At 40.9% G+C, this 59,226-nt stretch overlaps 2 long non-coding RNA genes across 6 annotated transcripts; one reads left to right on the forward strand and one right to left on the reverse strand.

Moving 5' to 3' along the window:
* Positions 1-15,002: 15,002 nt before the first annotated feature.
* Positions 15,003-45,447, reverse strand: LOC126946336 (uncharacterized). 5 transcript variants are annotated; one of them, XR_007722632.1, is made up of 9 exons: positions 45,240-45,447; positions 35,803-35,832; positions 34,299-34,388; positions 31,936-31,999; positions 27,738-27,874; positions 25,553-25,760; positions 25,110-25,277; positions 23,576-23,739; positions 15,003-22,481 (listed from the first exon to the last, which is right to left on the reverse strand). It is a non-coding gene; the product is annotated as an uncharacterized LOC126946336 (long non-coding RNA). The 5 variants fall into 5 exon arrangements; XR_007722633.1 differs by lacking the exon at positions 34,299-34,388 and having other exon boundaries at positions 45,240-45,443; XR_007722634.1 differs by lacking the exons at positions 34,299-34,388; positions 35,803-35,832; positions 45,240-45,447 and adding an exon at positions 35,893-44,561 and having other exon boundaries at positions 15,003-15,369; positions 20,589-22,481.
* Positions 45,448-46,043: 596 nt separating this feature from the next.
* LOC126946341 (uncharacterized) lies at positions 46,044-47,036 on the forward strand. Its single transcript, XR_007722643.1, has 2 exons — positions 46,044-46,751; positions 46,996-47,036. It is a non-coding gene; the product is annotated as an uncharacterized LOC126946341 (long non-coding RNA).
* The last annotated feature ends 12,190 nt before the right edge of the window (positions 47,037-59,226 follow it).

Raw genomic sequence — 59,226 nt, forward strand, 5'->3', positions numbered from 1 at the left:
AGGGCTGTTTTTAAGGAATGGAAAAAGGAGTGGGGAAAGGATTTAGGATCTATGGAGTCAGCTAGGTTTTCTTTTGTGAGTTTATATAATGGTTTAGTCAGGATGGTAAAACTAGGTATTTAAAGGCAAAAGTACCTAACCATGCCTAGGAAAGAAAGGAGTTGTTGCTTTGTAGAAGGGGTTGGGGTTTGGGAGATTAGCTGGACATGATCAGCAGGGAGAGCATGTGTGTTTTTATGAAGAATTACGTTGAGATACCTAACGGATGAGGAAGAAATTTGGGCTTCGGAGGGGGATGTGCAATGTCCTTTTGAGAATAAATGTTGGAGGAGCAGGAGGGTGTCCTGTTGGGAAGATTTGTTAGAGGCGCTATAAAGTAGAAGGTCATCAAAATATTTAATAAGGTGAGAAGCAGATGGATGAAAAGAGAGTAAATCATGAGAAAGGGCTTGACTGAAGTAATGGGGGCTGTCCCTGAAGCCTTGCAGCAGTACAGCCCAGGTAAGTTGCTGAGACTGATGGGTGTCAGGGTCATTCCAGGTAAAAGCAAAGAGGGGCTTGGACGAAGGGTACAAAGGAATAGTAAAGAAAGCATGCTTGAGATCCAGAACATAATATTGGGTTGTGGAGGGGTTGTGAAGGGAGATATTGAGGATAGGAGAGTATATGGGTTTGGCACCATGGGGTGGATAGGCAAGACAATTTGGTTGATAAGGCGCAAATCCTGAACTAACCTGTAAGACTTTTCTAGTTTCCAGTGGCGTCATGCACAGATGGGACATGGCTTAAGAGGAATCCCAGGCTGCAGGCATTCCTTGGCCCAGTGGCCAGATTTCTGGCACATGAAGCAAGATCCTGGGGGAGGAGGTCCTGAAGGAATGCCTGACCACGGTGGCTTAGATGTTTTGAAGTTCTTGTGTGCTGGAGATGTGGCTGGGGTTTCTTTCACAGTGGAGGCAAGTAATTGCAACTATTCTCTATTATTGTATACCTTGCAGGTGAGGTTGACTAATTCCTGTTGTGGGGTTTGAGGGCTGGAATCTAATTTTTGGAGCTTTTTCTAATGTCAGGAGCTGACTGGGTGATAAAATGCATATTGAGAATGAGATGGCCTTCTGACACTTCTGGGTCTAGCTAGGGTGGTAAAGTGTCTAAGGGTTGTTGCCAAATGGGTCATGAACTGGGCTAGGTTTTTATATTTGATGAAAAAGAGCCTAAACACTAACTGATTTGAGAGAGGCCAGCCAAAGGAAATGGAGCATTAACCTTGACTACACCTTCAGCTTCAGCCACCTCTGTAAGAAGAAACTGTTGGGCAGGTGGGGGAGGGCTAGTTGAGGAACACAACTGTCAGCCAGACCGGGTGTGAGGAGGGGAGGTGATAGAAGGATTATAGGGTGGGGGAGCAGAGGCTGAGGAAAAATTGGGACCTGGCTCAGCCTGGCGAGGGGCAGTCTGGGGAGGAGGGGAGAGGTCAGATGGGTCTGTAGAAAAGGAGGATTCAAAGGACTCAGAGCTTGGGGTGGAGACTGAAGGAAGAGACAGGAGAGAAAGAAGAAAGATTTGGGATGAGACACATTGGGAGCAGAGATTAGGAAGGGACTGATGTGCAAAAGAATTCCTGGACATCAGGCACCTCAGACCATTTGCCCATTTTACGACAAGAATTATCTAGATATTGTAGGATGGAGAAATCATAAGTGCCATTTTCTGGCTATTTGGAACCATTGTTGAGTTTGTATTGGGGTCAAGTTGTATTGCAGAAGAAAATAAGGCATTTAGGTTTTAGGTCAGGTGTGAGTTGAAGAGGTTTTAAGTTCTTGAGAACACAGGCTGAGGGAGAAGAAAGAGGAATGGAGGGTGGAAAGTTGCCTGTAGTGAAGGAGGCAAGCCCAGAGAAAAGAGAGCATAGAGACACGGAGAGAAGGGGTGGGGGATACTTGCCCCCCAGGGAGGTGGTGCTTGCCACCAAGGTGAAGGATCAAGGCAGGCATCCCTGCAGTGATCAGACACCTCTGAAATGTGGGTGAACAATCAGGCAGGCATCCCCACAGTGATTTAACACGAAAGGAAGACTGTCTTCCCAAGTCCGTGACTGGTGCCAGAGTTTTGGGTTCACAGATAAAACGTGTCTCCTCTGTCTCTACCAGAAAAGGAAAGGCACTGAAATTAAGAGAAGGGAGAGACTGAAGGGTGGCACAGAAATTGAAAGGAGAAAGAGGTTGAGGGCTAGTGAGAGAGGTTGGAGAAGGAGTAAAAGGAGGCTATTTACCCGATTTAAAATTGGTGAGATGTTCGCTGGGCTGGTTGGTCTGAGGATCAGAGGTCATAGGTGGATCTTTCTCATGGAGCAAAGAACAGGAGGACAAGGGATTGATCTCCCAAGGGAGATCCCCCAATCCGAGTTATGGCACCAAATGTCACGTGCATCCGTGTGAAGAGACCACCAAACAGGCTTTGTGTGAGCAATAAACCTTTTTAATCACCTGGGTGCAGGCAGGCTGAGTCCAAAAAGAGAGTCAGCAAAGGGAGCTAGCAGTGGGGCAGTTTTATAGGATTTGGATAGGTAGTGGAAAATTACTGTCAAAGGGGATTGTTCACTGGTGGGTAGGGGTGGGGGTCACAAGGTGCTCAGTGGGGGAGCTTCTGAGCCAGGAGAAGGAATTTCACAAGGTAATGTCATCAGTTAAGGCGGGAACCAGCCATTTTCATTTCTTTTGTGATTCTTCAGTTGATTCAGGCCATCTGGCTGTATATATGCAGGCTTGGGTTCAGAGGTCTGACACTCAGCAGCTACTACCACCACTGGCACCACTGCCACCACCCCACCACACCCCAGTTGCTTCGCTCTCCCTCAAAGAAGCCTTTTCAGCAACAGCCAATATTTGTACCCTCACTAAGCCCTCTGATTTTCCCAATCACAAGGTCTTCACTACGATATTTTCTTCATTCATAAGTGCAACCTATTCTCCACCCCCAAGGTAAGTCAGTTCTAATTTTTTTGCAAGGGTTGACAGAGGTAAAGCCTGTCCAGATACCCCAAAGATGTTTCATCTTGGTAATTCTTGACTCTTTCAAGGAAATAATAATAGTCAAATATAACTAAGTAAAATAAATAAGAATATATAAGGTCTGTAAACCAAAAAGAAAAATTCAACTGAATGGACCCCTCCTCTCAGCCAAGGGCATTCTAAAGTTAACCTGAAAGACTAGTTCAGGCCATGATGGAAATGGGTGATCAGGCATGCCTCATTATATCCTCCTCCCTTTGGAATTTAGGCACAACTGACCAACATTAACATTAAAACAGAGATCTTAAGATTGACAAAGCAGACTCTTTGTAGCAATAAGATCACACAACAGATAGCAGGCCCCAAAATATATTTATTGAACATATTTTTAAATGATCCTGCAAAGCTGTCTCTGGTGGGGAAACCTACATTCTGTAGAGAATGCCCTTCCCTTTCCAGTTCTTTTCCCTTATCCAGGAGAGAATTAACTAAGAGTCTGGTACCTTTTTAAGTCTGATAAGAAACATTTACAACCTATTCTCTCTGAAGCCTGCTACCTGGAGGCTTCATCTGCATAATAAGAGCCTTAGTCTCAGAAGCCCCTTATGTTAATGCAGATACTCCCTTCTATTGATTTCAGGACTTTAATCAGAAAATATTTGAATCTACCTATGACCTGGAAGCCCCCACTTTGAGTTGTCCCAGATTTTCAGACCCAACCAATGTACATGTTACATGTATTGACTGATGTCTTATGTTTCTCTAAAATGTATAAAACCAACCTGTAGCCTGAGCACTTTGGGTATATGTTCTCAGGTCTCTTGGAGCTGTGTCATGAGCTATTGGTCACTCATATTTATTTAGCTCAGAATAAATCTCTTCAAATATTTTATAGAGTTTGACTCTCTGTAGACAAGTCCTAGTTTTAAATCAGTTACCTTGTGGATGAAGGAAACCAAAATGCTCCTCTTTAAAATACTGCGGATTGTTGAGCTAAAGAAAATTAAAGTGCAGGGGGACACTGCCCTCCCACTTCTTGCCTGATGGCAGGATAGCAATTTACAAAGACAAAAGGTCTTCCTGCCCTCCCCTCTGCCATTTTTCACCCCTTTACAAGGCTTATCAGCTCAGAGACAGTGGCACTCGAAAATCTAGAAAATCCAGGAGCAGATTTTACTCTTACCATACATTTATCTTCTCACATTTTCCTGCCTCTTAGAAGCCTGAAGATGCTCTCTTGCTTGTCTTGTCACTATAGGATTTATAGCTTTTTGTTAAAATACTATTTAAGCAAGGACCCTAAGCCACTGCCTTAAGGGAGAGATACTCTCAAGCTGAAGCCTCTCCTGCATGATGGGTGTAGCACAAATCAATAAGCTTCTGCTGGTTTTTCTCTTGTTAATTTGACTTTAGTTTTTAGGAGAGTGTCTCAACTAAGAACCTATGAGGGAAAGAAGAGAAATTATATTTTCTCCTCTGCACAGATAATCTGACCACTTCTCTGAGCCCTTCTAAATATAACACAGCTAAATTATCTTAAATAACATATACCCATTAGTCAGCAAGTCAGTACAGTGCCTCTGCTGGCATAGCTATAAACTAAATGACTTGTTTTTATTTCATTTATTTATTTTGAGATGGGGTCTTCCCTCTGTTACCCATGTTGGAGTGCAGTGGTACAATCTAGCTCACTGTAACCTCTGCCTCCCAGGTTCAGGTCATCCTGCCACTTCAGTCTCCTAAGTAGCTAGAACCACAGATGTGTGCCACCACGCCCTGCTAATTTTTTGTATTTTTGATAGAGATGGAGTTTCTTCATGTTGCCCAGGCTGGTCTCAAACTGCTAAGCTCAAGCAATCCACCTGCCTCAGCCTCCCAAAATGCTGGTACTACAGGCATGACCCAAGGCACCCAACCAAAATGACTTGTTTTTAGACAAGAGGTTAGAAATTTCTTTCCTCAAAGGGCCAGAGAGTAAGTAGATTAGGCTAGGGTTTCTCAACCTCAACAGTACTCATATTTTGGGCCAGATAATTCTTTATTGTGGAGTGCTTTCCTTTTCACTGTAGGGTATTTAACAGCATCCCTGACTTCTACTCCCTAGGTGCCAATAACATCTTATTCTCAGTTGTGACAACCAAAACATTTTCCAGACATTTCTAGATGTCCCATAGGAGGCAAAATTGCCCCGAGGTGAGAATAACTGGTATAGACTTTGTATTCCATATGCTATCTGTCACAACTACTCAGCAGTGCCATTATAGCACAAAAACAGCCATAGACAATATGAAAACGAATGAACATGGTACTTTCCCAATAAGTACTATGTATGGAAACTGACATTTAAATTTCATATAATTTTTGCATGTAATAAAATATTCTTTAAAAATTTTAAGCATTTAGAGATGGAAAAACCATTATTAGCTTGTGGGACAAACAAAAACAGGTGGTAAACCATAGCTTTCCAACTCCTATTTGTTTTATTTTTGAAAGTTTAATAATATATGTAATTTAAACTACTGTATCAAAATAATATTATTTTAACATGATAATTATAAAAATCAATTCATAAATTCAGTATGTATTTTACACTTACAATATATCTCAATTTGGACTAGCCACATTTTAAGTACTCAATAGTCATATATGGCTAATAGCTAATATATTGGGCCATGATGCCCTAGAGTATTTGCTTTTAGTTATTAGGCATACTTCCTCTCAAGAGGCCATAGTCATTGGGAACATGAGGTCACTTTCCTTTGAAGGTAAAAGCCTCTAAGTCCTGTTATTGATCTAAACTCACAAAAAGAAAAAAACAAAAAAAACAAAACAAAACAAAAAAACTGTAAGTAAGGTTTAAAAGACCACCATGACAAGATTTATCCAATTTGTGACTGTATTTCTGATTGGCAATTCAAAATTGTATTTGGCTTAGTAATTTTTCTTGCTATCTTGAAGAGGATCAATCCCAGAAGGTCTGATAGACAATGAGTGTTTTGGTGTAACTGGGTTTCTTTATGTACAAAGCTACAGAATTCCCCTTGAAGACACTGTCCTTGACATCCCTGAAACACCAAAATAGCTTTTTTTGTTTACTCCACAGCTATGTAGTATATGACAGTGCATTATAGATAGGGCCATCTATTGAAATCTACATGTAATTATACTCTATCGAATATCTACTTTAAACAGCAAACATGAGAGCCTATAATTGACATCTCACTGTTTAAAAAAAACAATTTCACATATATATTCACAAACATACTGAAGTGGTCAATATTCAAAGCAAATAGTAAAGACTCAGATATTCCTCACTTTGCACCATGGTTTACTTAAATAATACAAGTACCCCAACAACACAGTTTAAATTTCAGTTACCATGGTATGTTGACTGTGATACTAAATAAAGTACAAATTCCACTGCTAGGTTTTCAGTATGTAAATTACTATATAACTAACAGATGTGAATCATGATCAATTATGAATCACATCGGCCGGGCGCGGTGGCTCAAGCCTGTAATCCCAGCACTTTGGGAGGCCGAGACGGGCGGATCACAAGGTCAGGAGATCGAGACCATCCTGGCTAACACGGCGAAACCCCGTCTCTACTAAAAACACAAAAAATTAGCCGGGCGAGGTGGCGGCGCCTGTGGTCCCAGCTACTCGGGAGGCTGAGGCAGGAGAATGGCGGGAACCCGGGAGGCGGAGCTTGCAGTGAGCTGAGATCCGGCCACAGCACTCCAGCCTGGGCGGCAGAGCGAGACTCCGTCTCAAAAAAAAAAAAAAAAAAAAAAAAAAAAAAAATTATGAATCACATCACTTCTTTCAGTCTTTGGTGACTGGTCACTTATCATCTATTCAGTATATGTGCAGAGAACAAATCATGTGTTTATGTTGCCTCTTTGTCTCCCAGTGATAAACCCAAGTGACATTTAACAAAAATGTATAATGAAAGAGGGAATTGGCCAATAAAAGATGGAAGCTCAAGAAAGAAACTAAAAGGCACGATGCTGGAAATGAAATTCAAATCAAAGGTAAATGACGTTATAGAGGAAATAGCTGATGGTGGGAATGTTGACACTTCCACTGGTTGGAAAGGCTATATAGATATGAAGCCAGAGGAACTTAGTTAAATCAGACATGGACATAAATGAGGAATTTGGTTGTGACAAGCAATGCCTATTTTAAACCAATGGCTTGTGTCCTCATTAGGGACTGTCAGTATACCAAAAGAATGGGTGTTAAGTCTAGGAAAATTATAATACATCCTTATGTTGACTTTTAGTTCCCAAGATTTCCTATGACTATAATTACTGTTTTTAGTATTTAGATATTACTGCTAATGGTAAAATGGCCTATGAGTAGAAAATACGAAATTTACATTTCTCTTTATCCAAATTTCCCAGTGGATCCCTGGCCCTAACAATGTTTACCACTTCTTACTGTCCATTTTCACAGATATGGGGTACATGATTATATGCCCTCAACCCCTATGTTTTCTAGGTAACTCTACTACAGAATAAAGTGGTACTCAAATTACTCTCAGCTTGCTTAATATCCACTCTAGGACACTGAAAAACAAACACAAAGGGACTAAACAAGATGAATAGTATGTATCCCATTTCTTTTAAGTCCACTATCTTGATATCATGAGGCCCCCTCACTGGTTTTATGTAGATGTGCTACCGGAATGCATAAGCTAGTGCCAATTCTTATTTTCCAAAGATGTTAAAAGATTAACAAAGGATGGGAGGAGAGTGAGGATCAAAAAAACTACCTATCAGGTACTATGCTCACTGCTAGTGTAATGAAATCATTTGGACATCAAACCCCATGACACACAACTTACCCATGGAAATTTACCCATTGGCTTTTGCTGCAAAAGTACCCCTTGAACCTAAAATAAAAGTTGGAAGAAAAAAAATTAACATAGCAAATTCTTAGACAGTGTTCTGACTTGTTTGCAAGACCTATGCTTTCTTCCTAAGCTGGTGCTGGATAGTTCTTTTGATTTTTTTTTTTTTTTTTCATTATCTATCTTCTCCCTCCCTAGCATTGCCACCAAGGGAAACTATTTCATGTAAGACATTCTTTTCCCTCCGGCCACTTGGTTGGCCCTAATTTCTCTGAGCACATCTTTTCTACCTGTATTGTGAACCACAGAGCAGGCCTAAGGGAAGGTTATAAAGACTGTAAGATTGGTCTGTATTGTCTCAGTCTCTTTTAATATCTACTCCCTTGTGTATGGTCCTCCTTCTTCTCAGAGACTGAAGGCCTATTCTCTAGCTTCTTCATAATCAGCTTTCAAAATAGGATCTGCTGTCAGTGATTTATCCCTTTAGTGCTAGGATGGTAAATAAATTTTATCTTGCATGCCAACTCTAAATTATCAGTAGCAGTCACCTGAAATGCTACGTGAAGGATTCTGGGGATGCATCCAGTTGAATTAGTTATGAGAATAAAAATTGGTTACTATAGGAAAGAGAATCAACAATTCAATGGATTAAAGAGAAAGAATGTTAATTATTTCTTACATGACAGTATCAATGTAAAAAGTTCAAATCAGAGAGGGAATTCTGTTTCTTAGTCATTCAGGGACTTGATTTCCTTCCAAGTCACTGTACTTTCATCTCATAGGGAACCACTCCCATCTGTATGACTGAAACTGGGTAGCCATTACATCTGAGTTAAAGCTGGTGGGAGAAAGTATGGAAAGGAGAGCATACCCTGTGTCTTAGGACCCAGGCGTGGAAATGGCACACATCATCTCTACTCACATTTTATTGATTATAACAATCATTTGGCTATGCAGAACTGCAAAAGAAGCTGAAAAATGTAGTCAAGTTTGGCAGTCACACATCAAGCAAGAATGGGAGTATTTTGGTGGGCAACGAGCAGTTTTTTCCTTACTAGGCTTAACGGGAATCAATGCTGTGATTAATGAATGAAAGTTTCCACGAGTTGGAAAAAAGAAACTGTGGCAACCACCCATATTATGGTATTAGCTGATCTTGCCTTAAGTGTGAAATGGAAGTCTTGTTTTCTTTCCTAGAGGGTTCTGAAGTTTAAATATAATTCAAAAAAATTTAACAGACATTTTCTACTATGAGAAAGGTACTTTTGTTAGGTACAAAAATAAACTAGTCCCTGCTTTATCACTTATTGTAGAACCAAAGATTCATCTCCAGATAACGGAATTTCAGACATCAGCTACCAAGGAGGGCAAATATAGGCTTGGGAAAGAAGGCCTTCTTGTATGAAATCACACCACACAGGCACGAGACAGCTCTAATTACATATAAGTTTAGCTCTATAAAAATGAGATTGGGGTGTTTCAGATATTTTATTAGGAAATGTACAGAGAAAACAGTTGATGGGGCAAAAGCTATAAACACTAAGGTGAGAAGGAATCAGAATATAGGCAAGAGTTATAAAAGCATCTAAATGGCATTTGTATCTGTTTAATCAGCCTATCAGGTAAATCTGCCCACTTTTCTCCCTACCAGTGAACATCTGTTTTGAACCTCTAGGATATGGGACCTCTTGCTTGATACCACAGTCTTTCTGTGCCTACCTATACTAAAGCCTGATGTCATCTTCTGTGCCTTCCCTTACAGGCTTATTTCCTTCAACACTGACCATTCCTCCAGCATTTCTTATTCTAAAGATGAACAGGTAAAGAAACTTCGTTGGAGGGAAAATTAAGCAGCGATTGGCATTAGAGAGGGAGCTGTGCACAGTCCCTGTCTCAACAAAAATAGCTTAAGATGAGATGAGTACCTTACTTAGCATAATCTTGCTACTGAAGGGGCTATTCTAAATGTCCCCCAACCCAACACCATTATGTAAACATTCTCTAACATTCGCTATTTAATTTAGATAATCCACCTTTCCTTCTGGCCATTGCATTCCTTATCTAGTAATGCAGGAAAAGGGCAAGAAATCAAAGGGAAGGAATAAAGGGACTTCTGATTCCAGACTGTATTTTGAAGGGAAGTCATGGTTGGTTCACAATTTTCTTTAGCTTTTGCTTTGCCTTTGCAGAATAGTTAATATTATTGTTTTACCTATGGGAACTGGTATCCAATCTAGTGCCTAATGGGGCTATTGTTACTAGAGCTATTTTCTGTGAACCTCATAGCGTACTCTCTTCTGCTGAAAATGAGACTTACTATTCATTCTGGGTTCTCTCGAAAGCCAGCCCGCCATCTACAAGAATTAGCGGTCACATCCATTTGGCTATAGTTCAGGTAAGTCCCATACTTCATGTCCTGCTTCTCAGCAATCTGCTGCTTAGAGCCAAAAACCCTATCTTAGAACCCCAAAATATATGTCTAGTTGCTGTATTAAAAACCAGGTAGCAGCCTTTACAGAAAGTCCCTTCTCTCAGAATCTAGTTGAGCCAATACTAGGCAGCGGCCACTATATTCTTCTTGGTTCATTCTCTTTCTTTTGGAGGCAACAGCTTAATATGGTGAGGACAACTGGAATCCATTTCTATCTATTCACCACTTTTTAAGTAGTAAAAGTAGTAGCTCAAAAGTAACTTTATTCCCTGCTAAGTCTCGCTCTTTCCAATTATTATTCAAACATGAGAGGTGACGGTGAGAAGATTGGTTTGGCATTATAGGATGGTACCATGCAAGGTACTCTAACAACCTGCCTTCTCTCTCATGGTCTATCTCCCTGCAGATTCAGGTTGCATCAGCTGTCCTCCTATGTCCACAATCCAAATGCTATGGGATACTGTGCCAGACAAGTTTTTCAGTTCTTCAGGAAGTAGCAACTGTGAGTACTCTAGCTCACAATGGGAGGAGCACAATGACTGGACTCCAGCCATGAGCAAATACAAGTAAAGGTTTAGCTGAGACTGTCTGCTCCCCAGTTCTCCAACCCCTGCCTACCCCAGGCCCCTTTTTGTCTTCATTTATAGTAGAAAAGTAATAGCCGGCCGGGCATGGTGCCTCACGCCTGTAATCCCAGCACTTTGGAAGGCCGAGGCAGGTGGATCACCTGAGGTCAGGAGTTCTAGACCAGCCTGACCAACATGGTGAAACCCCGTCTCTACTAAAAATAAAATAAAATAAAAAATTAACCGGGCATGGTGGCAGGCGCCTGTATTCCCAACTACTTGGCGGGCCGAGGCAGGAGACTCATTTGAACCCAGGAGGCAGAGGTTGTAATGAGATGAGATCACACCATCGCACTCCAGCCTGGGGAAAAAGAGCGAGACTTCGTTTCAAAAAAAAAGAAAAGAAAAAGAAAAGTAATAGTCACAAAATGGATATAAAAAGAGAGGTAACAATGGGAAACTACAGGAGGGCAAATTAATACTTTTATAGTTTCAGCAGACCTGTAGTAATAGAAGAAAAACTGATTTTCACTTGGTTCTGACTATCTCCCTGGGCTAGAAGGTATAGGGCCAAGGTAGAGGAAACGGAGGTAGATGAATTATCTTCCTGTGTCTTCCTTTAAGTAGTTCACATTGCTCCCATTTAGGTACCAGCTAATAGTCATAATTACTATAATCCCTCTCTTTGGATATTCTCTAAGACTTTATTTCCCCATGAGCATAAAGACATACAATAGTACACTGGAGGTTAGCTATGATTAGGAGGAGCCATTCTAACTATAAATTACTCATAATCCAAGCTCTTTCCTGATGAGCATGTATCCGTTATAAAAGAGGCTATGATAATATACAGTGAGAAAAGAATTCGTTTAGAAATTAAGTGAATTTGGATCTAGGGTCACTTCAGCTATTTTGCACTGTGACATTGAGCGAGTTATTTTCTCTGGGTTTCAGGTGCCTCATCTTTATTTTGTGCATTTAGATACACAATTCTAATTGGTCCAATGGGAATTACACAGCTAACACAATCATGCAGCGAAACAAAATAAAATACAGTGGAATTGAAGTGAGGGAGTAAAACCACCACACTATGCAGATGAGACTATCTGCCTAGTAACAAGACATTTCTTGGACTCTGGTACTTCAGCCAAATGTCCTCTGGGGGTGGGGAGGAAGACAATATAGCCCACTGCCAGATAGAACCCACATCTGTTCCACCATTCTCATTGTCATTGCATTTCCTGGGATACTTTCAGAATAATTCATTAGCAAGGAAAAAAAAGAAAAAAAAAAACAGAAAGAAAAAGGCTACAAGGGGAAGGGTCTCTCTATGTCTTTGGGATATATCTAATCATTTCTTCATGGAATATTATAAAGTAGGGTCCACTCAAAGCTCATCCCTCACAAGCCACCCAACCTTTGACATTCTTCTTCTATATAATACGAGTCTTTCTAAGATTTTTTAAAATCCTGCCTGCAAAGTCTGCTTATGAACTTTTTTCCTTACCACAGAGTTCCCAAAAAGGTATAGGTTCTGCCTAAGTAGTTGACTACCTGCAAGGCTGCTCAAATCCAACTTTCTTTCCCATTCTACTTTGCATTCTACTCTCCCTTTGCTCTCCTTTCCTTAGGTCCTCAAGTGATGCCAGCTTTTGTTCTAGCACTCTAGAAAGGAGTTATAATTTTGATCCAGAGTACACAGGGAAGAGAAACTGGAGTGGGTAAAAGGAAGCTCATCACTGGGAAAGCTGGTACTGGGAGAAAGACTGTGGCAGACCCAGGAAATACTAACAACAAGAACCCCTCAAAAGTTCACCTTTATCAAGCCAATGGAAACAATATAGCTGAGTGGGGTTTAAATTTTGAGACCTATTCAAATGAGTCCTCAGCTACCATGTAAATTGCCTTGGTGCTCCATTTGCTATAATTCATAGGAAAGGTACTTAGGTCCTTCAACTGGTTTTCCTTGCTACCTCCACCTTTGTCAGAAGTTGAACCTATGACTAGCACACTTCCTGCCTATCCATTCACAGTGAATAGAATGGCTGGCTAAATTTTAGACCCCATTTAAATTATTCCACTTTGAAATTTGAATGATAGATGCTTGCCTAAGTCTACTAGCCTCAGTAACATTACCTTTTCTCATGACCAAGGGTAAAAGAGTAAACTGATAGGAGGCACAAGTTTTTGTGGATGTGGGTTGGGCTGGCACCAAATCTAACTACAAGCATACAGTGATCACTTCATACTCACCACATAAAAAATACAAAAGCTGAAAAATACTATCAAGTGCTTTGACATTTTCTAAACATTCCTACTGCCCCTATAAAATTGCCTTGTCTGACCTTTCCTCACTAACCAGGAGACATGGTGTTTTTCATTTCCTCTCCCTTCAAATTTTACAAGAGAATGAAGAGAATTTGAGGACCAAAGCACCACAAACACAAGGGTAAGCACAGCAGATATGACAAGGGGACTGAAGTAAGCCCCTGTGGGAATAGGATCGGCTGAAGGAATCAAGAGGGATGGACAGAGGAACAGAAGACACTCAGGAATAACTTCAGGAAGTCTCCTTACCTCCTCACCTGCTTTCCCTCTGTCCTACACATCTAGCCTTGCAAAGAAATAAGAGTAAAGTCCGTGTAGGACCATCCCAGTTCAGAAGCAACCCCTAGGATAGGGGTCAACTTTATCACCTCAAACTCTACTCATTTATAATGACAAAATTCAACTGTTAACACATAGGTAAGAGTTCTTCAGGCATTGGTTTTGAAGGTACATGTACTGGGATGGGCGCAGTGGCTCACACCTGTAATCCTAGCACCTTGGGAGGCCAAGGCAGGTGGATCACCTGAGGTCAGGAGTTCAAGACCAGCCTGGCCAACATGGTGAAACCCAGTCTCTAGTAAAATACAAAAATTAGCCGGGCATGATAGTGGGTGTCTGTAATCCCATCTACTCTGGAGGAGGCTGGAACAGGAGAATCGCTTGAACCCGGGAGATGGAGGCTGCAGTGAGCCCAGATCACACCACTGCACTCCAGCCTGGGTGGCTAAGCAAGACTGTCAAAAAAAAAAAAAAAAAAAACCATAGTTTCCAGTTTAATTTCCAACAAAGCAGTAGGAACTCTTGCCTATAGAATACTGTGCTGGGGACTGGCCGCGGTGACTTATGCCTGTAATCCCAGCACTTTGGGAGGCCAAGGTGGGTGGATCATTTGAGGTCAAGAGTTGAGAGACCAGCCTGGCCAAAATGGTGAAACCCTGTCTCTACTAAAAATACAAAAATTAGCCCGGTGTGATGGTACATGCCTGTAATCCCAGATATTCAGGAGGCTGAGGCAGAATTGCTTGAATCCGGGTGGCAGAGGTTGCAGTGAGCCGATCACGCCGCCGCACTCCAGCCTGGAGTGAGACAGACTCCGTCTCAAAAATATAATAATAATACTGTGCTGGTTCATTTGCCTATAGTCACCAATCTAATGTTTGGGTATTTGATCATTCCGAATTCTAGAAACACTGAGGGTCCTTTCACCTACTCAGGGTATGGGCCTCTTTCATAAATGCTTAATTCCCACAGACTTAGTTTATTTATACCCTGCTCCTCTCCCACTTTTGGTCCTCAATAGTTTTTTGCTTCTCACATTTTTTATTGGGTTTCTGCTTCTCAGTAGCCTTGACCAAAACAATTGACGCTATAAGAAATGAGACTCAAAATCATTTACCCGCACTGGGTGGTTAAGGTAGTTTTAAAAAAGAAAGAAATGAGGCTGGGCACGGTGGCTCCCACCTGTAATCCCAGAACTTTGGGAGGCCGAGGCAGGTGGATCACTTGAAGTCAGGAATTCGTGACCAGCCTGGCCAAGATGGCGAAACCCCGTCTCTACTAAAAATACAACAATTAGCCAGGCATAGTGGCTCAGAACTGTAATCCCAGCTACTGGTGAGGCTGAGGCAGAACTGCTTGAACCCAGGAGGCAGAGGTTACAGTGTGCCAAGATGGCACCACTGCACTCCAGCCTGGGCAACAAAGCGAGACTCCATCTTCAAAAAAAAAAGAAAAAAAAAGAAATGAAGAACTTAGGGTAATCAGTGTGGTTAGGGACAGTGAGTTAGAAATTGTCACATCAAAATACAAAGTTTTCAAAGCAGTATATTTTATTTTACAATAGCAACCCAACTCCCCAGTTTGTTTCAATTGTGACATCTAGATGGCTTAAGATTACTTTTTGGTGGTCACCCATGCTGAACAGTATTTTTCAATCTTCAAAACAGCAAAGACTCAAAAGAGATTCTGCATTTCACATCAGTTCACAAGTTCAGGAGTCTTCCATTTATCTTAGCATTTTGGGATAAATTCTCTTTGAGGTAGAAGGGCAATGACGAAGCCACTTAATTCCTTGTGTCTGCATAAAAGCAGATTCATCACTTCATTTATGTGAATAAAGCAGATGATGATAAAATGTTCTCATTCTTGTTTAATCAGTAGTGGTAGTGATGCCAGAAACTGTGAAAGGAAGGCTTTTAGTTACTTTCTTCTTTCCATTTTCCAATAATGCATTCCCCATCCCCACCTGAAGAAAGGGGTGTTACTGAGTCCAGCTGATACCACACATTAAAAGACAAACATTAATATTTCAAATCTGATGTCTAACTAAAAATGTACAGAATGAAAGCTAGAAAATTTCAACCCCAGATTATCTTCAACCTTGCTCCCTCGACCAATCATACTTTGACATTTATCTGTTTCCTTCTCCACTTATGGATGTAATTGACTTGCCATGGAAACTACAGTTTAGATGCTTTGAAAGTATGTATGAACTACAATGAACAATAAAGTCCTCTTCTTTTGAAGCATATTTTGGCTTCAGCTTTAAGATAATCTTATGACAAGAGGGGTCACACTGATTCACTTAATAAATTCCATTCTTACCTAACACAAGGTTTAGTTGATAAGCACTTGGACAAAAATAATTACTTTTCAAAAATATAAAGCAAACTAGTGAGGACAAAGGATTTTGTCCTCATCTCAACAATGATCAGTTATTGGAACTGCATGAAACTAAACACTTTAGACCTGGAGCTGGTAATGTTCTTAAGGCCAATTCAGAACAAAGGCAGGCTGCCCTTAAAACAGGTTTGACCTTTTCCTTCACTCTTCCTCCTGTCCCACCCTCTGTGAGTGATTTAAAATGGAAAAGGTCAAAGCCCAGCCAGGCCTACATTTAGAGATATTAAAAAAAAAAAAAAAAATTTCCTTTCAATTTTGGCCAATTATTTCCAATTTTTATTTTATTCTTAAAACTTAAGCATGGTAAAATGTTAAGCTGTTTTCATCCACTGTTATTATTCTACTATAAAAAGCCCCTCTTGAGTAGATTTGATAAAAAGGAGGACATTTCTAAGGTATAAATTGAGAAGCTGTTGCATGAGAAATCATGTCTCCATCTCCATTTTGCTATGCGTTAGCTGAGGATTGTTTCTGAAAGAGATCTATTTAGGCAGTGTATGTATGTGTCAGCACGTAAAAAGTAAATAACTGAAAATAGACAAACCTTGTAAATGCACTTCAAAACCAACTGTGGCTCAAGTATGGGTGGTTCCCCAAGGCTGGTACCAATGAGACTGGGGTTTGGGAATTAGTCATCATCCCTCCTGCTGCCCAGCAGTGGTCAGTCATTTTTCATGAGGGATGGGCTAGGAAAATGAAGTGTCTATTATAAGGAGAGTTCCTTCGACTTAAAGGAGCAAGCTCACTACAAAACCCAGCTACCTGCTTATTGTAGTGGCCAGAGTGGTAGAAGAGATATGGAGTAGGAAGTAAACCACACAATGTTATTTAGGGACTAAGCCATGCCCCTAACAAGAAAACAAGCCAAAAGGAAAGTATTAGGCATTCTCTGGGAAGGCATACATTTTTTTTCCCATGTCTCTGGGGCCAAAAACCTTATACCAAGTACCTACTGGCACCCAAATATATTTGTAGAATGAATGAATACATGAAAAAAAAAAAAAAACAGTAACCTTTCTCCTATATTCTACTTTCCAAGCCAGTTAATAAGCAAGTGTCTTTTAGTCATGATCTTTTTTGTTTTCTGTCTAGGATTTAACACAATGGTTGATATAACAGTCACTTCTGTTTGATGAAGAGTATCACTTCATTCCATTTATTGTGTTTTTGTTGCATCTCCAAGTCAAAATAAATGACTTTTGGAGCAGATATATTTCATTTAGCATTTAGTATCATCTTCATCAATATTCATATGAATGAAAAAATAAAAAGCCCTCTCTTATTCCCACTCTACAGAGCATGTCAAAGGTGATCTATTTAGTTTTTCCTTAGTATCGAACATATCACAGCCACTCAATGAAGTTTCCTCTCAACTAAAGAAACACAGTCTCTTAGAGAATGTGTTCCTGTGTTTCCACCATAAGATAAATGACATAAAGTGCACTTTGGTTTAGGTCTTTCAAGCACTTAAGAACAGCACTTTATTCCGTTTTAATAAATTTTTACTAAATATGGTAAATGGGAAAGAATTTTTTGTATTGCTCAAATGTCTTCCTGTCTCTAAGCCAGACCAATGAGCAAATACCTTTAAAACTAGTTGTTTCATCTTGAACCATGTAACTGTAATAAAAGCAGAATGTTTGCTTAATAAATTAAAGAACAAACCCTGAGCCCTTTTATCAGTCTCCTGGCTTCAAACTAAGCCAATGAGCAAGTGATTTGGGGGATTCCTGAAACTAGGAAAAATGTCTCTGTTTTGAAAGAAACTTGCCTTTTTCTTTCTTTTTTCTTTATTTTTAAATCTCAAAGGCAATTGAGTGTGTCTTCTGGACCAGACCTATTTAATTTACTAATTTACCAAGCATAGTACGTTGCAGAGAATAGGCACTGAAATATTATTTACACAATCAAACTAAAGATGTTCTTCTATCTTCAGCTGTCAATGGTCTAATGCCCTCACCTCTGTCATCCTCAGGACCCAGAATGGTACATTCCACATAAAAGATGCTTTGTTTATCAAATGAATCAAAAAGCAAACCTGAGGCATTTATTTACTGTCTGTAAATTTACTGTCTGTAAACCTGAGGCATTTATTTACTGTCTGTATTTATTTACTCCTTTACTGTCTATAAGCCAGACCAAGGTGGGTCTAATTCACTTCTATCATCAGCACTTAAGAAACTGAATGGAAGACCACAACACCTTGTTTTTTGCAAAAATTTTCCGTCTCTTCAATCAGGCCAGGGAGCACATATCTTCTGGACAGGACTTTATCTCTCTACTTAGCTTAGTATACTGCCTTATACTAGTCCATTTGTCCCATGTTTTCATCACTGAATAAACTTAAGTGACTTTTGGTCTGGATCTCACACCTATTACTTCATTTCCTTCTGTGAGCACTCTATAATGATGACATCATTTTTTTATATCCTAGGGCATGTAGTTCCGAGCCCCACAGAAAGTAATCACCATTCAGTAAGCCAATAGTTCATTCCTATCTGTATAGAACTGTAGGCTTTGTAAATCAAAACGTAATCACCATTCAGTAAGCCAATAGTTCATTCCTATTTGTATAGAACTGTAGGCTTTGTAAATCTACACAAAGGTCTCTGTTGTAGGTTCAATATAATAAATGTTTGTGCCCCCAGTTGTTATCTCTAAGGATATGAGTAATCAATGATCATTCAGCAGATACTGCTTATATATGGGTGGCAGTTTAGAAATTATAAATTGATTTTACACATATTTTCTTCTGCTACCCAGGACACAATAAAGATGGTTTATCTTTGCATCCCCAATGCCTAGCAATGAGATTGGCACACAATAGATAACTACTATAGTGGCATTCTTCAGACAACCAATCCCTTGCATATGCGTATTCAAAAGTTAATCATTGTTACTCAAATTTTCCTACTTTATTTGCACAATATAATAACTATCATACAATTGTATAAACCTAGTGCTCAGCACCAAGTAAGAAAATCAACAGTTACATTTATATGGTGCCTTAGAGTTCACAAAATGCTAACATAGGTATTGCCTTATCTTTGGCTGTGGGTAAATGAAATATGATAAATTTTCAGTGCCTTTAACAATGAGTTCACACAGTAGACAATCAAAATTGATCCATTTAACAGGTATTTAAACCCTTGGTTTGTATAACTACGTATAGAACCCTTCTCATTGTGGTTTAAGTATACAATGAGAATTTTGTAGAGACAGTACCTATCTTACAGAAAGTTTTATTCATATAGAAAGCATAGAATTTTTCACATTTACAAGTGCTTTATAATTTAGAAAGCACATTCGCAAACTTAATTAAGTGACTTTTGGTCTGGACCTCACTTCTATTACTTCATTTCCTATACTATCTCCTTCCCGGTTACCCGGGAAAATGTACCGGTAGTAATTTAACTTAACCTCACCAGTAAAGTCTTGATTGTTTAAAATTAAGCAATATCTCATTCCTTACATCTGAACAGTCTAGAGGATAAACTTTCCTCTTATTATAGGAGAATTAATCTTGTATTTCACAGTACCCAAAACAATAGCTGGTATGTGAGAGGCAGTTAATTTCATTCATTCATTCATTCATTCATAAATATGTAGCCCATTGACATTTGTATTGTGCTTTAGTTTACAAAGCACTTTAATGTGCACCTTTCTGAAATTTTTTGTTCTATGAGAGTATTTTTTTCCCCTTTGGTAGCTCTAGTGCCCAGCATGGTATCTGGCACATTATAGGTGACCACAATAAGCTGAGTCCCTTATGTATTCAGTATACTTTAAAGTTTAAAAGCAGTTTCCATGTGTTTTCGTTTCTGATACCTGGAATACTGCATTTTTACTCAAAATTACCAGAGCAGCAAACACAAATTGGCCTCAAATACACATATAATTTATTCATTTATCAAACAATTCTTTGTGTCTGCATAGTACTATATCCTTTTGAAAGAGCACTTTTTTATGCTTGCTCCTTTGTATCCACAATGTTAATCACAGTAGAATACAAGTGCTTTATAGTTTACAAAGCACATTCACTATTTTTCTTCAGGTCACCTACATGTGAATCATCGTTGCATTTTGAGTGCCTAGCACAGGGACAGGCACAGAAAAGGAAATTAGTAGCATTCAGACATTTTCTCTGAATGGGGATAGTAAGCTATGAACAGCAGGCCAAATCCAATTGGCTCAAAAACTAAGAATGATTTTGACCTTATAAAAAGGTTGTTTAAAAAACAAATATGTAACAGAAACCGTATGGCCCACAGTCTAAAGTATTTATGATTTTGACCCCTTACAGAAAAACTGTGGACCCCGATTTACATAATGCTTCACAATTTCCAATGCACTTTCAAATGTTAACTATGCACGATTGCCAATGCACTATTAAGGAGCACGCCTTGGTTTTTCTCTTACGTTTTACGGTGCTTTCATATACATTATCAGTCATTGAAATCAACTTCCCACATAAACAGGAAGGAAAAAAATCAAGGAAAGTATTAAATGTGCTCAATAGTCCCAGGTTCTCTTGTCTTTAAGCCTAGAGATGGGTATTAAACCCAGGAGTAGGGCTGGCACAGTCCACCAAATTATTTGGCCACTACTATGAGCAGGGAGTTCAGGCTGTCCCCTTGGGAACTCACTTTGTCCCAGGCCCAGTCATCCTTTCCATAACCATCACTAGAAATCCCAAACCCCAGAATCCTGCTCACCTAAGCTCAAAGAAGGAAGCTGTTGCTGGCAGGTGCTTCTCAGAAGTCTGGCACATCTGTGTATTTCTTGTCTAATTCTTCTCATTGGCCTGCAGCATCTCTTCACATTTTTCTCTAGAGGGCCTGGCACTTTTTTTTCCCCAACAACCTGACCATTTTATCTTCTCAGTCTAGGGATTCTGGGGTTAAAAGAGAGGACTGAAATACAGTATCACCTATATGAATGTTTGCTCCTGAGGGGAATAACAAAATCCAGATTAGATACTGACTGGATTCTGGTGTCTCTCTCAAGTGGAGTAGATGTGAATAGAAACAGAAGTTTACAAAACACTAAAGCCTAACAAATAGGTAAAAGCTGTGATTTAAAGCTGGCTCAAGACTGGCCCAGGCATAATACTGTCAATCTAAAGATATGTTCCTTTAAGGTAACTGGCAACATCAAAAAGTACATCTCAAAAGAATCAGGCTTAAAGAGAAACAGGAGAACTGGAAATATGTAAGAGTAAGAAGTGTAAACAATAGAAAAGAGGTGGGGTTTAGGGTTCTCATCTTGGGATTTCCCCAGGTCTTCAAGCTTCCATCCTTCCTGGGTTCTAGGTCATGGACCTCCAGATTCCGGCCTTTAGTCTTGAGATATCTGTTTCACTTGGGTCCTCTATCCATATAGGTAGGGTTTGTGACAGAGGCCTTCCATCCTTGGGTTGTAGGTCTTCCAACTACAACCCCGGGCTAATCTTAGGTCTTTGGCCTTGTGTCACAAGTCTCAGTTCTTAGGCCTTCCATGTGTCCTGTCCCAGGTCTTAAGACTTCAAACTCAAGACTTGAGACTTCCATCCAACTCAGGCCTTCTGTCCAATTCAGACCACCCTGTTTTCTTGGCTCTTGAGGCTTTTGTTCGTTTCAGGCCTGAGGCTTCTATCTATCTTGGAACATGGGCTTTCCATCTTAGTCCTCGGGTCTCGAGTCTCAAACCATCTGTCTTCTACTTTGGGCCTTTTATCCATATGAGCCTTCCACCTTCTGTCCTACTTGAGTATTGGGTTTTACTGCAGTCTAGACTCTAGGGCCTTGTTTTGGTCTTGGATCATCTCACATGGCAGCCTGGCATAAGGAACCGCTCCACAATGCTCATTCTGATAGCCGACGTTCTGCACCTATCAGGCAGGGCTTAAGAAGCCCCTCTGCCACACATGACACACACACGTACACAAGCCCACATATGCAAAGAAATATTTAAGGAGAGAAGATTACATGAAATCAAAGAGAGGGAGATAGATTCATGAAGAGGCTGAAATACTCAAAGGTGAGTAGAAAGGGAAGAAGCAGAGAAGAAACACAAGCCAACAGAGATTAATACTGAAATAGAAAATCACAAACAGCAAGAGATGCTGAGGCACACAGGGGAGGAAAAAGAGAGAAAATAGCCCAAGAGAGGCAGAAAGGAAATGTAGAAATGAGAAATGTGAGATAAAAAGTAGAAACAGCAGAAAGGAGGCCAGACTCAGAAAAAAGGTGAAATTTAAAACGAACAAGAAGGGGAAGGGGTAACAAATAATCACAGTTCACAAAGAGAAAAGAGAGGTAGGCAGAGAAAGGAGAAGTAGACAGAACAACAGAAGGACAAAAAGCACACACATGTGACCCAAAAAGGAGACATGAAATAAAGCGTGAAAGAAGAGCCACATCTAGGAGAGCAAAGAGAAACAGCAACAAAAGGAAAAATGAGAGATACGTCTAAGATAAGGCACAGACCAGTCTTGTGAACAAAAAGAGAAAATGAGGCAAAGGCACACACGAAAGAAATTAGCAAGAGAAAGATGGAAATGGGTAAGACACACTTTAGATAGAGAACAAAGAGCAAAGACAAGGAAGAAAGAGACAAAGAAATACACACTTGAGTGCAAGAGATAAGCAAAGGCAGACATTCAGAGAAAGTAAGTAGTAGAAGAGACAAGATACAGTGAGGGGCACAAGAAGTATGAAAAGCATCACAGAAAGATAAAAAAAAATCAAAAAGTGTCATTAGTAATTATATTAAACTATTGTTACTACCAATACTATTTATACTACTACAATAATAATAATTATAACAACCACCAACACCAACACAGATGCTCTTCTATTTACAAACTTTTACCTTAGGGATTTCTTATGTAGAACCAAAGCATGCCAACTCTGCCTGCTACCTGATAGTGCTAGTGGTCACTTATATTGTGGGAAATGAATTTATGAGTCTTCTTGGCTTACCTTTTACTTGCCATGTGCCAGGCACTGCAATAGGTGAGCACTTTACATACATGATTTCATTTAACCCTCACAAACAGGCAAGTCTAATCAGAGACTTTAAGTTGCCAAAGGTCATATACCTAATGAGTAGCAGAGGATTTAAAACACACAATGTGTGCCTCTTAACATTCTGTTACAACTATTCACTAGGATTTCTGGAAGAGCCAAATGGGATGTCACAGATGACTAAATATTTTCATAAAGGGCTCTTTGATAGGACTTGCTCAATCCCCTCCTTTAGCATCACCTTTCCCCAACTCTTTGGAAAACTGACTTCATTCTCACACTTTTATAATGGCTACTTCAGAGTTTCGTCTTCTTTTTACACTAATCTTAACTGACGACAGAGTCTCTCACAAATGGAGATGAGAAAGGGTTACCCTTTCAGCAGAAAGCAGAAATGGTGTTTTAAGCTTCTCAATGTTTAAGGCTCTAAGAACGACAGAGGACGTATACAGTGAAGACACAGAACACACAAGCAAAGGCTAGATTCTTCTATGATACAACTGGTAAGAAGACCATAATGTCTTTGAGTTGCTTCAGTGAACTTAGTAATACGGAAGACAGGTGATCTTTCCATCTCACATTTAGCCCCACTTCACATTAGACCAACACACCACATCCAACACCAGCTCCCAAAAAACAGCTGTTATTAATAGTTCTGAAGTGATCTTCACAGGACTGCAACACCAACAACTTACTTCATTCGGCTATCCTAAAGTGCTAGAGTGCCAAGCATGTTGATCTTCAGGTAGGAAGGCTGACCTCCTTCAATGTGTTCAAATTTCTTGGACCTGCTGAAGACTCAGTTCTCTGCACTGCTTGTAGGAAGTGTAATGATTTGGCAGATAGGAACAATGAAGAGCTATAAAAACACATGAGATAAACCATGTAAATGCCGTAAGTATTGAGTACTGTGCTAGAGTTATGTAAGATTGAAATTAATAAGCAACAGAAAACGTTTCCACAGAACTTTGAAACCTACAAAGTCAAAACTTTAAGGTCTTTAGAGAGAAAATTTCCTCATTCAACAGAACAGGAAACTGGAATAAATGGGAAAATGTCTTGCCAAATATCACTTGATGAGTCACTAGAGACACCACCACCAGTCATAGCCTTATACCTTAAAGACTAGAACTGCCGGGCGCGGTGGTTCACGCCTATAATCCCAGCACTTTGGGAGGTTGAGGTGGGCAGATCACCTGAGGTCAGGAGTTTGAGACCAGCCTGACCAACATGGAGAAACACTGTCTCTACTAAAAATACAAAATTAGCCCAGTGTGGTGGCGCATGCCTGTAATCCCAGCTACTTAGGAGGCTGAGGCAGGAGAATCGTTTGAACTCGGGAGGCAGAGGTTGCAGTGAGCTGAGATTGCACCACTGCACTCCAGGCTGGGCAACCAGAGCAAAACTCCATCTCAAAAAAAAAAAACTACAATCCTGTTTTAAGTGCCAATCAGCTAGGAGTCCCTTTAAATGATTAGTAACTGAGATCACAAAAATAATAATTATGAGAGGAAAAAACATAAGGTATTTCCAATGTTTAAGGCTCACTTCAATGTTTTAGGACCACCTCAAGTTTGCTTTATTTAAGTCTCCTGGCTCAGGACTAACAAAACACAGCCACAGAGCAGCATTTCCAAAACTCATAATACTGCTCTTTGAGATAAAGGTGAGTCACTCTGGAAGGCAAATATTCTCACAATAAGAAAATTCACATAGGTTGTTTAACATTGCAGCTAAAATACCAAAAAAAAAAAACAAAAAAAAGAAAAAGAAAATTTACATAGGCTACTGGCCCTAGGAGAATTTATCTAAAGATTCTGAGTACAATAGATAGATCTTCCTAGATAACTCTCAACTTAGCTTTCTAGTTCCTAGGCTTTCTAACAATTTGTTAGTAACTTTCTCTATTTCTAAATCTACAGAGCTTTCTAGTCAATTATAACATTTTGAGAGTTCTTACCCATGAAAATATTTCATGAAATTTATAGGTACCCACTATTTATGAAGAATGCTGGGCAAAGCCTATACGATCAGGATTTATTGCACTGAATGGTCACCTTTATCTGCCAATCCTCACTCGCTAATCAGCCTCTCCCAACACTGACCTAGAGAATGTAGGGTCCTGGTTCTTTAGCTCCTGCCTGATGACAGATAACTTTGTGCCATTTTTAGTCCATTTGTATTTATGCAGCTTCCATCAATCAGCAACCATAGCATAAAAAGACACACCTCTCACTTGTCGTATTATATCCCATGGCATCCCAAGCCATCCCGAAGTATGTAAATGACTGGCAAAGTTCTTCTGTAAGGCTTTAAGAGAGACTTTGGGGACCAGATGGAACAGAATGATTTGCCCATGTGATCAATGTCACTGATGTGACAGTTGTCCATGTTCTCCTAAAAGAAAGAACAATTTAGCTGTAAGCCTCTGCCACACGTTATAGTCCCACTCTAAATACCCGAACACATGCAACCTGCTACCCTCTTTACATCATCAATTTAACCAATCTCACACCCACTTGCTTCCCAGGTAAATTAGGAAGCTGTCTTTACGAAATCATACGCAGAATAATGATGAATACAACCTCAGTGAAACGCTAAGTGCAATGTATACTGGAAAACAAAATCAAAATTAAGACTACTTATTATGCTTTTAGGGACAGCTTACGCACCTTGACGTGTGGTGGTTGTTTTTGAGACTTTATCTTCCTATCTGGGACCAGGAAAGTATCCTGACAGAACCTCCTGACCTAGGGTTGTTGCCCAGTGGTAGTGAGCTTTCCCCTGGAGGATCCTCATGCCCCATCTCCACCTAGGGATCGTCAAAGGGAATGGATCACTAACACTGTAAAGCAACAAGCCTATTCTTCTGAGGAAGATCTGAAAAAGAGATAAAAGAAAAGTATTGAAATGGAGTACACTGGGAAAGTCTCTCCTAATGGGCAACTAGTGGTTGAGTTCAACCATGTTTACCCTTTTCTTCATGTGGATTGAAGAGTGGACATTTACAGTTGTGCGGAGCTGTTATATACTGGCTACCAACCTAACAAAAAAAAAATTGTCCTATTTGTCCCAGCTCTATTCTGTATGTTTTCCCTCATTTCCAAGAGAAATTTAGAACTGAATAATTGGCAATACCCCCATGCTGCATTTTATTCCCCAGTCTTTATTAATGAGCGATCTTCTAGAATGTGGGTTGTTAATGCCCTTGTGTTCTCAGCACAAAATATAGTAGAGGGATCAAGAAATCAAGAGGTTGAAACTAATGGAAGGAGAAGCTAATGCTTTCTCAACCAAGAGAGCCATGAAGCCACACAGAAAAGGTCCAATGTGGTCTAACCCTACGAATTCTGTAAGAATTCTCCTCCACAATGCCTCTGGCTTCTTTTATAAAGCGCTATTTTAAGAACTGAGCAATCCACCTCAATCAAAGTGCCTGTCAGCTAGTTTTGTAGCATTCCCCTCTTTTAATTTGTACTTTAAGTAGTGCCATGCCATAATATTGCCAAGATAAAGAGAGCTGTTTTCTACTCAATCCACATGGTAACATTTCTTCAACAACCTGTGTAATAAGGAGCCACCAAAGTTCTAGGATATTCAGAGAAACCAAGAATGGTCACAAGCATACAGAACTCCAGTTATAACAGCAGCTGGTCAGGCGCAGTGGCTCACGCCTGTAATTCCAGCACTTTGGGAGGTCGAGGCGGGTGAATCACCTGAGGTCGGGAGTTCGAGACCAGCCTGACCAACACAGAGAAACCCCGTCTCTACTAAAAATACAAAATTAGCCTGGCATGGTCACGCATGCCTGTAATCCCAGCTACTCGGGAGGCTGAGGCAGGAGAATAGCTTGAACCCGGGAGACGGAAGTTGCAGTGAGCCAAGACTGCACCATTGCACTCAGCCTGGGCAACAAGAGCGACACTGCATCCCGAAAAAAAAAAAAAAAACCACAGAAACAGTTAAGCAAATCTATGCAGAAGGAAAAACAAGGTACAGAAGACTAGAGATTCAGTAAATTCCTTACACAGCCCCCCGCCCAGGGCTCTCCTATTCTACTTTTTAAAAATTTCAATTGTTTTTCAAGCTAAGAAACTTTCAATTTCTTAAAACAAGAAAATGGCAGTGATAATGGAATTAGGCCTACCAAAACTGAGCTAATACAGATGAAGTTGGTCTTATTTGTAAACAAATCCTGAGAACTTAATATCCATCTGCCAAAGGAAAGTGGGAATAATTTAAAAGCCCACTAATCAAAAGGTGTTAAGTTCATTGTATCTCTCTTGCTAACTATGTGGTGAGAAAGGAAATAACTTATTGCTTTGCATCTCTCATTCTTCATTTATGAAATGGGGATCAAGTATGCTTGCCCTTACAGACCTCACTGGAGCCCAGCTCTGAGGGATAAATGAAACAGGCCAAACTCATTATGAAAAGTTAAAATGTATGTGTATATGCAAAAGAAAAAGTATAGGAATTGATGAAAACTGGCTCATGTTCTGCTTTTCATTTTAAGAGACTGGGTCCTGCTCTGCCACCAAGGCTGGAGTGCAGTGGCTAATCATGGCTCACTGCAGCCTTGAACTTCTGGGCTCAAGTAATCCTGCTGTCTCAACCTCCAGAGTAGGTAGGACTACAGGCACACACCACCATGCCCGACTAATTTTATTTTATTTTATTGTAGAGACATGGGTCTTGAACTCCTGGCCTAAAGTGATCCCCCCACCTCAGCCTCCCAAAACCCTGGGATTAAAAGCAGGAGCCACCGTGCCCAGCTGTGCTCTGCTTTAAAAAGGAGAGTTATAGGAAGTTAAAGCCAAAGACAGAAGCCCTACAACAATAAATTCCCCGAACTACCTTTTTCTCCAGGTGGCTGGCAACCCATCCAAGTAGATTTGCTGGAGCTTGGCCAGATTCTCAAAAGGAACGATATGCTGAATTTGAAGCCTCTTGCAGCTGTTTGCAGTCCTCGGGTCTCACATGCTCAGAATGTCCTTGAGAAGACAGACAGGTTCAGTAGGCTACCAAAGCACCGGTAGGATACCAAAAGAGTTACAAAAACCCCAACGAAAAACACCTAGGAAGTATAAACTGAAGCATTAGACATAGGCATTTCCTGTCTCTACTTTCTAGCCTGTTTGGTTTCCCTAAAGTCCTCTAACAACAAGCCCTGGCGGTATCATGGGAGGATTAGACAAGAAAAAGAACTACATGAAAATATGGGTCAAACTAATACCGACCTTAAGGGCTGACGCTAAATTTGTGGCTCATGGTCATCCTGTTGCTGAAAATACTTCAAGATTCAAGGTAGTGTGGCAATTGCTACTACTGCTTAGAGGTGCAATTGTCTTGATTGTTTTTAATAATTGGCTATCTACCTTTACTGTAGCACAGGAGCTCACTAAAGCGGATCTAAGCCAAACTTGCAGCCTTGAAAGCATTTTGCATGGTATGGTATGGTGTGAGAAGCACCCAGTATGTTAAACCCGAGGACCTTAAATGAATACAGGCTTCCAGATTCCTGATTAGGGATTATTGTATCATGACAAAACCTTTATGTCAATGTCAAACAGGAATGTATGGAAGATCCCTTATTCAACTCTATTCTCTAGCTTTAAAAAGGCCAAACTGTTCTATGATGTTCTCAATATGAGCAGAACAAGCTTCAAAATCTCTTGCCAACATCCTTCCCCATCCTAATTTAATCTAAGATTAGATACTTCACTTCCAAATGCAGGCTTCCAGTTAAACATGGAGGTTCATACATGTTTATGCATTTACTCTACTGCTTCCTGAAACTCCATTAATGAAGAGTAAATGTGCACTCCATGTGCAAGCAAACTGACCTAAAGAAATTTTAAATCAATGGATCCTAGCTCAAATTCATTTATACACTGGCATCTAAAAGGAAACAACTATTCCAGTCTCCCCAAGTCTTCTTAACCATATTTATGGAGTATCTTGCTTTAGCATCAAAGCCCTCTAGTTTTGCCTGTCACTATGGTGATGACATACTCAAGGAGCATTCTCTTTCCCTTAATGGGAATCTAAGGCTAGAGAAAATGGTTACATTTTGGAACTGGGAATCTAAGGCTAGAGAAAGTAGTTACATTTTGGAACTGATACAGAATCATACATTTCACTAGGGTTCAATATTCACGGACAAGAATCTTGAGAATCTGTCATATTGCAGACCAACGAAATATCAAAGTATTATGGAGAGAATAGCCAAGTGGCATAGGCAGCCATCTGGTTCAAATACTCCAGCATCAGACAGAATTGTCGCAGATAGAAATGATATTAATAATCACATACGCCTGCTGCAGTGGCTCATGCCTGTAATCCTAGCACTTTGGGAGGCCAAGGTGAGTGGATCACCTGAGGTCAAAAGTTCGAGACCAGCCTGGCCAACACAGGGAAACCTCGTCTCTACCAAAAATACAAACATTAGCTGGGCATGGTGGCGGGCGCCTGTAATCCCAGCTACTTGGGAGGCTGAGGCAGGAGAATTGCTTGATCCTGGGTAAAGGAGGTTGCAGTGAGTCGAGATTGTGCCACTTTACTCCAGCCTGGGCAAAAGAGCGAAACTCCACCTCAAAAAAAAATTTTTTTTTTAATTAACATAATTCAACATTTTCATTCTCTAAGGAAACTGGGAACTCAGAAGATGAAACTACCTCAATGTTACACAAATAGCAGGTGGCCAAGTGATACTTAAACCCATGTCTTCCCTCAATTCAAAGATCTTTTAACTCTGGGGTTTGTGCATGGATTCTCAGGATGTATGGGAGCTTTCTACAAAACTTTTACAATACTCTCATTTCACTGTAAGGATAGTCTAGATCAGCTATATGACTATCTCATAATATAGGACCACATTGCCAAATTAGTGGCAAATGTTCTAGTTTTGTTGCCTGGGGATAATAGAAAAGAACAGAAGCAAACAATATATAAATGTGTTTTGTGCCAAATGAAAGCCAAATAGCATTGCTATGTGCTATAACAGCAGGATTTAAAGCAGTTTGAAAACAGCAGTTTGGTGAAGTGCATCAACACAGCATGTGATAGTACAGACACACCACTCAAAAGAAACTATAATACTATAATAGTAGTACCATATTTGCATTTTAGTTATCTATTAACTATTAATTTGTACATCTGCTATGTTTTATAGTTGTATTATAGATGTAGACAAACAGATTTCATCCCAAGTTTGTTCATACACTTTAACTTAACAATTATTCCCATAAACCTAAAGAGTACATAATAATATTTTTCTTCTATAGAAAAAGTTTAATCAAATATAGCAAAATATTAATTGTAGAATCTAAGCGATGGATTATGTAGGTGCACACTGAATAATTCTTTTCTTGAGAGAAAACCTCCGTACTATCAAACTTATTATACAGACTTGAGAAACACTGCCTCAAACTAATATCTAATATAAAATATTAAAATTATACTGAACACAATTTCGTGTTATTTTAAATTGCTGATTAATATGCAAGGCACATGGCAATGCTGTTAATCAGGGCAGTTTTTGTAACAGCACACCAACTTTCTTGACTAAAACTGAAAGGTTAAAAATTACATTTGGGTTACAATTGCCAAGGAAGACATCTACTCCTGGGGTCTTAAATAGGCACTTTGGAAGGCTAGCTGGAGGTCAGTAAATGAACCTTTCCTATTCACATGTGAACATGCCTTTCCCCTCCTTTCTCACCTCCAATGTTCTCAGGGTCCTTTAGCTCTTAGAAAAAAACTGAAAGAAGAAATGCAGAAATGCATACCCAAGTAACAGCTTACCTGGCGATATCAGAATAATTTAATCTGAAAATCAATGTCAAAATGTGGATTGAAGTAAATTCTGGTTCTTAAGATAAAAGTTTGTTTCTGCAACCTATTTTATGTTTCAAAATTGGCAGAAACATTTAGGGCAAAAAGGTCATTTCTAGTTTCAAGAATACCCTACAGCTAAACTCTCCCTAAACTTAACCATAGAAGCAAATGTCAAATACTCACTACCCTAATATTAACAGAAAAATTTCCCAACCAAGCCAGGTTTCTCACTGTAGAAATGGGAGGTAACAGATAAGCAAGGAGGTGAGACTATAATGATCCATGTGGCAATGATTAGAGTTGGAGATGTAGGTATAAACACATTTAGTTTAATATATAGATACAGATGGTTATATATATTTATAGATATGTGCATATACACAAGTTAGAATGCAAACATGTATCTCCTTGCTCTTGTCAACTGAAAAGGTCTTGAAGGAATGACACTCCAGTAGCAATGAGCGCACCTAGCACTCACTTCTTGATTTCTAATATTACTCTCCAATAAAAAGTATCAAGGCTCCTTGGAGAAATATATCATTCTAGATCCAGGCAGGAGATATGCAAATGAGCCTGAAGCATCTTGTCGTGCCAAAAATAAGAAAGTGCTCAAACAAAAAACCCACATTCATGGGGTTATATCAAAGCCAACTGAAAGAACTCCCAATGGCCAATGCTGGAACAATTTGAACAACAGAATAAAGTAATACTGTATTATAACCCAAAGTATAAAATACCCCTGAGATCATACTAATATAAACGACTGAATAAACACAGTACATTGTGGAGAAAAGACATCCCATGCAAAAGAATTCCAAATAATTTATGTAAATACTCTGCCCTCAACAAAGTGGAAGATAATTTCCCATTCCTTAGTGCCAGCTGCACATAGTGACTTTCTATGTGAACAGTACAGTATGGAAATGGAGAAATAAAGACTAATTTTATGCTGGAGAAACCTGACTAATAGTACCTCAGACAGGTGATTAAGGATAACATAAACAGTTATAAGTCATGTTGATAGTATGTACTCTTGATAAATGATAAGAATGGCACTCTACCTTTGTGGTCTTCCTCCTAAACACTCATAAACCCAATCTAGTCATGAGAAGAACATCGACAAATTCCAATAGAGAGACATTCTATAGAATACTGGACCATTAGTCCTCAAAACTGTGAAGTTCATCAAAAACAGAGTCTGAGAAACTGTCATTACCAAGAGAAGCCTAAGGAGACACGAATACTAAGGACACATGCAGCATGGTATCTTCAGTGGAATCCTGGAACACAAAAAGAACATTAAGGAAAAACTAAGGAAATCTGAATAAAATATGGACTTTAGTTAATAATAATATATCAATATTGGTTTGTTGTGATAAATGTACCAAACTAGTTTAAAATGTTAACATTGGGAAAAACTGGGTGTGAAGTACACAAAAGCTCTATCTTCAGAATCATTCTGTAAATCTCTACACTGTTCTAACATTAAAAGGGTATTTTTTTCTAAAAAATCTCCCAATCAGATGCTGAAGACTTATAAGATACAGTTTTTAAAAAGCAAGCAAAACAGAACCTGAGAACTGGTAAGTCTATGTTCCAGATTTTGCTACAGTAGGTACCATCATTGTTTGCAGATCTGACCTAAAGACTTACTCTCTTTCTTTTCTGTTTATATGGATTTATAATAGGTAATTTTGATGTTAAAATATACAAGGCCCAAATAACCAGGTATCCATAATATCAAAAAGTTATTTTTTAAAAAACATTAGCAATTAAACTTTGTTTTTGTACATCAACAGATTTCCCGGAAAGACCTAGTCAATCTGCTGTAAAAAGTAAGTCAGTGAGTTAGTAGCTCATTTTCAGTCAAGGGAGATCTATAAGGCTGGAAAACTTTAATGATATATAGATTGTAGAGTGATTATATCCCATCACTGTTCAATGCCAATCACACTAATAGCATACTATAAAATAGTTTTATAGTATGTGCAAATAGTTTTCAAAGCTATGGGGTAAAGTAACATAGATAATTTTATAATGGGACCTGGTAAAGTACAGTGATGTTCCAGTCACATCCCTATTTTTAAATTGTTATATACACTTGATTAGATTATGTAATAAGAGAGTATTACTTGGGTCTACTTCATAACCTCTCATGTTTCTGGGGACACTAGAAGAATAGCATTCTAACTGGTTAAGGAAAATAATACTTTAAGTCTACTCATAATTTAAGAAGTCTAGCACTGTTCAAATTTATATTTTGTTTCAGTCTCTCATCCTAACATGAAAAAAAAAAAATCAAAAGCTATTTCCAATACAAACATCAAAACAGTAAAGAAGAGGCTTCTTTACCAAACTCATTTGTATAAGATGCAAAAGGAGCCCAGGTTCCATGTATCAGTACTCAATTTGGAAAGGTCAAGTAAGAACTATCAAATAAAGCCCAAGTCACCAACAAAAACATACCCAACTCAACAGTCTAATACACATATATATAGTGATATATAACTGTACATGGCCACTGAAGTTTAACTTGTTAAATTCAGCAGGCCAGCTATGTCTTAAATACATGAGCTCCAACTTCAGTTGGATTTTGAAGGAAACCTGTGTAAAATGCTACTTGCCTACACCCCAACATATGGTAGTGAGAATATCAATTTTCTCCCAATCCAGTCTTTAAGACAAGGCAAAGGAAGGCATTAGCTCTGTTTAACCAGACATATCATTACTCTTTGCCATCCAAACTTACAAGGTTTGGGGGAACAGAAGAGGCATTAGCTCAGTTCAGATATAATCATTAGTTTCTGTTTAAGCTGGTAACACATTTCTCCAGGATGTTTTCACATATAAGAATATTTTAGCAGTCAACAAAAGTCAACTCTTAATTCATTACTTTAAGACACGAACTCCCTCCAAGCTATACATTTGATAATTAGGGCACAAACACCCTGAAAAGAAATTATGAATGCCTCATCACAGCAGCCCTGGGTCTCATAGTCTTCTGTAATTTAGGGAGGTGGCTAGAGAAATGGAAGTTACAGAAAGATAAAGCTGAAAGAGGATATGAGAAAATGGTAAATTTCCCCCAATCCTACATGTTAAGGTTTTATAAAGGGAAAAATCAGAAAAGAAATAACAATAATCATTTAGAGAAATGCCACAAAAATGTTTCTTTTATTAGACTTTTGAAAATTTTCCAAATCACAAAATGTCAGGGATTTAGGTATTTGATTTAAGCTCCTATCTTATTTCACTAGCAGTCTCGAGATGGTCAGACTGATGGTGATTTGAACCCAAGTCAGAGCCAGGACTAAAGTCTAAGCGTTTCTACCCAACACCATAATGATTTCCTTCTGCATCCTCCATAAGAAAGGAAATTCCTTGATATAAATCCTGTCTTTGGTTTTGCTATTTATTCCAGCACCTGGAACAATAATATTTGCTGAATTAACACAATAATTATCTCTATTTTGAAGATGCCCACATTTCCAGAGCATCCCTTTTTACAATTGCTAGAGATTTTTCTTAAGGGTAGAAATTATTTTAAGCAATGAATTTAAATACAGCTTCAAGATTCACCTTTGGATGCTATCTAGCAGAATCAATCCACCTAAAAGCAAGCCATCCTTCCTCTTGAGTTAAGGTACAGAATCACCTCTAAATTCATTCCTTTAAAACAAATTCCAATAATAATTATAATTGTATGTCGACAATGAATGACAATTTAATTAGCAACCCAAGATTTCATAAGCATAGACCAGTATTTCTCAAATTGGGGTGATAACCCTGGGGATTTGTGGATATATTCTAATGGATCCCCAAGTTCTACATAAATTATATAAAACACATCTTTGACAAAGACAATGTGAAATTGTAAAACATATTTCCATTTCAAATACCTTTGTTAAGTCAGTGTTCCTCAAAACACATTTTTTTAGGATCTCAGAAAATTCTGTTCCTTTAGGTATTTCATCATGAAGCATTACCTGAGTTTGAGAAACAATGGCACAGACCATGTTTCCAAGAAGGCTCAAGACCATGATGTATATTACCCCCAGTCAGCCAGACAATGTTGTTAAAGCATCTGGAGTGGGGGTGGCGGGCATGGGAACAAGCCATGAGGAAATATGGATGTGAATTAAAATGGCCTATAAGTGAAGCCAGTTCATTTATATGGTTCTCGTTGCTCCTCCTGCAATGCATGAATGTGCACCAGAAAAAAAGTTTCAAATGTTATGTTAAACAATATTTTTTCAGCTGGAAAACATTAAGGAGGCTAAGCTGCTTTTAGCTTTACAAAAGCTGGGAGGAAAGAGGGTATATAAACTACTGCATAAAGTAGGCAAGAAAGGTCAAGGTTTTGACTTCATTTCTCCACTACGCTCTTGGCAAAAAGATTCCAAACTAAAAAAGTATTTATGATATGCATTATCCATGGTCATCTGTTCTTGGGCAGAAATGTAGTAAAATTGTGGAAAGAGCCGAAGTATTAGATTTATACCCTCAATCTCTGAACTTTAAAATACTCAAGCTTATGAGATTTAACAATCACTAATTTGCCAACCTTGGCAAAAAGCCAAACACAATGGCTATGCCCTATCCCTTTCATCTCTTTCCATGGCTCCAAAAGAGGTAAAAAATGAATGAAATTAAAATAAACCAACTGGACTATCCAGATGGCTGCAATATTAATCCTATCTTGGCTTAAAGAGAAAAAGCAAACCCACTTCCTTAAGTTTTTTTTATTCTATCAACTTCAAATCCTTGTGGGTTCCCTTCTTAAAACTACTACTTATGATTCACACAAAACAGCACTTTATTATTATTTTCTAAAGTTATTTCAAATGTGCTTATATTAGCTCCTCAACAATAAAACCGTCTCAGGAATGGAATTATATAGGATATCATTCCCACCCAGGTTATCAGTGTAACCTAGCATAGAGCTGGGTCCACAATATTAATTCTACAGTTCTGCTGGTTAACTCACATATGTGTATTTATGTATGTATGTATCTATCTATCTATCTATCTATATACACATATATATATTGCAGATGAGGTGGGAAGAAGGAAAGAAACTTACTGGACCCTTTGACTTTTCTATAGGTGGCATCTAAGAGAAAGAAAATAGAATAGGAAAAAGATTACTTAATAGCTACAAAGTAGTACTTACAGTATTCTAAAGAGCCAGAGACTCTTCTTACAGCTGTCCGAGGAGCTAGTAGGGCAAACTGCTCCCTGAGCTGGGCCGATCTTTTGACATCCTTCTCAGAGAAACAATATTCTTTTTCAGTTATTACAAAGAACTGCTGTTGTGATGACTAGTTATTTGCTTGAGCAGTTCCATGTTACATACTCCTTTGCCACAAAACACCCTGTACACTAGTGGCTGGGATATTATTCATTTCCACTAGGCAGCTATCTCACTGTTGAAATTTATATCCAAAAGAATATTTAATTTTGGCTTATTTTTCCTATAAAATAGGAAACTGGTCTTATCATTGTTAAGTCCTCACCTCAGTGTGGTACTTCGAACTACTTCAAATTATTAGTATAATTAAATGCTTCATTTTATATAATAGACAAATTAATAAAAAAGGTGGCATATGCTTTTTAAAAGCACCTCTGCATATGTTCCCTCATTTAATCGTTTTACTGCAATCTTCTTGAAATAAGTAGGGGCAGGTGCTCCAGATGAAGAAATTTAAGGATTATAAAATTTAGGTAGATTTTCTAAAAATGAATCCTGGTAAAGCCCACACAAAGATACTGGTCTTAAGAGTTCCGCTCTAGAACGCCTTTGATAATATTAAAATAGCAAGAGTCAGTGTTCTATCCACAGACCCACCACCCTCAGTTAAAATGAGACACTGGTCATCAGGTACATAGTATAAACGCATTTTTTGGCTTCAAAAATATAATGACCAGGTTACTGAGTCCAGTCTACAATCCAGATGTCTTTCTTAAAAATTTTTTTTTAATAATAATAACAGCAATTTTCCTGGCTGTATCCTGGCATTTGGCACTTTACAATAACAATATACAAAGGGGACAACAAGAGATTCTTAACCAGACAATCTGCTCTGGAAAGAAGAATGCAGAGAAAGTGCCAACCTTCCTTCCTGGGGAGACAATTTGATAGTGTATACTGGAAACACAAAATAAAGGATGGCAATCCAGCTCCCTGGGTCTGACTTGCCTTGAGTGTTTTGCACAGTAAAGCAGTAACAGAGGTGGGCAAGAATGGTTCTTGTCCCCAGAATCTGACAATAATTTAAACTGGGATCATTAATAAATGAAAGAAAATGAATGAAGGCTTATCCACCTAGTTCAGGCCTGCTTTTCATAGTCAACACTGCACAAACACACCAAAGTGGTAGGGAGATCTTGGACTGATGGGCTGAAAAATGGGACAATCAGTACTGTGTTCATTAAGAACACAGAAGGGGCTTTGGGTGGTCAGTATACTCAGAAGCAATGCAAATGGAAGTAGAGGGGTTCATGTATAATGGGTGGGACCAAGGAAAGTGCAACTGAGTATTTTTTAAGTCCAAGAGAAAGGGTCTTGTCCAGTCAAGATTACCCAGCAAAGAGGCAAATGGGGCAGGGCAGGGGGAAGGGAGGAAGGAGAGAGCACAATCTTATCTAATATCTGGATATATGGATACCTAAGATTGTGAGCAATAGTCTGTAAAAAGGGGCCAAGGGCACACAAGGGGCAGAGAGGGAAGACTTCGTACATAAAGCATGACACCATGGCTAACTGTGACTTTACACACTGGTGCAATGCAAAAGTGGTGGGAGTATGGTCCACTGTTTGATGGACAAGTGCATGGAATATTCCAATGCTTATACTTTATTATGCCATGGGAAACTAAGAGTGGGGTGGGGTGCTTAACAAGATCAGTGAGGGAAAAAACCATTGATAACTGCCATTGTGCCTATTAACAGTCCCAGGAGAAGTTTTGAGTAGTCGGCAGCCCCTGCAGTAATGCAAAGGGGATACTAAGGCATAATATCCCACTCTAACAGAAGGAGACATGTATAATTGCAAATATGCACATTAACAGTACAAGGGGCCTTAGTGGTTCAGTACCCCCGATATATGCATGAGGAGGCAGGAGTCTTATCTAATGATCAGTGCCCTGGATAATTGTTATTAATGCATATTAATTGTCCAAGAGCTGAGATTATGAGTAGTTAGCACTTTTCGGCAGCAACCCAAAGGGTAGTAGAAGGAACATAGGGTCTTTTTCTACTACACAGGTCCACAAATAAAATTGTGACATTAATATTAAAAGGGTTCATTCATAATTAACATGCCCCTGATGCAAGGGGAGTATGTGGAGATCAAGTCTTAGTCTAAAAGAAGAGGTAGACAATTGCATTAATGCATATTAAGTCCAAGAGAAGGGGCACTAAGTGAATATCATCCCCCTGCTCTAAAGCAAAGGTGGTACAGGAACATGCTTAGAGAATTGTGTTTGTGCACATGAACATTCCAAGTGAAAGAGTCTTGAGTAGTGGGCACTACCTGCTAAAAACGCTAAGAAAGTAGGTAGGATCCTTGTCTAGTGCACAGACCAGGAGCAAATGTAATTGCGCATATTAACAGTCCAAAATAACACGACTTTGGTTGATCGGGACACCCTGCTGTACTACAAAGGAAAGGTGATGGGGTATGACTTTAATCTACTGACAAACACAAAAGAAAATTTCAATTATGTATGTTGATAGTCCACCAGAAGGGGCCTTGCAGGCAAGCAGTATATCCCACAGTAATGCAAAAGAGGTGCAATGGTCCTAGAAGTGATAGGGTTGTGGACAACTGCAATTATTCCCATTAACTGTTCAAATGTGAAGATCATAAGGAGTGGGCACCCACTATTGAAAAGAGGTGGGGCATCCTTGTCTAGGGCACAAGAACCCACATAAATGCAATTATGCATGTCAATAAGCCAAGAAAAGGGGACTTAGGGGTCAGCAACCCTGGTATACTGCAAATGGAGGGTGAGAGGGTAGGACCTTGTTTATTCAGGATGAACCATGTGGTGATTATATACATTAACGTCCAAGGGACATTGTTGTGGTCCATTAAAACCATGTACTTTGGACAAATATAAGAATCTGAAAGTAGTGGGTACTCCTTCTTGAAAAGCAAAGGGAGTCCATGAGAAGGTATCCTTAGCTAGTACACAAGAATACAGACAAGCCAAGAAAAGAGGCCTTAGTGATCAGCACCCCAGCTATACTGCAAAGGGAGTCTGAGAGTAGGACTTTATTCAAATAGGATAAGCCGTGTGCAGTTATGCACATCAATTTCCAAGATGCATGGTTGCGGTCACTTACAATTGTGCACCTTGATTGTCCAAATGTAAAGGTCTTATGGGGTGAGCACTCCCTGCTGGTAGGAAAAGGAAGATTACAGGTAGGTAGGGTGGGGCAGAGGAGGCTTCCTTGTCTAGTACACAGAAACCTGGACAAATATAATCACATAACAGGCCAGGAAAATGGGCCTTGGTTATCAGCACCCCTGCTGTACTGCAAAAGGGGTCTGAGAGTAGGACCTTATTCAGACGAGATAGGCCGTGTGCAGTTACACACATTATTGTCCAAGGTGCATGGCTGTGGTCACTTACAATTGTGCACCTTGACTGTCCAAATGTAAGGTTCTTATGGAGCGGGCACTCCCTGCCAGAAGGAAAAGGAAGATTGGGGGTGGGGTGGGGCACGGGAGGCTTCCATGTCTTATACACTGGAACCCAGACAAATATAATCACGTAAGTTAACAGGCCAGGAAAAGGGGCCTTGGTTATCAGCACCCCTACTGTACTGCAAAAGGGGTCTGAGAGTAGGACCTTATTCAGATGGGATGGGACATGTGCAGTTACACACATTTATGTCCAAGGTGCATGGTTGTGGTCACTTACAATTGTGCACCTTGATTGTCCAAATGTAAGGATCTTATGGAGCGGGCACTCCCTGCTGGAAGGTAATGGAAGACTGGGGGTGGAGTGTGGCAGGGGAGATTTCCATGTCTATTACACAGGAACTGGAAGAAATATAATCACACACATAACAGGCCAGGAAAAGGGGCCCTGGTGATCAGCACCCCTGCTGTACTGCAAAAAGGATCTAAGAGTAGGACCTTAGTCAGATGGGATGGGTCATGTGCAGTTACGCACATTAGTGTCCAAGGTGCGTGCCTGTGGTCACTTAAAATTGTGCACCTTGATTGTCCAAATGTAAGGGTATATGGAGTGGACACTCCCTGCTGGAAGGGAAACGAAGATTGGAGGTGGGGTGTGGCAGGGGAGGCTTTCATGTCTATTACACAGAAACCAGGACAAATATAATCACACATAACAGGCCAGGAAAAAGGGCCCTGGTGATTCAGCACCCCCGCTGTACTGCAAAAGGGGTCTGAGAGTAGGACCTTATTCAGATGAGATAGGCCGTGTGCAGTTATGCACATTAATGTCCAAGGTGCATGGCTGTAGTCACTTACAATTGTGCACCTTGATTGTCCAAATTTAATGGTCTTATGGAGAGGGTACTCCCTGCTGGAAGGGAAAGGAAGACTGGGAGTGGGGGCGGAGGGGGGGAAAGGCTTCCTTGTCTAATACACAGGAACCCAGACAAACATAATCACCCACATAACAGGCCAAGAAAAGGGGCCTTGGTGATCAGCACCCCTGCTGTACTGCAAAAGGGGTCTGAGAGTAGGACCTTATTCAGATGGGATGGGCAATGTGCAGTTACACACATTGATATCCAAGGTGCGTGCCTGTGGTCACTTACAACTGTGCACCTTGACTGCCCAAATGTAAGCGTCTTATGAAGGGGGCACTCCCTGCCGGAAGGGAAATGAAGGTTGGGGGTGGGGTATGGCAGGGGAGGCTTCCATGTCTAACGCACAGGAACCCAGACAAATATAATCACATACGTAACAGGCCAGGAAAAGGGGCCCTGGTGATCAGCACCCCTGCTGTACTGCAAAAGGGGTCTGAGAGTAGGACCTTATTCAGATGAAATGGGCCGCGTGCAGTTATGCACATTAATGTCCAAGGTGCATGCCTGTGGTCACTTACAATTGTGCACCTTGATTGTCCAAATGTAAGGGTCTTATGGAACAGGGACTCCCTGCCGGAGGGAAAGGAAGATTGGGGTGGGGGTGTGGCGGGGGAGGCTTCCACATCTAGTACACAGGAACCAAGACAAACATAATCGCACGCATACCATGCCAGGAAAGGGGGCCTTGGTGATCAGCACCCCTGCTGTACTGCAAAAGGGGTCTGAGAGTAGGATTTTATTCAGATAGGATGAGCTGTGTGTAGTTATGCACATTCATGTCTAAGGTGCATGGTTGTGTTCACTTAACAATTACACATCTTGACTGTCCAAATTTGAGAGTCTTATGGAGTGGGCACGCCCTGCTGGAAGGGAAAGGTGAGACTGAGGTATGTGGAGAGGACCCTCCTTTTCTAGTGCATAGGATCCCAGACAATTATAATCACACATAACATGCCAAGAAAAGGGAACTTGGTTATCAGCACCCCTTCTGTAGTGCAAAAGGGGTCGGAGAGTAGGACCTTATTCACATGGAATGAGCAGTGTGCCATTACGCACATTAATGTCCAAGAGGCATGTTTGTGGTCACTTACAATTGTGCACCTAGACTCTCTAAATAAAAGGGTCTTATGGGGTGGGCACTCCCTGCTGAAAGGGAAAAGTGGGGATGAGGGGAGCACTTTCCTTCTCTAGTGCGTAGCAACCTGGACAAATACAGTCACACATATTGAGAGGCCAAGAAATGGGGCCTTAGGTGTCACCAACCATGCTGTCCTTCAAAAGGAAGGATCCTAATGTAATTGTCATTAGGCACATTAACAGTTTGAGAAAGAGGCCTTAAGTGAATAGTACCCCATGCAATAAAGAGGGTGTGAAAGGTCAGAAACCCAAGTCTAATTGAAGGACCATTGACAACTGCAATTACATGCATCTACAGTCCGAAGAAGGACTTAATGTTGGTTAGCACTCTCTGCTTTGATAAGTACAGGAGTCCTGATAAAAGGCACAGCTGTGTACAAATGAAAATGTGTATATAACAACTAAGATTATGCATGCTAACTTTGCTAGTCGAAGGGTCTTAAGTAGTAGGTACTTCCCGCTGGGATGTAAATAGAGTGGGTGGAGTCCTTACATGATAAAAAGGTACAGGAGCAAATATAAGTATGCACATTAACAGTCCAAGAGAATGAATTCAGGCTAGTTAGAAGCTCCTGCAGTAATGCAAATGGAGCAAGGAAGCGGGAATTCCACTCTAACACAGGGGCACATCAACTACTGTTAATTATGCGCATTTAAGCAGTACAGGAGAAGTAGCACTAGCTAGTTAGCACTCCTGCTGCTATGCCAAGGAGGGGTGAGGGGGATGGGATTCCAGGGCAACTGTTTTACTTTATTTTTCTTTAATGTTGGCCAGGCTGGTCTCAAACTCCTGGCCTTAAGGAATCCTCCCACCTCAGCCTCCCAAAGTGCTGGGATTACAGGTGTGAGCCACCACACCCGGCCTCAGGGCAATTTTGCACACTGGAAGTTCAAGAAAGACTTCAGAAAATCAGTACCCCCTGCTATGATACTGAGAAGTCAAGATATTAGCTTATTGGGAGGGACCATAGACAATTGAAAATATGCACATTAAGAGTCGTGGACAATTAGAAATATACACATTAAGAGTCTCAAGAGAAGGACTTTGGGTTGCCAGCATCCCTTTATATAATATAAAAGGGGTAGAATATTGGTTTAAAGGGAGAGACCACGAACATTGGAATTTTGCACATTCATAGTCCCAGGGAAAGGTAACATGAGTAATTAATATCCCTTGCTGTAAAACAAGGAGGGTACAATGGATCTGATCTGAAAGACATTGCTGTGATCAACTGCCATGGTTCACATTAACTATCCTAGTGCAAAGGTCTTGAGTAGAGGTCATCCATTCCCGAGCACAAGGGAAGTAAGTGGGGTCTTTAGTGCACAGGAAGAGGGACAAATGCAAGTAGCACATTAACAGTACAAAAGAAGAGTCCTTGTGATTAGCACCCTCTACTGTAATGCTAAGAGGGTTGGGATCTTAATTTAATGGAAAAGACCATAATTGCAATTATGCGCATTAACAGTCCCAAGTACCCCCTGCTGTAAGACAAAAGGAATATGAGGGGATGAGACCCCAGACTAACAGCAGATAGGGAAATTGCATTTTGCACATCAATAATTTCTGGAGGAGGGGCATTAGGTAACCAGCACCCTCCTGATGTAAAGCAAAGATGATGCAGGGACCATGATATAAAAGACTCAGTTCTAATCACTTAGGATTGTGCACATAAACTGTCCTAGTACAGAGGTCTTAAGTAGTAAGGGTCCCCTGCTGGAATACAAAGGGAGTGGCAGGGTTAGTGCACAAGATCGTGGACAAACACAATTATGAACATCAATGCACAAGAAGAGTCCTTGGGTGATCAGCCCACATTGTAACATGCAAATAGGATACAGAGTCCAGAGTCCCTTTCTAATGGACAGGACTCTGGACAATTGCAACTGTGCAAATTAACTGTCCAAAGGCTGTTATTGAATAATCTGCACTTGTTAGCAATATCCCACAGAAGGTGGGATGGGGTGGGAATCCATTTTTATTGCACAGAACCATGAATATATGCAATTATGCATATCAACTGTTTAAGAGAAGGAAACTTGGGTAGTCAGAACTCAGCAGCAATGGCAAAGGGGATATCCTAGACTAACGAGTGGGACCATAGGCAGTTAAGTGTTTTACATATTAATGCCAGGTGGTAGGCAGTTCACACTAAGTAGGAGCAATGATAAGGGCATACATATAAGTGGGTCTCTTTTGTTAGGCAGAACCATGAATAATTACTATTGTATCCATTAATATTCCAAGGGAAGGGGCTCTAAGAATGAGTCCCTCTGCTGTTACGCAAAGATGTTTGCAAACGCCATAGTGTAACTAACAGAACTATGGATAACTGGGATTTTACTCAATAATTTAAGAAACTCTTAAATCTCAGGTAGTCAGCACTGCCTCAAGGCAAATGCAAGGGCGACTGGTAGCCTTCAAGATTAATGGGTGAGACAATTAGCAATTACTACTTTGTTCTTTAATTGTCCAAGAACAGCAGGATTCTCCAGAAGCACAGCAAAAAGCGCAGTAGGGTGCCTTTGTTTAATACGCAAAGCTATGACAATTGGGACTGAGCATTTTAACTGTCCAACAAAAGACGGGTTGTCTGAGACCCCCTGCTGAATGCAAATGGGGTTCAGAGTGCTGTCTAATCCAATGGGTAGGATTATTGGCAATTAGAATTTTACTCAATGCAAAGAGTTTTAGGTGGCCAACACAGTACACAATAAAAGGTCACTACTCAAAATTGGGACTGTGACTACAGAAGCAATGACAGAGAAATGGTTTCTCCTTTAAGGGCAGGGGATTGAGAAAATGATTAGTAACTCAAATTGTGGGCAATAATGCTCTGATAGAAAGCTCTCAATTGACATTCCCTACCTTCAACGTACCGAGTAAAGAAATTCTGTTCTGAGATCACAGACAAATGGGATTGTATGCATTAACTTAAAATGGTCAAGGAGTCAGTACTGAAGATCAGCGATGCCAAGGGTAAACAGAATATCCCAGTATAATAGGATAAGCAATGGACAACTTATTTTGAGCACTGAATCAATGAAAATTAGAGTGACTTTCCAGAGAAGCTGGTCGGGACTGAGGAACTAGGACTGGGGCTGGGGCTGGGGGCTTAGGGGGCTGGAGCTGGGGCTGGGGCGGGGCTGGGGCTGGGGCAGGGGCTGGGGCAGGGCTGGGGCGGGGTGGGAGAAGGGCTGGGGCTAGACTAGGGGGGTTTGCTGGGAGCAGGGCTGGGGAGGAACTGGATGCTAGGCAGGCAGGATACAACAAAAAATTGAAATGTGGACATTAATACTCCAATATAAGTCTGAATAGAGGACACCAGACCACAGCAATTCAAGTTTCCTGCCTGATAAGTAGGTGATTAGTCAATAAGTGCCGCATCAAGGATGGGAACAAAGCAAGGCCTGGACCTGTGTAAACCTTCAAACACTCTTTTTTACATTAGATCATGAAGTTAAATTTTTAACTGTGTCTGTGCTACAGACTCTTCAAAATCCAAAGGAAAGTAGTTAAGTCAATTTCAAAGAAAATAATCAGCACATTTTTTAAAAATTAGAAATGATTTGACTTTGACTATCTACTGCCAAAAGGTTAAGGAATTTGTAAAGAGAAACTAAAAACTTTAAGGAATTTTAAGGAACTCAAAATAAAAACTCATTAAATGTAATTAAAATGAATTCTACAAATAAAGCCTCAATACAATTCTATAACAGTCACTTAAGACTTAAATTCAAACACTAGCAAACCACAAAATCAGACTGTATGACTGACATCCAAAAGATAAATATAAATCAAAATCCGACCCCAGCATTAGCCAAGGGGTAGGTGTTCCTCTTGAGGAAGGCAGGAATTCCTCTTCTGCCACCTGTTGGCCAACGATCATCTGTGATCCATTCTGGTCCTTGACACGGGTCACCACCATGTCCACACCAAGCAGGCCTGGAGCACTGCCCATGGCCACAGTGCAGTGTAGGGCAGACCAGAGGGGGTGGGGCGGTGGGGGGTAGGGAGTTGGGGGAGTTGGGGGGGGTGGGGGTGGGGGGAAGTATACTTAGCCTTAGGTGAGGCACCAATACAGAGGAATGGAGTGAGGTTCAGACCACACAGCCAGATATCCAGCACTGCAAGAGGCAGCACTGGACAGGAGGTGACAAATGAGAGGGGACAGAGGCGGAAAGGCCAAATGTCCTTGAAAAGACCTTGAAAACACCTGGTGTACCGCCCACTGGGAGACATACACGTGGCCCCTCCACTTCTGTCTCTTGACTGGCTAAAGACAGCTGCGAAGTGCTATGCTAATTCACCCAAGTCCTCGCTGAGTAGCTGGACAGTGTGTCATCAGTCTAATTCCATCTTCTGCTCTAATTGGCTGTGATCAATTCCACCCCCATTTCTAATTGGTTGGGTTATGCGACAATCCAGCACTGTCCATCCCACTTTCTCTCCCGCTCTGCATGGCACTAGGCGGCAAAACCCGCCATCTTTAACAATGCGGCAAGCCCGCCAAGATTGCACCGAGCAAAAGCCCGCCATGATGTCCACGTGACAAAAGCCATGATATACACATGACAACGCCTGCCATATTGTCCCTGCGGCAAAACCCAACACGAAAAGCACGCAGCAAAGACAAAGAGGCCCGCCATGTTTTACACTGCGGCAAGACCTTCAGCCGCCATCTTTTCCTGTGTGACCGCACATGTCCACCACCATGCTAACCACTTAACAAAGCCTCGCCCATCATGATGTGGCCTTCCCGCCACTTGAACACTGCGACAGAACTGGATCCGCCATTTTGGACAACCTAACAAAGCACAGCCCGCCATGCTGAGCAATGCCACAATGTCAAAATCGCCATTTTAAGCCTTGCACCTTAGTCTTTTCTAACCTTTCATTTTCAACTAGTGCCTTGTACTGACAAAAGACGATTCTGTCTTACTGCCTCCCGATACAATAATCACGCAAAGCTCGTAACAAGCCCCAAATCAACTTATTCAGATAGATTTAGCTCATGCAATGCACATGACTTCCTCTGCCTGACGTATCATCCATCTTGCCTCCCTAGTTTAAACTTAGCACAAACGACTAGCCCTAAGCTGAGTTATGCGGCAAGTCTAAAATGGCGGCCACTTTTCCTCCACGCCCTTAGCTTAACTGCAGAGTCATTCCCTGCCAAAGCCGTAGGTACACTCACACACCACCAAATGATCAGCAGCAAAAAAAGTGTAGATATTCCAGAGAGTGCAACAACCCACAAAACCAACATTTTTTCATCCATAAAAAGCACCGACGGGCGATGAAAAAAAAAATCAAAGCAGGTATCCGCCGCCCCGATGGGCCAGAAAAACAAAAATTAAAGCAGGTATCCGAGGCCCCGATGGGCAAGGAAAAATAAAAAATAAAAGCAGGTATCCGAAGCCCCGATGGGCCAAAAAAACAAAATTTTTAAAAAGCAGGTATCCGCCACCCCGATGGGCCAGAGTGTTGGGGGGTCAGAGGGGAAGGGAATCAGCAGGTATCCGATGCCCCGATGGGCTAAGGAAAAAAAAAAATAAAAAGCAGGTATCCGCGGCCCCGATGGGCGAATAAAAAGGAATTAAAAGGTAGGTATCCACAGCCCCGTTGGGCAAAGAAAAAATAATAAAACCAGGTATCCGCAGCCCCGATGGGCAAAATATAGAAAAGAGAGTGGAAGAGTAGAAAACTGATCCACAAAATCAAAGATGTCAACCAAAAATGATTCCAAAAAAAAATTCCTTAAAAATTAAAAATTGCCTCAAAATATTCCAAATACTTTTTTTAAAAAAATATGGAGGACGTGTCAAGAAAACACTAGGAGAAAGTATAGAATTTTAAAAAATATTTTATGGAATTTAGGTGATTTTTTAAAGAAATACGCCATAAGGGGTGTTGGGGGACTAGAAAATGTTCTAGAAAGAACCCCAAGTGCAGAGAGATCTTCAGTCAGGAAGCCTCCAGCCCCGAGAGAGGAAGAAATATGGCTGCAGCAGCGAATTGCAGCGCTTTAAGAACTGAGGGGGGGCTGAGGGCGGAGAGAGCATAAGAGGCGTGGCCTAGAAGATTGAAAGCCCGACATCTTTGTGATTTGGTTGGTTCAAAATTTACCCAGTAACGACAAAAAAGGGAAATTTCGAGAAAGCAAAGACATACCAGAAAGAACATTAACTGGAAGAAGACTTCATTTCTAGACCAGGAGTCACAACTTCAATGGGTTTTCCAGTTCTCATCTATAACATGGGGACATTGAGTAAATCAAGCAATAATTAATGCTAAAATCCTCCATAAACTACATAATAAATGTGAAGATGTTAATTCAGTTTGGTTTTGAGATTGGGGGAAGGGATAGGTAGAGCTCTGATGTGTTGATAAAGTATCCAAATGTATCATTGAAACCAGAATTTGTAACTCCTCCACCAAACTTTTGAACCAAAGAAGCTAGAAAGGAGTAATACATTGAGGTTAGTACCATCTTCAAGGGACTTCCCATTCCATTATCCAATGTAATAGATAATGGAATATGTATTACATAGATAGTAATAAACGATTATTCCTGTTTTATACATTATAATAGAGTCCTATAGAGGTTACATCATGTGTCTGAGGTCACACACCATGATTCAGAGTCAATGTATTTTTTACTCCACCCTACCTTGTATGGCTCCCAATCATAAGAGAACGTAAGTGCTTATGAGTCAATTGGTGAGCAAGAGAGAAAAAGGAAAGAAAGACATTTCATAGAATGGCTATTTAGTTCCTAAATAATCAAGAAAGACTACTGTTTGTGACCTGTTTGTAATTTTTTAACTATGACTCCTTAATCTTTACTATTTTCCTATTTCCTCCATGAATCTGAGGAACCCAACACTGGACCAACCACAATGGCACAGTAGTGAAGTTGACCCTCTGTCAGTAACTGGTAAGTGGTAGGAAAAAAAGCTCATATAAAAGCCAAAGCTGCCCTCAGAAACCTGGCTATTTCCGTAGGAAGCAATTAATCTCATAAACTCTTCTATATTATTCGAGAAACAACAGAGAACCAGACGGGAGACAATGGCAACTTAAGCATTATAGAGCAACTTCTAGAAAGTCAAAGGATACGTTACCCTCCCAGTGGCTGAACTGGAAAGTGTAACCATCAGCCCAAATCTATCAGGTAAGCTTGCTCTTCAGTTTCCAGATAAATAATAAAGTATGCAAATTTTCTTCCTTAAGAAATACCTTCCATCTTCTAAGTGTCCTTGGATCAAACAAAAAAAGTAATCTGACTTGTCATTCCAAATGAGGGTTATTGTATTGTAAAGTGGTACAATACAATGGTACCTTTGAGAAAACAATGCTTAACAAAAAGTGAAACTACCTACGGTGACACCTATGAAGCAGCTATCAGAAAAACTGGATTACCAAACCTCTAATACATCTTTATCTACTAGAAGTTTCTGCAGGTGTGGAAATGTTCTATACTTTTAAGAAATTTGGTTGGCCAGGCGTGGTGGCTCAAGCCTGTAATTCCAGCACTTTGGGAGGCCAAGGTGGGTGGATCACCTGAGGTCAGAAGTTTGAGACCAGCCTGGCCAACAGAGCGAAATCCCGTCTCTACTATAAATACAAAAATTAGCCAGGCATGGTGGCAGGCACCTATAATCCCAGCTACTCGGGAGGCTGAGGCAGGAGAATCACTTGAACCCGGGAGGCGGATGTTGCAGTGAGTTGAGATTGTGCCACTGCACTCCAGTCCAGGCGACAGAGCAAGACTCCATCTCAAAAAAAGAAAAAAGAAATTTGGTTGGGGAAAAATTTTCTAAAGACTCAAGTAGCATCAACTATAAAAGATTGATAAATTTGACTCTGAAATTAAAACCTTTTGTTTCACAAAAATACCTTTTAAAATAAAAAGGCAAAAAGACAATTTATAAACTGGTTGCCCTGGGTTTCTGTGACCAGGCCCTGGTTCCAGGTGGGCAGTCACACTAGCAGATCACTCTCACTGGTTGCACTGGATTTTTTTAAATGGTAATTCTTAAGGTTAGGCATGCAAAATGGTGCTCATGTGCCGTTATGGGGTGACACTCACATTGGACACAGGACACGTTCAGAGCTGTGGCCTACCTAAGTCCACTGTTGACCCTTAGGCTAAAGAAACTGCAAAAGCAAGAAATTTATAGTTTCAATACAAAGAAGTTCCAGAGTGCCGTTGCAATGGAAGTAGTACAGTGTTGCTATGTTTTTCTCATGGAGGGAGATATGAAATTAGCCAGGAATGGTGCATTTAACAATAAACATAAAGAGATGATTTCTGGACCTAAAAAGGAAGATATGGTGCAAGGTCATTATAAAAATTGGTATGTGAACTGTTGAATAAACAAATATGTAAGCATCTCTTCTCCACCTGGTATTCTAAATTTTCATTGATAAATCACTACACCTCACATGGGCCCATGTATTTGTAATATATTTTTAATCAAACTGTTTACATTGAAAGGAACTTCTGAAAAATATTTGCCTAGGCCTTTGCCCTAGAGCAGTCCTGCCCTCTTCTGCCATTTATTACCTTCAGGTTTTACTTACGCCCCTGCCCCCACTAGCTTTCAACTCACTTTACTTCCTCCCCTTCCCGACCTGGCCTCACCTTCACTACTGCTTGGCTCCATTTTCTAAACCTGTTAGAATCAGAAGTATGGAAACTGAGACACTAGACGGAAAAGTGACTTGCTCAAAGTGAATTAGCTACTAAGAGTTGGGCTCTGATGGGAATGTTTCAGGCATATTTTCTGTGGCCATGCCATAGCTGTGTTAGCATCCTCTTCTTGGGGCTCCCAATCACGTGGCACGCAATAGGAAGAAATCAGGTCTTCTTTTTAAAGATTCAGATTATTCCAGTTCTAGGTTTGTCACTATGTTAATCTGTACATCCTCTCGCCTGCTAAATTAGGACCCAACAAAAGCTGGCACTGTCGATTTAGCCACGAGATGGCAGCATAAAATCATCAAAGAAGGACTGAGCCTGTCTGCAGGAAAGGAGACAAAGGCGTATACCGGGCAGGACCAGAATCTGATATAAAAGGGAGAAAGTCTGATTCATACGAGGTTAATATCAGAAGAAAGGGTCAAAGAAAAGTGCTCAACCCCCTCTAATTTGAAGAGCACCCCCCACTAAACAGGAGTCTGTCCTTGGCTTGAGAGCAATGCCATTTAAAGAGGATTTTGATAAAGCCTTCTAATTAGCAGGCTGGTGGGGGCCCTCCAAATCATCACCAGTGAAAAGCAGTTAAAGGGACCAGGACATATTATGGAAAAGAAAATAAAAGACCTGGGGAAGGACTCTTTACAACTCAAAGGGCTGTCTGCAATGGGGGAAGTTGATGAATAGTCTTGTTATGTGTAGCTCTAATAAATAAAGACGTCTGAATACTCTGAGCTGTCCAAAGATGGAACAGTAACACCTCCAGAACTGGTGAATGCCAATCTCTGAAAACCTGCAAGCCAATAGTGTATTTTGTGAGGATGCTACAGAGACAATCAACAGATAGAAAAGTCGTGCTATATTCCTTGTAAGGGTCTTCCAAATAGCCCTAAATCCTATGAACCTCATCACGGTATTTGGGCCATTCCTCTAGCCCTCAAACACACTATTTATGATATCCTTCAAGAGTGTATTAGGATGTTGGGAAAGGTTTTATAGTTTATCGAAAGAGAACAAGGGGTTATACATATTAAAGCTCAGTGAATGTACTCTTAACAATTGTATACATACTTCACGTCAACATTAAAAATACCGTAAATGGGCTGGGTACGTTGGCTCAGACTTTTAATCTCAGCACTTTAGGTGGCCAAGGCAGGAGGATCTTTTGAGGCCAGGAGTTTGAGATCAGCCTGGGCAAAATAGCGAGACCTCTGTCTCTACAAAAATAAAAAATAAAAAAATTAACCAGGCGTGGTGGTGCATACCCGTAGTTCTAGCTTCTCAGGAGGATGAAGCAGGAGGATTGATTGAGCCCAGGAGTTCAAGGATACATTGGGCTGTGATTGCCCCACTGAACTCCAGACTGGATGAGAAAGCAAACACTACCTCAAAAAAATTACAATCTATTAAAAACATCACCAGTGGCTGGGTGCGGTGGCTCACACCTGTAATCCCAGCACTTTGGGAGGCCGAGGCAGGCAGATCACGAGGTCAGGAAATCAAGACCATCCTGGCCAATATGGTGAAACCCTATCTCTACTATAAATACAAAAATTAGCTAGGCATGGTGGCACATGCCTGTAATCCCAGCTACTCAGGAGGCTGAGGCAGGAGAATTCCTTGAACCCAGAAGGCAGAGGTTGCAGTGAGCCAAGATCATGCCCAGCCTGGCAACAGAGCAAGACTTCATCTCAAAAAAAAAACAAAAAATTCACCGGCAAACACTAGGGAGAGGGAGGAATTTTATTTCCCAAGGTATCACATTATAATATTTAAATGTGCAGTTTTCATTAAAAAATTACAAGGCATACAAAAAACAGGAAAGTATAGCTAATATACAGAAAAAAAGTAATTAACAAAAAATGGTCCCTGAGAAAGTACCAACATTAAACTTACTAGAGAAAGATTTTAATTAATTAATTAATTTGCTTATTTATTTTCTCATTTTTAGTTTTTCTAGTAGTTCTTTTTCAAATGTATTTTTAGTTCACAAATAATTGTATATATTAATGGGGTAAAATGTGGTATTTTGATATATGCATGCATTGTAGAATAATTAAATCAAGCTACTTACTATGTATCTCAACTCACATACTTATTTTATGATGAGAATACTTAAAATTTACTCAGCAGTTTTTGAAATGTACAATACCTTATCACTGTTGTCATCTTGCTATGCAATATATCTCAAAAACTTATTCCTTCTCTCTAAAATTTTTATCCATTGATCAACACATTTTCACCCTCTCTTCAGATTATTAACCACCAGTCTACTCCCCATAAGTTCAAGTTTTGAAAATTACACATATAAGTGAGATAATATAGTATTCATCTTTCTGTGCGTGGCTTAACTTAGTATAATGTCCTCCAGGTTCATATATGTTGTTGCAAATGACAGATTTTCCCTCTTTTTAAGGCTGACTAGTGTTCCATTGTGTATGTGTATCACATTTTCTTTATACATTTATCTGTTGATGGGGACTTACATTGATTTCATAGCTTGACTATTGTGAATAATGCTATAATAGACATTGGAGGGCAAATGTCTCTTCAACACACTGATTTCAATTTCTTTGAACAATACCCACAAGTGGGATTGTTGGATCATAAGGTAGTTGTATTTTTAGTGTTTTCACAAGCCTCCGTAATGGTTGTACTAATTTATATTTCCACCAACACTGTATAAAGTTTCCCTTTTCTCCACACTGTCACCAATCCTTAACTTTTGTCTTTTTGAAAATAGTCATTCTAACAGGTGTGAGGCAATATTGCATTGTGGTCTTGATTTGCATTTTTCTTTTTTTTTTTCTTTTCTTTATTTTTTTTTTTTTAATTTTTATTTTTTTGAGATAGAGTCTCTCTCTGTCACCGAGGCTGGAGTGCAGTGGTGCGATCTCAGCTCACTATAACCTCCACTTGCTGGTTTCAAGCGATTCTCGTGCCTCAGCTTCCCAAGTAGCTTGAATAATAGGCACCTGCCAACATGCCCAGCTAATTTGTGTATTTTTAATAGAGACAGGGGTTCACCATGTTGGCCAGGCTGGTCTCAAACTCCTGAGCTCAGGTGATCTGCCCGCCTCGGCCTCCCAAAGTGCTGGGATTACAGGCATGAGCCACTGCGCCCGGCCTTATTTATTTATTTTTTTAGACACAGTCAGGTGTAGGTTCCATCGTGTAATGGTTAGCACTCTGGACTCTTGACACAGTCTCATTCTGTTGCCCAGGCCACAGATAATGCAGTGGTGCCATCTCGGCTTACTGCAACCCCTGCCTCCCAGGTTCAAGGGATTCTCCTGCCTCAGCCTCCTGACTAGGTGGGATTACAGGCACCCACCACCATGCCCGGCTAATTTTCGTATTTTTAGCAGAGACAGGGTTTCACCATGTTTGCAGGCTGGTTTCGAACTCCTCCAACTTCAAGGGATCTGCCCACCTCGGCCTCCCAAAGTGCTGGGATTACAGGCATGAGCCACCGCACCCGGCCTGTTGGCCATTTGTAAGTCTTATTTTGAAAAATGTCTATCCAGATTCTGTGCCCATTTTTTAATTGAGCTTTTTGTTTTCTTGATATTGAGTTCTTTGAGTTCCTTCTGTATACTGGATATTAACTCCTTACTGGATGTATGGTTTACAAATATATTCTCCTATTCCAAAGGTTGTCTCTCACTCTGATCATTGTTTCCTTGCCTATGCAGAAGTTTTTTAGTTACATGTAATCCCATTTGTCTATTTTCGCTTTTATTCCCTCTGCTTTTGTGTTCATATCTAAAACGTTATTGCCCACACCAATATGATAAAACTTTGGAACAATGATTACAGTTTAAGAGTATTCTGAATTTGACCATGTGTTTACTTTTACTGGTAAGTTTTATACTTTCATATCTTTTCATTTCATTAATTAATGTCTTCTTCTTTCAGATTGGAAAACTTTATTTAGCATTTCCTCTCAGGCAGGCCTTGTGTTGATGAATTCCCTCAGCTTATGTCTGGGAAAGTCTTTATTTCTCATTTAATTCTGAAAGACAGCTTTGCTGATTATAGTAGTCTTAGTTGACGACTTTTGACTTTAACACTTAGAACATATCCTCACACTCTCTCCTGGCCTGTAAGGTTTCTGCTGAGAAATCTGATGGTAGCCATATTAAAGCTTCCTTGTATGTGATATGCTTCTTCTGCTCCTTTGAGAATTCTTTCTTAGTTTTTGAATTTTGATAATTTGATTATAATGTGTCTTGATGAACTCTTCTTTTGGTTGAATTTAATTGCATATTCCTGAGCTTCTTGTAATTCAATATTCTCTTTTCCCAGATGGGAACTTTTTGGCCATTATTTCTTTAAATAAGCTGTCTGCCTCTTTCTTGCTCTCTTCACTATCTGTAATTTCAGTATGCAAATAGTAATTTTCTTGGTGGTGTCCCATAGACCTGTAGGCTTTCTTAATACCTTTTCATTTTTTCTTTTTCTCCTCTGACTGGATGATTTCCAGTCATCTATATTTGCATTCACTTATTTGTTATTCTGCTTGATGTAGTCTGCTGTTGAAGTATCTTTGGTATTTTTTACTTCAGTCATCATATTTTTCAGCTTGAAAATTTATCTGGTTCTTTTTTCAAGTTTTGAATCTCTGCCTACCTTCTTGTTTTGTTCATATTCTGTCTTCCTGATCTTTAAAATTATTTGTTTTTTTGTAATTTGCTGAGCTTCTTTAGAACAATTGTTTTGAATACTTTGTCAGGCAATTCATGTACCTCCAATTCTTCGTGGTCACTCACTGGAAGTTTATTGTGTTTTTCTGGCAATGTCATGTTTCCCTGATTCTTCCTCATCCTTGTAGTCTTGCAAAGGTGTCTGCACTTTTGAAACAGCAGTCACCACTTTCAGACATTATGGCCTGGCTTTGACAAGGAAAGTCCTTTACCTAAGAAGGAAAAAGGGAGACATACTAGGTGCACTGTGGCACTGGATCTAGACCATAGGAAACCAAATGTGGGGGCATAGTGTGGCTCTGGGTCTGGTGGTGTGGCGGCGGGTGGGAGCTGAGTCTAGTCAGCTCAGGCATGCATGAGTCATTGGCAACTGCATGGTCCTTTGTGTCAAGAGCTGTGGGAGGTTCGCAAAGATTATGAGGGCTGTTGGGGTCCTCAGCTATGTATATGTGACAAACAGCTAGGGTCTGGGGCTGGCAGCAGTGGAGGCCAGAGCCGAAAGTGTGCACATGCTCCACCATGGAGTCTGGTTGCAGCAGCCTGTTGTAGCCTCACACATGGTAGCAAGAGCTTGGGTCATATGCTGAAGTTGGGCCTGAATGTGAGCGTAGATGTGGTGGTAGGTGCTGCAGGTTGCCCATGCCTGATCACAAAGGCCAGATGCATGTGGCAACAGGGGTCAGGCTGTCCGCATGTGTGTATGTGGCAACTGCAGGGCTCAACTGGAGGTGGGTAGGCATGTGCAGCATAGTGATAAATGCAGGACCAATGGGGCAGGGCCAGCAGCTTATGCATGAACCACTATAGGAGCCAGAGCTGGCAGCATGCAGTAGTCCTGCAGAGATCAATCTTGAGTGTATGTGGGGTCAATTCCTGAGGTGAGGGGCTTTGGGGCTCTTTGCAGGCACAGGTGCAATAGCTGCACTGGATCTCTGGGCCAGAGCACCCATGTAAGTAACATCAGGGGTGGCTTTGGAAAGCATGGTTGTCTTAGGCACCTGGAGTATATGAAGGCCACTGCAGTGGTACCCTGGGCTGGGACAACCACAACAGGAGCAGTTCAGGTGGCTTTGGGGAGGAGCGTGGTTGGTTAGGCACCTAAAGACTTCAAGGCTCCTGGGTTGTGTCACCAGGCTGAGGAAACTGCAGCAATAGCAATCCTGCCCTAGACGGCTCCTGGGAATGGGAAGGGGAGGTGACTCCAGCACCTTAGACTATGAATGTGAAGAAAACTGCAAGGCCTTCAGTAGCAAAAGTGGCAGGGGGGTTTATTGCTGGTGTGCTGGCATTTGTTTTTCTCAGTAGTAAAAGCTGCTATGTTCCTCTGCAGGACAAGCTGCTGGGCTCCACAATTTCAAACACTGAGGAATCTTCAGCAGTTAAGGCTGTGGAGTCTACACAGCAGCTCCAGGGGCTGTTTGGGTCCTCAGTGGAGAAGTCTGCTGCTTTCCCATGTCAGGTAGGCCACTGAGGGTCACAATAACTTGCACCTTTTGACTGATCCTAAAAGAGCTCATGCAGGCCAGGCGCGGTGTCTCACGCCTGTAATCCCAGCACTTTGGGAGGCCGAGGCGGGCGGATCACCTGAGGTCAGGCATTTGAGACCAGCCTGGCCAACACGGTGAAACCCCATCTCTACTAAAAATACACAAATTAGCCGGGCATGGTGGTGGGCGCCTGTAATCCCAGCTACTCGGGAGGCTGAGGCAGGAGAATCACTTGAACTTGGGAGGTGGAGGTTGCAGTGAGCTGAGATGATGCCATTGCACTCCAGCCTAGGCGACAGAGCAAGACTCTGTCTCAAAAAATAAATAAATAAAAATTAAAATAAAAATAAAACCTCATCCCTTGTCTTTGTTCTCGGCTGTCTCCAGATATCTCAGGTATGCAGGTTACCACCAGAGATCTGGGTGGGCTGAAACTGAAGCTAGTCATATAGGCAGCGTCCTAAAATACCGGCAAAACTGGTTATATACCTTGCTCTGCTTTGTCTTGCAAGGCAAACTCAAGCTAGGGAGGTCCCTCTCCATGCTGAGCAGTGTCAGCATGGAGGATGGAGTGATGGAGGTAAAATGAAGTTGTTCTTATTACCATTTTTGTGTGGCTCTTTTTGAGTTTTCTCTTCTACTGTATTGTTGTGTCACCTTAAGTGGATCCTAGCCTCTTCCAGAGATATTTTGGTTCATGGATAGTTGCAGAATTGTTCTTCACAGGGAGAGGAAGGCTGAATCTCCTACACTGACATCATGCTGACCTCACTCCACTAAACAAGGAATTTAAATTAAGTATTTCAAATATGCTCAAAGACGTAAAAGAAACAACAGACAAAGAACTAAAAAACACCGAGAGAATGATGTCTCAACAAACAGAAATTATAAATTAGAAATAGCATTTATAAAAAGGAACCAAATAGAAATTCTGGAGCTGAAAATGCAATAACTGAAACAAAAAATTCATTCTAGGCAATCAACAGAAAATTTGAGCAGCCAATAGAAAGAATCAACTTGAATAGGTCAAGTGAAATTATTCAGTCTAAGGGGCACAAATAAAAAGAATTAAGAGAAATGAACAAAATGTGAGGGACCTATGGAACACCATCAAGATGCCAACATACATAGTATGGAAGTTTCAGGTGGAGATAGAGTGAACTAGCATTAAAAAAATAAAAATAATAAAAGATAATTTTAAAAAGGAGAAATAATGGTTAAAAAAAAAAAAAAAACAACTTCCCAAATTTGATAAGACTCATTAATCTACACATTTAAAAAAACCTCAGTGAGCCAGGCCAATCCCAGCAGCCCCAGGCTCCAGACCAGCTCACCACTAGGCCAGCCCCATAGTCCCAATCTTCAGTTCCACCCCAGCAATCAGCTGTTCCCTGCAACTGTAGTCATCAGGCTGGCAACCACAAACCCACCTCCAGGCCAGCCCCTGTGGTGCCAGGTTTCAGACTTGCTCCAGCACCATGTCAGCGATGCTGGACTCAAACACCAGGCGGGCACCCACAGACACAGGCTCCAGGCCTGCCCAGCACCAGGCCAGTCCCCATGACCTCACACTCCAGCTGGACCCTGTGGCTTCATGCTTCAGCAGACCCAGGGTCTAGGCCTTTCCCAGTAGGCCCCTGTGCTGGATTTGCCCCTACGGACACAAGCTTAAAGATTGCCCCAGTGTATCCAGGTCACAGGAACCCTCAAGTCCCCCAAACCCAGGCCAGCCCTCACAGTCTTAGCCTCTAGGCCAGCACCTACACACCCAGCCTCCAGGCTGGGACAAGTGGACGTGAGCTCCAGACTGAGCCTGACAGCCCCGTGCTTAAGACCAGCCCCAGGATCTGCAGGCACGAGGCCAGTTCCCATAGTCCTAGGCTTCAGACTAGACCCTGTGAACCTAGGCTTTACACCAGCCCCAGCACCAGGTTAGCCCAGGTTGATCCCAGTGGAAACAGGCTCCAGAAAACACAAGATCCAGGCTTGTACCAACAGACCCAGGGTCAAGGCCCACTGCAGTAGACCCCAGTGCCAGGCTAGACCCCATGGACTGAGGCTTCAAGACTATATCTGCAGACATAGGATCCAGGCCAGGCCCTGTGGACCCAGGACCCAGACCTGCACCATGGACTCAGGGTCCAGGCCAGCCCCAGTGCCAAGCCAGTGCTTGTGGACTCAGGCTCCAGGATCATCCCAGCACCTGCCCAGCCCCTGTAGATGTAGGCCTAAGCCACACCCTACCAAGTGCTAGGTCAGCCTCTGTGGACCAGGCTTCAGGCTTGCCCCTGGAGACACAGGTCTCAGCCTCAGACTCATGGACCCAGGCTCTGGGCTCAACAGTGCAGTCCCAATTAACAGATTCACCCAAGTGGATGCAGGCCCAGACTCAACCCTGCAGGTGTAGGAGTCAGGCCTGTCTACCTACTGACCCAGGCGTAGGCCAGCTTGTTCAAGGACTCCAGCAGCAAGGTTTTCTTCAAATCACGCCTGAGAGCCTGCCAAGAATATTTGGATGAGCTGATTGGTGAAGGGCTTTCCCAGGCAAAGCATTCTATAAAAACTGAAACAAGGCCCAAATTGTTCAAATCCACAGACATCAACTGAAGGCAACAAGAAACATGAAACACCAAGGAGACATAACTTCACCAAAAGAACACAATAATCTCTCAGTAGGCCAGGCGCAGTGGCTCACGCCTATAATCTCAGCACTTTGGGAGGCCGAGGCGGGTGGATCACGAGGTCAGCAGTTCAAGACCAGCCTGGCCAAGAAGGTGAAACCCCATCTCTACTTAAAAAAAAAAAAATACAAAAATTAGCCAGGCATGGTGGCGGGTGCCTGTAATCCCAGCTACTTGGGAGGCTGAGGCAGAGAATTGCTTGAACCCGGGAGTTGGAG

Source organism: Macaca thibetana, chromosome X (assembly GCF_024542745.1).
Source record: "Macaca thibetana thibetana isolate TM-01 chromosome X, ASM2454274v1, whole genome shotgun sequence".
NCBI lineage: Eukaryota > Metazoa > Chordata > Mammalia > Primates > Cercopithecidae > Macaca > Macaca thibetana.